The 72,089-nt window shown below is 44.9% G+C and overlaps 1 long non-coding RNA gene across 1 annotated transcript; it reads left to right on the plus strand.

The window, feature by feature from the left end:
* Nucleotides 1-10,019: 10,019 nt before the first annotated feature.
* On the plus strand, nucleotides 10,020-40,396 carry LOC138491453 (uncharacterized). The gene is made up of 2 exons (XR_011276007.1): nucleotides 10,020-11,302; nucleotides 39,926-40,396. It is a non-coding gene; the product is annotated as an uncharacterized lncRNA (long non-coding RNA).
* The last annotated feature ends 31,693 nt before the right edge of the window (nucleotides 40,397-72,089 follow it).

Genomic DNA, 72,089 nt, shown 5'->3' on the forward strand with positions numbered 1-72,089 from the left:
AATGCAAATTGCGCGTAGAAAGCCACACCCGGTCCCCCACCTGATATTGTGGACCTGGTCTTCTTTTCTTGTCTGAATGACGTTTATAAGTCGCTTTGGCGAGATTCAGGTTGTGTTGTGCGATTCGCCAAATGTTCTCCAACTGTTTCTGCTTCTCACAGACTGCTGGTACTTCGGGTATTGATTCCAGAGGCACAGGTTGAAATCGGGGATGATAGCCTTAGGCACAATAAAACGGGGTAACCTTGGTTGATGCGTGTACTGCATTGTTGTAAGCTAATTCGGCCAGCCAAATCACTTCTGCCCATTCGTTTTCTTTTCCCTGTGTTAAGCACCGCAAATACAGTTCCAGAGTTTGATTTAATCTCTCGGTTTGACCATCAGTTTCTGGGTGGTAGCTGGTGGATAATCGAATCTCGATTCCTACAGTTTTGCAAAACGCTTTCCAGAATCGTGAAGTGAACTGAGGTCCCCGATCTGAAACTATTCCATAAGGTAGGCCGTGGAGTCGCACCACATGTTGTAGAAATAGGTTTGCTATTGAGCTGGCAGTTGGAGTGCCCTTACATGGTATAAAATGAGCCATCTTGGATAAATAGTCCACCACGACCAGGATAGCTGAAAATCCTTGACTGGGTGGCAGATCAACAATTAAATCCAAAGACACTGTATGCCACGGTGCTGTAGGAGTGGGAAGGGGTTGCAATGTACCTGCAGGTTTCCTGTGTTCGGTCTTGTTTCTCAAACAGATTTCACATCCTGATATGTACTGGAGCACATCCTTTTGTAAACTAGGCCACCAGAAATGGCGTTTGAGTAGCTCCTTGGTTTTCCATGCTCCAGGATGACCCACAAAAGGGGAGTCATGGCACCATTTAATAGCTTGTTGTCTGAGCGGTTTGGTAGGTAAGTACATAGCAGACTTGTAAAATGGTAAGCCCTCTTTTATGGTCTGTTCTTGACCTCCACTAGCCCATCGTATCAGATCCTGTGCAGACATTGCCTTCCGAATCTTTTCAAATATGACGTCCACCACCACACTTCCCACTACACAGATTGAGTCCACAATCGGTTTGGGTTCGTCCAAATCTTTTGGCAGGAGCGAATTTGATTCTGGATACCGAGATAGTATATCTGCCTTCCGGTTTTCCACTCCAGGTCGATATGTGACGATGAAGTCATATTCCGAGAACTGCATAGCCCATCTAACTTGTCTCGGACTAAGGGCTCTAGCGGATTTCAAGAATTGTAAATTTCGATGATCTGTATAGATGGTGATTGGGTGGCGAGCTCCCATGAGGTAATGACGCCACTCGTCAAAGGCTACCTTTATGGCTAACAGCTCTTTATCTGCTATCACATAATTTTGTTCTGCTGGTAGTAATGTTCTTGAATAATAAGCAACTGGATGTAGTTGTCCATGATCGTCTCGCTGCGACAGGATAGCACCCACCGCATAACTGGATGTGTCAGTTTCTATGATGTAAGGCTTAGCAGGGTCTGGATGTTGCAGGACAGGTGCTGTCACAAATGCTTCTTTCAAGTCTTGGAAACTTGCTTCAGCCTTTTCGTTCCATTGGAAAGGAACACCTTTTCGCAACAACTGAGTGATGGGTCGTACCTTTTTTGCGAATCCTTCGATAAACCGGCGATACAAATTGGCAAATCCCAATACTGTTTGCACTTCTTTCACGGAACTTGGGGAGGGCCAGGTTGCAATGGCCTGCACTTTCTTTCGATCCATAGTAACTCCTTGAGGTGATAAGAGGAATCCTAAAAACTCTATTGTGGTTTGGTGGAATTGGCATTTTTCGAGTTTCGCATACAGCTTATGTTCTCGCAATCTCTGTAGGACAGCCTTCACATGACCCTGATGTTCCTCTGCGTTGTGAGAATAGATAAGGATGTTGTCGATGTATACGATGGAAAAAACATCTAAATAACCTCGTAACACCTCATCCAAGAAGTGTTGAAAAGCTGCAGGGGCATTACAGAGCCCAAAGGGCATGACCTGATATTCGTACAGGCCGAACTTGGTCCTGAACGCCGTTTTCCATTCATCGCCCTCTCTGACGCGCACTAAATGATACGCGCCCCGAAAATCCAACTTCGTGTATATGGTGGATCCCCGTACCTGGTCTAATAACACGGCAATCAAAGGCAGCGGGTAACGGTTCTTGATGGTAATGCGATTGATCACCCTGTAATCAATACAAGTCCTTAGGTCTCCGTTTTTTTTTGCTATGAAGAACAAAGGAGAGGATACTGGGGATGTTGAATGCCGTATGAAACCGTTTGCCAGGTTGGTCTCGATGTACTCCTTCAGGTGCTCGTTCTCGGCTTCAGTGAGCGCATAAATCCTACTACAAGGTAGTACCGCACCCGCTTCCAAGTCCATGCGACAATCAAAAGGCCTGTGTTGTGGTAGGGTCTCAGCGGCCACCTTACTGAAGACGTCCCGATACTCCTCATATTCCTCTGGTAGAACTACATCAATACTGCCTCCTACAAAATGGGGACAACGTTCCTCCACACTACAACTAGTCTGGCAATACTTCGAGGTGAACTGTAAAGTTCCTGTGATCCAATCCACGATTGGGTTATGTAGTCGTAACCATGCTAAGACCAAAATTAACCCAAATTGAGGTGCTGTGATGACATCGAAATCGATGATTTCTCGATGTCCTTTTCCACACTCGAGCTCCATGAATTGCGTGTGTTGGGTGATGGGGCCCAAAACCAATGGCGATCCGTCCACTGACTTCACTAGTTCTGGTTGTTTCTTAGTTCTCAATGGAAGTCCTAATCTTCTTGCTACTTGGTCATCCACGAAGTTACCCGTGGCCCCGGAGTCGACCATCAGTGACACTGGTATACGTTTCCCCTGCACATTTAGATGACCAGCCAGCATTATGTGAACAGACGGAGTATGGTGTACGTTTGCTAACATCTTTGGGGTGTCTTCAGATTTGCTCGCCCTCACCCCCTTCATGGACGAGCTGCCGCGTTTCCCGACGAGGTTCCTTTACCGGATGGTTTAGTTGTACATTCTCGGACAAAGTGGCCCGATTTACCACAATAGAGACATAATTTGTCTCTTCTTCTTCTCTCCTTCTCCTCTTTAGTCAAAGGGCCTCGTACAGTTCCAATCTGCATCGGTTCTTCAGTTCCTTTTTCCGACGCCTTGCTGTTTTTTTGTTGATCTAGCCGGACCATAGGTTTGTTGTCCCATTTACGACGGTCCAGGCGACGTTCACTTTGTCTCTGGTCTAACCGTAGTGCCAAATCTATCATAGTAGAACAGTCTTCAGGCTGGGGGTCAACGTGGGCCACTAAATCCTTTAGCTCTTCTCTTAGACCCTGATAGAACAGGGCCATTCTTTTCTCCTGAGGCCAGTCGGTCTCTACTGCCAACCGATTGAAAGCTGTCACATACGTCACCAAATCCTTGCTCCCTTGTCGCAGCTGCAGCAACTCCCGATCCTTGAGTAAGGTCGCTGCCCTACGGTTGAATATTTTACCAAATTCTTCTAAGAATATGTCCCAACTGTACAACAAGGCATCGTCCTTGCGCACCAAAGGTGTCGCCCATGAAGCTGCATCTCCCGTCAGGTAGGAAATCACAAATGCGGTATGAGATTGAGCTGTTCTGAACACTACGGGTTTGGTCAAAAAATGTAATTGGCATTGCATGATGAACTGGTCAAAATTCTGTGGGTCCCCATGATACCGCTCAGGAGCAGCAAGCGGCAATGTTGGCTCCGTGGCTACCTGTACTTGTACCGGAGTTGGTGGGGGTTGTCTAGGCAAAGGCGTTGCTTGGTCTGGACAGTCAAGGTATGAACTTGGCCTGCTAGATTCTGGTAATCCTGCCTGGTTGCCGCCAATTCGGCTTTCAACTCCTGGAGAAGGGTTACTACGTCTGCCATGATTGTGCTGCTTGGGCGCCAAAAGATACGTGGGCTCGCAATTCTGTCAGGTCCTCACTCCTCTTGACAGGCGCAGAAGCAGCACAAACGCCTCCCTTCCCATTGGGTTTTGGCACCTGGGAAATAGACACCACAGGCCTCCGCAACCCTCTGGGGAAAGAGGGTTAGGGTCCGTAGAGTGGATAGGTAGAGGGAGTTCAGGATGACCGGAAAGAGGTTTAGGAATGAACAGTGGATGGGTAGGGGGGAAATAGGGGTAACGTACTCCTCGACTCCTGTGCCGATCTTGCAGGTATTCAGTTGAGATACACTGCCCTCTCATACATGCACATCTAGTACCACATATTCAACTCAGAGATTATTTCTTGGGAGGCTTTTGTATTGGAGCCTCTAACCAATGATCACCTTGTGCTCTGGTGTCACTTTTGTAATGCTTGCCCAAGATATCATAAAAGATGTGCAATCACAAGTACCCCACATTTACCTCATGTGTAGGCAACCAACAATAACATGCAAACAAGTGCTAAACACTTAGCTCTGGCTTCTGCGTGAGTTCGAGGTCCTTGGGCCTTTCTGCGTTGATGGGCTGTGAGACTTCTCACCCGGTCCGATGCAACTAAAGGCTGTGAACAGTAAAACAGTAAAACAAAGTCAATGCACGTGAGTGCGAAAGTCGCTCCTTTAGAACGTTCCCTGCGGGATTGCAAGATTGTTAATTAGTGCAGTTAATTCACTGCCTAGCCCACTCCAACTTGGGGTTAGTAATCATGCTCTGCATGCAACTAGTAATCGAGTTTCCTGTGCTTCACTTCAGCCTAGGAACTTAAATCCTGCCGCGCGTAGCGCGACTCACTCAGCGCGTCTCACTCCGATAGAAGTTAAACGTGTACTCAGCTTTTTCTTGTACGCGGGGCCGGGGATGTGGCAGGCGGGCGGTGCCCCGCGTAGGCGTGCCTCCTGGAGCTCGGGAAGAACACGTCCTCTCTCGCCGAAGGCCAGGATTGCGAGCGGAGCTCCTTGGGCGCGGCTCGCGCATGCGCAGTTGTGCGCGTGGGATCCGATTGCTCCCAGCAGGTATGTGAGGCACACGGCCTGCTGGGAGATGTAGTTTCCGGGCGGTTCTCCATCCCTGGGCCTTCTTTCTGAAAAAAGGATGGAGAACTCGCCTGGAGAAGCTGCTGGCACAACCCCAGGCCTCCTTAACTCCTCCCAGGCCCCCCACAACTCTACCATTGACTCCAGCCCTGACAGGATTGGCGAGTTCCTTGCAGATTTTTAAATGTTAAGCTATGTTCTTAGTGGTCCCAGATATGCATTCTTGGATATAGTCCCTCTTCTTCAAGCAGATGGAGAGTCTGTGTTGCCTTTTGAGCAGGCGGCAGGCTACTTTGTCAGAGGATGTGCTCGGAGCCTGCCACTTCCACTTAGCAGCTCTGCACTTGACTTTCAGAGAGGGCAGGTCAGAGTTATACCAGGTGCTGCACTTGGAGGCAGGTTTCATGCAGATCCCCATGACATAGGCAAGGATGTAGAGAGTTGTAGATGGAGAGTTGAAGTTAGTAAGGGCTGCGTCGGAGTGAGAGTCAGAGGAAGGAGTTGGGGGGGTGAAGGTGCCGGCAAAACCAGCACCTGACACTCACTTCATAGGTCGAATGACGGAGGAGACTGGTAGTGCAGGTGGGGTTTTAGAACCTCAGAGGTCCAGGTGAGAGGAAAGGAGAGTATGATCAGACCTGGAGAGAGGAGTAGTGGGAGGAATGGAGATGGGGATGTCAGCAGAGATGAGACCATCCAAGGTGTGTCTGGCAGAGTGTGCCGGACCGGAGGGAAGAATGGAGAGGGAAAGAGTATCACAGTGGTTGTGTAAGAGTCCAGAGGCTGCATTAGGGGATTCAAGGTCAATATTGAAGTCTGCAAGGAGGAGAAGCTTGGAGGTGGAGGCCAGGAGAGAAGAGGTGAGGTCAGACCGCTCTGAGAGGAAGAGGGAGACTGGACCAGGTGGCCTGTAAATGATGGCCAGAGTCAGCAAGAGGATAGAAGAGAGACCAAGCCTGTAGACTAGGCATTAAAAGGAGGAGTAGGATTGAGAAGGTATGATAGTAGCAGGGACCCGTTCAGGGAAGATCACGGCCACTTCGTCCCCAGACTGGTTAGGCTTGGGCTTGGAGAGGATCTTGTAGCCCTCTGGGAGGAGAGTAAAACAACTTGTTACAGTACTGGCCATTTGCCATGTCTCGGTGAGAGCGAGGATGCGTACTTTGAGATCCTCAAGGAGGTGGCAGATGTCAGGGGAGTGTTTGTTGGCAGAGTGACAGTTGAGGGGAGCTAGGTGTAGCTGATTGCCACTTTTGAAGGTCTTCTGAGGAGGTGTACAAAAATGTGGTCCACCCGTCAGCTGTCGCAGATTGGCCAGAAGAGAGGCAGAAGGAGGAGTGTCATGAGAAGGGAGGACGTTTATGAGAGATGGAAGACACCTATCAAGAATGAGGAGGTTGGGCTGAGAGCCCTGTACCATACCAGTGCTATTAAGGTAGATATTAATGATGGTCCGAGAAGAAAGGAAGTATGCCAAGAGTACTTATCAGGTGCCAACATTAAAGGGAGAGGAAGGGAAAGGGGAGAGCACTGAGGCCATATGGGGAAACTAAAGGTCCAGAGAGGAAACAACAGAGGATGTAGGTGACAGTCTGCCTGGAAGAAGCGTTGAAATAGGTGCCAGAAATGGGCAGGCATGGATTAGAGAGCAGGAGATCCTTCTTGAACATGTTTCTTCCATTCTTCGAAAGAGAGACAGGATAGGATAGGTGATAGAGTAGCAGTTAGAGAAGATAGGGGAGATTGAACGCACCATTAAGGGAGTGTGTGGAGAGAAGGAGGGGGGAGAGTGGGAGAAATTGCAGAGCACAAGACCAAACTACAACACAAAGCAGATCACCAGTCTAGAATCAAGTGTCCAGGATCAGAGAGAAGTACAGATTTCAGCATCAACAGAAAGTCAAGACTAGAAGCGAGATTTCTTGATAAGGGAAGAGATCCTTCATAGTGGCAAAGAGAGAAAAAAGCCTCATTATCAAACACAAAGGCAATGCAAAAACACTCAGATTTTACTTTCCTAGATAGAGGGGAAAAGCCTAGTTTTCAAACACAAAAAGCAATGCAAAAATACTCAGATTTGACTTTCCTGGATAGAGGGGAAAAACCTGGTTTTCAAACACAAAAGCAATGCAAAAACACTCAGATTTGACTTTCCTAGATAGAGGGGAAAAACCTAGTTTTCAAACACAAAACCAATGCAAAAACACTCAGATTTGACTTTGACTATATCTCTCAGCAAGGTCCTGTCACTATCTCTGAACCACTGAAGGAAAAGGCAAGGGTTTTTAACTGTCACTCATTTTTCCAAATGTAAGTTGTCCATTGAAAATGACAAATGTGCATTTGTACACATGTATGTGATATAAATATCATTGAAGGAAACCTAGAAAGCATACATGTTAAATATGTTTTTTTCTATATGCAAGCAATTTAGGGAGGGGGAGAGGGAGAGAGGGAGACACTGCAGTGCACGAGACCGAACTATAACACAAAGCTGATCGGTATTCTAGAATCAAGTGTCCAGGATAAGGGAGAAGCAGTGGTTTCAGCAACAGAAAGTCAAGGCACCTAGAAGCGAGAGATCTGGATAGAGGGAAGAGATCCTTGATAGCGGGATAGAGAGAGAAAGCCTAATAATCAAACACAAAAGCAATGCAAAAACACTCAGAGTTGACTTTGACTGTATCGCTGAGCAAGGTCCTGTTACTAGCTCTGATCCACTGAAGAAAAAGGCAATGGTTTTTAATTGCCACCCATTTTTCCAACTGTAAGTTGCCCATTGAAAATGACATATGTGCATTTGTACACATGTATGCAATAAAAATAGAATTGAAGGAAACCTAGAAAACATACTTGTTAAATATGATTTTTTCTTCATGCAAGCAATTTAAGGGGTGGGGGGGACTGCAGTGCATGAGAACAAACTACAACACAAAGCAGATCAGCAGTCTAGAATCAAGAGTCTAGGATAAGGGAGAAGCAGTGGTTTTGGCAACAACATAAAGTCAAGACATCTAGAAGTGAAAGTTCTGGATAGAGGGAAGAGATCCTTGATAGAGGGATAGAGGAGGGAAGCACAATTATCAAACACAAAAACCATGCAAAACCACTCAGATTTGACTTTCCTAGATAGAGGGAAATAGCCTAGTTTTCAAACACACAAAGCAATCCAAAAACATTCAGATTTGACATTGACTATATATCTGAGCAGGGTCCTGTTACTAGCTCTGAACCACTGAAGGAAAATGCAAGGGTTTTTAACTGCCAACCATTTTTCAACTTTAAGTTGCTGATTCAAAATGACAAATGTGCATTTTTACACATGCATGCAATATAAATAACAATGAAGGAAACCTAGAAAACATACATGCTAAACAGCAATTTAATCAGAAATTTTAAGTAGTCTTTCTTTGAATTCAGTTTTCTTGAGTGCTTTTTGAAAGACTACTGTCTATTGTGTAAGGGGGAGTTGTGTATTTTCAATAGATGAGAAGTAGAGGAATTTAGATGGGCAGGTACATTTTGATTTCATTGTGTGTTCTAGAAAATGAAAGCCTTTTCCTGAATCATCATTCACTTTACAATATGTGGTGAATATGCTCTCAGGATAAACCGCATGTACCCACGCTGATGTGTGTGCTTTTAAAGGTCTGCATTCAAGTTGCATATTGCTATTCAGCTCTGACAATTCTATTAATCATATAGATCATGGATCATTGTAGTAATCATTGGCATTGAGATTCCATAAAGAATACAAACAATGTACAATTTGTTTATACTTTAAATTGGTTTGATGTTTCTTTATTTTAAATAGACCTTCTGTGCAACCGCAGGTGTTTCTTTTCCCTAAAGAGGGTCTGGGAGGGATCTGTAGGGAATCAATTATGGTAAATTAGCATATCCCAGGTTCACAAAAAGAATTTTGTTTAATAAATAGATATTGTGCACACCTGATTTGCAGCGCATGGAAACTCCCCAGAACTAGATGTTGCGCATCGTGTTCTTTACAATTACACATGCCTACATCAGCCAGGGATTATCATCAGACCGCAGAATCCCAGGCACACTTTCTACCTGTATATGCCTACCCATTAATTTTAGCCAAGCCCAGCTATGCCTATGACACAACTCATTACATCACAATACCATTATATGCACTTGCTGCCTTGCTGTGTCGCCCACACCCAGACACGCTAACATCTGCCTACGTGTTCAGCAACAAACACTTGCGGAAAACTATGACACGTGCATTGATGACGTCTCTTTCAAGCCAACCCCATGCTCTCCTACGTGCACACGCCCCCTACCACCTCAGTCCCATTACAGCGTGAATGGAGAAACAGAAAACTAAGGTGACAGAAACGTGCGAGACTCCCATTGTGGAGGAAAACATTCACAACACATACACAAGCAATCACATTATAAACGAATATGCTTACTTCCAGCACCCTCTCCCCACGGACACAGACAGACGAGACAACCCACAACCAAAGAAATCAGCCATATGCGTAAATGAAAGGAATAACACAGTAAACAAAATATCAGAATAAACGTGCATTCCAATTACCTCACATTGCTCCTAAACACCCATTAACACGCCCATGTGTGTGACAGGCCAGTAAATGCACACCAGGCATGTGCTACTAAAATCAAATACGTGTGATGTCACAGTGACCACAGAACACACACAACACATGTCACATGGTCACAAGAAATAGTTATGTGACCTCGTCCCACACTGAACAAACATATACACGTAGCTACACATGCCAAGGTAGCACATCAATGCATGGATGTGTAAATTGATGTATGTCTGTAGGGCAGGACGCTCATGATGCAAGCCCCTAAGCAGCACTACAAAATCACCCTGTGTTTGCTTAATGCAAATAAACGAGTCATACCAAACAGGAACAAGGAACGTGAATATAACATGAAAACACATAAAACATACCTACGGCAATCCAATCACACTACACGGCAAAAAATAATCGACCTACAACTTTATTTAATGGAAATTATTATCATTTGTACAGACAAGTATAGATGTCAGATGTATGACTTCCTTTCATTGACACCCGTTTTTTCGAAGATGTTTTGCCGAAAAATCGCATTGAATATTTTTTTTTGTGTGGGTGGGGAGGTTGGGAAAGGGCATAAAAAGGGTTGGGGGGGGTCGGGAATAACAAAACATAGGGAGAGGATGGGTACTTGGAGGGGGGCGCAACACCCCCAAAAATAAATTACAACAAATTCCGATTCGTTTTATATGTAAAAACTTCCTAAAAACACCCGTCAAAAAACGGGTGTCAGTTAAAATTAAATTTAAAAGAACCTTGTGCCAGGATACCCTGGAGGAACACCCAGCACACCTACCAAACCCATTTTGAAATGATTCACAATAAGAACAGCCGTAGTTTAGTTTCCACGCATCAACAGAAACACTAAATACATGTCATTCATTTTACAGATCGTGCAAGTGCTAAAGTGGAGGTAATGGCGAAAAAACGAAAAGTGTCACAAGAGTAGAAACAGTTACAAAATACAGTCTTCATCATCATCACCAGACAATTAGCAGTGCATCCTAATTAATGCGTCTTGCACTTATGGCTTCTGGGAAAAATAATACAATTCAGGGAATAGTTAAGAAAAGGAATATAAAGGGAATGCAAGACATTTTAGTAGGAAGAACCAATTGCTATTATTAGGCGAGTAAAGAAAAAAATCAAACATCAAAAACAACAACAGTAGCCCAGCATCCTCGAGGTGGAGAGCGCAGGAGCCCCCAACGCCCTATCCAGGAAGCCTTCACTGCCATTACCACGACTGCGTGCCATCTGCCACGAGATCGCCGCTGCTCACTGAGATCGCCGAGCTGCTCTGCATCAGGGTGATGCTGACCTCAATCCGAGCAACCTGACTGATCCGAGAAGCGTGTTCTTCAACATTTTGCAGAATTAGCTCCAGTGAGTGAAGATTTGCGGACGTCCATTATTTCCGGCCTGATACCAAGATGTGGGGCACGACGCTGCACCAGGATGAGGCTGGCTTTTCCCCGTTGCGTAGCAACATAAGATCTTATTAACTCTCAAGTTTTGCTGGCAGGCGGAAACACCGGCCATAGCAGAAGGCCTGCAAAGGCCCTGTTTGCCCCTGTTCTCCACAGGGTGCAAAGGGGCTTTCAACAATCTTTCCTACAGTCACTGCTGCTCTTCAGCTCAGCGCTATCACTGTCCCAGCAAGCTGAACTTTGCATCACAGACTCGACCCGTCGGCAAACCGTAAGTCAATAATACTGCAGCGCTCACAAATCCACTGCCTGCCACCTCAGCACGACACAATCCCGACTGTCTACACCCTGTCCCATGCCTGCACATTATACATGTCTGTTGTAAATATGCATGTAATGCCTGCTCTAAAGTCGGGCATACCTGCCCATGTGCACCCTCAATGCTGACAACCCTCAGCCCACACCGCCTGCCCCCAGCAACGGCGCTCAGCCCCATGGGCCTCTCATCTCCATAGTAACATTTTGACATTTACTTAGCCTTATCATTGTGCCCTACTCTGAAATACTTTATTTTAGCACACAGAACCTTATCTTGTGCCTCATACTGGCAAACCATATCCAGACACAAGTACCGTATCATTGTGCCTTATGATTGTGACTTATGATTGTGACTTATGATTGCGCCTTATCTCTGTGCCTCATGATTGCACCTTACCATTGAGCCATATCTCTGTGCCTGCCACTGTGCCTCATGATTGTGCCTTAACAGGGAGGATAGATCAGCGGCAACGTGCTCGCCTTGGAAACAAGACGACACAGAGTTAAATAGGTTCGATCCCCGGGTCCGCGCTTAGAAACGTCTGGGTATTAAGCGTGTTATAAATAACCTATCATATCATAACATTGTGACTTATAATTGCGCCTTATCTCTGTGCCTTACCACTGTGCCTCATGATTGTGCCTTATGAATGCGCTTTATCTCTGTGCCTCATGATTGCGCCTTATCATTGTTACTTATCACTGTGCCTATCACTGTGCCTCATGATTGCACCTTATCTATGTGCCTTATCACTGCGCCTATCATTGTGCCTCATGATTGTGCCGTATCATTCTGCCTCATCATTATGCCTTATCATTGCGCCCCATACTGGAAAGTTATATCTAGCAACTAGCCCACTGTGCCTGCTCTAAGAAACCTACAAGCAGTCCACAGTGCCTTTCTTAGAAACCATGAATCCTGTACTAGCCAAAATTATTAACATCCTAATGATAAATCTCTTAACTAAAACCGACACTCACCCTACACCCAAATTAACATCTTTGAAACTCGCCACCCCCTGACACTACAACCACCACTATGACCCTCACAAACAAAGCTCACAGATTCCTATCCATGGGAAAATCACTACCACCATCGGACCTGATCAGGCCCAACCACTTCTTACCACCCATCTCTCCCACACTGCAGACAACATACCCCATCAGTAATAACACTCAACACATATGTGAGACTGTATCACCAGCTCAATGGATCCTTTGCTTCACAAGCAAGCCTAAGCCCAATCAACCGTGCTCTACCAACTGGAGAAATCACAGACTAGGCTCCAGACTCTCCAACCTAGTAGCCTCCAAGCAGAATCTATGCACCACTAACCACAGCTCTAAACCCACTCAGAAACTGGCCAACCCTTCAACCACTCAAAATAAACCCACCAAAAAATGACCATGGAAACACCCAAAATCAGCGGTGCTCTCATCAATGCTAGATCTCTCGTAGCCGATGTCACCGAAATTGCCGACATCTTAACAACTAACCAGCTCGACTTCCTTGCCGTCACAGAGACTTGGCTTCACAAAGCAGCTGGCCCTGCCCTCTCCTTAGCTATCTGTGACAACTTCACCATTATCAGAAAAGATTGAGAAAACTCTAAAGGAGGAGGCTTAGCATTCATTTGCAAATCCAGTCTCGACATGAGAGAAATGGAATCTACCCCCTCTAATTCCACCAAACTGCTATCAGTCAAATTACAGCTATCTGCATCCCATACAGTGTCCATGCACTTGGTATACCGCCACCCAGGCTCACTAGGAACTTTCGAAGAAGACATAACGACCCTCCTCAATACCAACACCAAACCCAGCTCCCAAACTATCCTACTCGGAGACTTCTATCTAGGTCTGAGTGATCCGAACGGCACAAATGCCACCATTCTATCTAATGCCATCACAGAAGCAGTTCTCACCCTCAGGAATAATGGGCTCACCCATTGAAAAGGTTGCACCCTGGATTGGATCACAGACATCAACTGTCTGTCCTCCATAACGAACTCTGAACCTTGCGTATGGACAGATAACAACCTAATCTCATTCTCCATCCAAGACAGTCCTCAAACTAACTCAACCAAACCCATGGCCCCTGCGGCCCTAACTGGAAAGAGAAAAAACATCAAAGTCCTCAGCTTCCAGCCCATGATCCAACCCATCACTAACCTTGAGAACCTACCCTCCAATCCCACAGATCTTGTCGACCTATAAAATAACACCATTAACTTAGCTATCAGCACCATTGCACCACTTAAACTTAGAAAAGAGAAACCCATAGCCCACCTAAACACGTGGTTCACCCCCAGTCTAAAAGCCTTACGCATTGAAAAGGGACTTGCTGAGAACAGATGGAAAAACAACCCAACAGCTCAGAACAAGCTCCTTCTCACTTCACTGGCCACCAAGTATAAAAAGGAAATCATCCATGCTAAAAAAGACAACTTCAATGGTAGAATAGAAAAAGCCAGCTCAAATACCAGAGAAATCTTCACAATCCTTAGGGAATTGCAAACCCCGGTCTCTCCCAGAGACACATGCATCAAAAACAAATCCTGGTGTACAGACATCCAAAACGCCCTCTGAAATAAAATAACCTTGCTCCAAGAAAACATCAATGTCAAAGAAACCACCCTACATAAGATTGCATTAAAAATGCAAGATGCCATCATCCAAGAAACCTACTCCAAGCAAATCAAACCCAGTCACCAATTAAAATTCAAATCCATCTCAACCACCGAAGCAGAGAAAATAATGTCCTCCCTAAAGCCATCCAAATGCCTTGGAGACACATGCCCAGCACCCATTATTAAAGAAGCAGCAAAAAACCTAGCCCCGTTTATTTTCACTTTTATCAACACCTTCTTCAGATCCTGCTCAGTGCCCACCAATCTCAAAGATGCCTGGGTATTACCCTTACTAAAAAAGCCTATCTTAGACCCGAATACTCCCTCTAATGATAGGCCAATCACAACCATGCCCTTTCTTCTCAAAATCCTCGACAAAGCTGCCTACATCCAGATTCAAGCCTATCTGGAGATCTACAACCTACTGGGCACACGCCAATCTGGTTTCAGACCTAGACATGGGACCGAGACAGCCCTCATTGACCTGAAGAATCAATTAGATGATAGGAAAGACAAAGGTGAAGCCTCCATCCTTCTCCTGTTAGACCTGTCCGTCGCGTTTGACCTCGTCAACCACAAGGTCCTGTGCAATCACCTCAAAATAGCTGCCCACTTGTCTAAGGAAGCCACCACCTGGATAAGCTTATTCTTGGACAACAGGTCCATGCAAGTCTTCTCACTCACCTCCGCAGCACACCCAGTACCCATCACATTCAAAGTACCACAAGGCTCCTGCATCTCTCCAACCTTATATGAGATCTTTACAAACCCCCTATTTGACATACTTGACAATCTGGGTGTCTCATACACCAATTATGCTGACGACACCCAGATTCTCATCCCAATCCTAGGCGACTATGACAAAGACACAACCATGAGCAACAAAATGCATCTAATTGTTCAAACATGGATGGCCACACACGGCCTAAGTCTCAACGATGAAAAAACAGAGCTCTTAATCGTTGGGTCCCCAAAAAAATCTCTAAATTATCCACCATGAATAATTCCATCCTCATTGATGGAATTAAGATCAAAGTGTCTAATGAGGTCAAGACCCTGGGCTTCTACCTAGATCTGGCCCTCAACTTCAACAAACAAATGAATGCCACGGCGACTGCCACCAGCTATACATGCAAACTGATTTATGCATTTAAACCATTGCTATCCACAGAAAGCTGTATTACAATGGCAAGAGCCTTAAACCTTTCCAAAGTGGACTACTGCAATGCCTTATACCTAGGCACAAGCAAACGCAACACCACTAAACTACAGACAATCCAGAATAATGCCCTTAGAGCCTCTGTGGGCATACCCAAATCCCACCACATCTCTCACATGAGACGTGAGACCAATTGGCTCTCCATCAACGACAGACTCAAGCTCAAATTACTCAACCTCACTCATAGATGCCTGTCCAACAAGGCTCTCCTATACCTTATGGACAGATTTACCAAACACACCTCAACTCGTCCCATCAGAAAAGCTCAATCCAACAGTCTGAGAATACCCAAGTTCAAGCTAAAAAAAACAGGAGGTGCCAGCTTCCCAGTCCTTGCAGCGCAATTCTGGAACTCTATCAAAGACTCACTAAGAGACATATCCCCCTTCCATTGCTTTAAGACTAACATCAAGAAGTGGCTGCACTCCCTAGACTGTTGACCATCTGTTCTGCTCTCTGGCACGTCTCTCTGTATCCCTCACCCAAACAGAAAATCTATTGTAAATTTGCAGCTTGTTGCCACTCTCACCTGTATATATCTGTTTATATATGCATACTGTATATTTTTCTGTATTTATTACTCTATATTGTACTCCTGTCATATGTAACCTTGTAACTATGTAACTTGATCTGCGCCCAGGTGCCCACGTGCTCAGCGCGCATTATAAATGAATAAACAATTACAATTACAACAAGAGGCATATAATGTTAGAAGGGAAATCCATAATGTCCGTGAATGGTCTTCTGGGGACGATAGAAAACATTTGTTTAGTAATAAACCAATGCAGAGCCATAATTTTAATGAAAAAAGACATCCCCAAAATGTGACCAACAGAAACTTTGATTTCAAATAACACCTTCTTTAGTGGAGTCACCAAGTAGACAGGATGCTCCCATGAGGACCACACCAGCCTGAACATCAAACTCTATTCACAACATATCAGCAATATCACATTGATGTGTCACGTGGAGTAAATCACCCAATTAACTCAAATCACAAACTGCATAAAACAATAGATGTTCAAATTAATTGCAGTATAACTCATGTATCATTTAGGGCCTGGTTCATGGAATTTGTATAGCGCAGTGACAAGTGACTTTGCACCGCCGACAAGCACCCCGATTCACAAAGTGGTGCAACGTGCATTTTTGCAGTGCAAAGAGACTTTGCATCAGCGCAAATTAAATGCAAAGTCAGTGCAACGTCACTTTGCACTGCAAACATACACTTTGCACCAGAATGTGAATTAGGGTGCTTGTTGGCAGCACAAAGCCAATTTGCACCAGTGCAATGTCACTTTGCACCACGTTAAAAATTCCATTAATCTGTCCCTTACTATTTTCTGTTCAGTAATCACGAAGTACCCAAAGAAAATCAACACCAATCAAACTGAAAGCTTCTGAAGAAACCCAGCAAAATCATTACCACCCAAGTAAGAATTTGCAATATAAGGAGTAGTGACACATCAAAGAAAAGAGGGAACAAGGCAGCAGTGTTAGTTATTACTGTATGTTATACTGCAGCTATGATAGTAATATTAGTAATGCAGTTAGAAAGTTTGTCAAATAGGTAACATCTAAAACATTTTAGAGATTACAACCGCAAGTTGTGTTAGTCAATTAACCCCTATCCACATTTTAGCAATAATACTTTGTTAAACGACCTTATTTAAACTTCAACAACAAAAATGCATGGATTTACCTAAACGGATTCACAACAGCCTCAAGCAAATGCATCACAAGTCACACCAGAAGATAGGGCATCATCACTGGAAATGGTTGAAGCAAGAAAGCCACAATGTTTAAATCAAACTAACTACTATAACAATGTTAAATGTTAATGTTAATGTTAAAGGACATTTGTACCGCACACTATCACCACCGTAGTGGTCCCTTGGCGCTCTGGCGGTTCTGAAAGAGGAGGGGAGGTTGAGTTAGCGGGAGGAAGCAGGAAAAGTGCAAGAGAGCAGTGATGTGCTGTTGGCGGCCTCAGCCCGGTGGGTCCGTTGGCTGCGCCTGGGGTGTTTGCGGCCGGTAGTCGTCGTGTACTGTTGTGCAAGGCTATGTGTGTTTTTGTTTTGTTGCAATGTAGTGAAGTTTGTGCGGTTTGTTGTTCTGTAGGTTTTGGTTGTGTTTGGTTTGGAGTTTGAGAGGTGTATGCAGAAAGGGAAATTGTTAGTAGGGTTGGTTAGTTTGCGTCTCTATCCTGAATTGAAGCGTAGTCTCCCCTGTTGCGGCTCTGTCCTGATCTGGGTCTGACTGGCATACAGGTTCCATACTCCTCTAGTCCCCGCCTCTAACATGCTCTCTGTTAGCTCCCCTTATCCTCCATTTAAACTCTAGTGGCCAGTGCATCTGCTAATGACATGCTAACATTCACAATTCCATCCAGATGTGACGCAGGCCAGTGTTCACAATTCCATCCAAGTGTGGACATGCGAGTATTGATGGTTCTATCTAAGTGCAGACATGCTAACTTCACAAATCTATTCAGACACGACGTAGGCTAATGTTCGCGGTTCTATCTAAGTGTGGACATGCTAGTATTCACAGTTCTAAGTGTGGACATGCTAACATTCACAATTCCATCCAGATGCGACACAGGCTAATGTTCCCAGTTCTATCTAAGTGTGGACATGCTAACATTCACAATTCCATCCAGATGCGACACAGGCTAATGTTCCCAGTTCTATCTAAGTGTGAAGATGCTAATGATCACCTGAACCACATTTATAACAAAGCACATATAGAAACAAGCACCAAAACAAGTACATATAGATATTCAATGAAAAAACATAGTTAACGGGACGTTATGGTTAAATTGCACTAATAAATACCTATGGAATTCAATGGAAAAAACGTTGTTACAGGGACGTTAAAGTTAGAGGTAAAACCAAAAAACCTCAGAAAGTTGCCAGTTATGGTGAGCTAAGCAACGATAACACGCGCCACCACTGTGCACTGCTAGGACTAACACCCAGGACATCAAGGATTTGTGAACTTTAAGCCAATTTACATTTTATAATGTTTCCCATTCAATATCTGTTGTATCAAATTAGTTCTAAGCAGAAAGGCCTCTGGATACCGGGTGGCATAATCAACTATCATCAAGATGTACTTGTTCCCTAACTTTGATGTTTCCAAGGGAGCCACAATGTCCATGCCAATTCTTGAGAATGGGACTTCAATGACTGGAAGTGACTGTGAGGGGACTGGTGGTGGTATATGTGTACTGGTTTTCTGGCAGATAGCACAAGACTGAACAAAGATTTTATTATCAGCATGAATTCCAGGCCAGTAAATGGTATTCAGAATTTGGACTTGATTTTTTTGTCTGTCCGAGGTCCCCTGCTGTCAGATGGGAATGGGCTATTTACAGGACCACTCCCTTATGATTTTTAGGGGTGACTAACTGGGTTTTTACTATCCCTTCTGAAGAGGTGTCTTCCCAGTATAAAAATCCATGTTTCAAAAAGAAAAATGGTCCTCCTCTCTCACGGCCCTCTTGCTTGGGTACAATTTGCAAAATGGCTTCACCCAACAATGGATCATTCCTTTGGGCAAAGGCTATGTCGGGAAGGGTTTCTGTTTCCTCTGCCTTGACTCTTCTGGGCTAACGGTCAGGAGGGGTATCAGGTGTCTTATCAGCCTCCCTGAAGCCTCAGGTAGCTTAATTGGTCAACTCCTTCCCAGCCTCTTCCTTTACCCAAAGGAACACTGCGCTGTTGAGAACCCCTTGTACAATGGTATCCCATTTGTGGATTTGAAAGGGATCCATTCCTTGATTCTGAAACAACACTTTGATGTCAACCCTGAAGTCTGGATCTATAATCCTTGCTAGGTCATCAATCCAGAACTTTCAAGCTAGTCCTGATTTGGGAGCTAATGTGATGTAGGTATTTGGGTGTGGAATCAAAACCAAATCAGAGGACATTAGTCTTCTTTCACCTGGGGGCAAGATCTCAATACTGCTGTAAATTGAGGTTACCAAAGGGTCTGATGTGCTGGGAATTAGTTTCTCAAACTTTAGAGTTCCCCAGCTTGTATCAGTGTAGCCACAACCCACTCCTGACACCATTTGCGAAGGCATAATGATTCAGACACAGACAACAGGTTCTGGTTCTATAGCAAAGTTGCATTAAACTCAAAAGGCAGTGTGGATTAATGCCTAACTTCCCCTATGCTAAACTGGTATTTCCCTACCTAAATAGAACTAAGGATAGTCTGTGTTAAGAAGTCCAAAGTAAAAACATCTGTCTGTGTCTAAAAACATATACTTGCCCTCACAACTAACTGCATATAATGTGTAGGGATATCAGCATCAAAAATGAATAGTGTTCAAAGTAAAGTTCAGAGCCTCTTCTTGCTCTGTGGCTTGTAATCAGACCCCCTTCCTCAAGTTCAAAGTAGTTAATCAACCACAGGGGTTCCTTTCCCCAAGAGTACAAATCTTCCAGCTTTCAAAAGAATAATTGACTTCAAAGTCTTTGCACAACACAAGCTTCATTATAAGTATTTTCAGTGGAATTCCATTCAGGGGGACCCGGTCTAGGTGCAGTTGTCAGACCACACGGTCCACCTATTACAGATCACGCATCTGGTAACCCTACTTGCTTTTTCCATTTAACCCCAGTTCACTGCTTCTTCTCAGCAGTGCGGCTTGCCTTAGTAATGTGTGTCACATTCTCCCGACACTATTGTGCCTTGCCTAACCACCATGCACTTGTTACACTTTCTTATGCACCATTGGCTCTTGACAATTTTTTTTTCCTTTTAATTTACAGTTTGTTTTATTTTCATTGTTTTATTGAGCACTTGTAAGGTGCAATGGCAAAAACAGTAAATATGCAGTCACGGTCCTACTAGTCCTTGTGGCATTCGGACATGCAGGTGCATAGAGGAAAAGTGCCAAATGGCCAAGGCTCTGGCCCAGGAACAGCAGAAAACTGCATATGACAAAAAGTTACCGTGAGATCATTTTCAATAGCCCAAAAGATCTTGGTATTGTTGCCAATATCTGAAAATAAAGGAATATCCAAGTGGCATGGAGCATATGAATTATTAGAACACATGGGCCCTTGTAACTACAAGTGTTCCCAACCTGATCACTGAATAAAAACCCAGATGTATCATGTTAATTTATTAAAACAATGGAAGGAATATCCCATGGAGTCTACTGCCACTATTCTATCCTGTCTGTTGCCTGAAGGCTCTAATAACAAAGTCCTGATTCCTCCCAAACTCAGTACAAACCAAAAGCAAGAGCTGTATGACCTCATACTCCAATTTCCTGATGTATTTAGAGTGGAATAAGGGAGAGTGAAGGATATCTACTATCATACCTGCATTGCTGAAGGCAGAGTGGTACATTTAAAACCATATAGATTACCGCAATGTAGAAAGGCAACCATCATCCAGGAAGTCAATCAAATGCTTGAGGCTAATATTATTAAACCATCTACTAGCTACTGGTCTTCCCCCATTGTTTTAGTGCAAAACTGAAAGGAGCTGGAGGTTTTGTATTGACTTTCGAAATGTTAACTCCATCTCTGCTTTTGATGCACACCCAATGCCTTGAATGAATGAGTTGATTGACTGGCTATTTAATGCTGTCTATTTTTCTACCATAGACCTTACGAAAGGCTTTTGGCAGGTTGCGTTACATGTGCCTGACAAAGAGAAACTGCATTTGCATCACCCATAGGTCTGTTTCAGTTTAAAGTCCTGCTGTTAAGGCTATATGGGGCCCCTGCTACATTGCCACAGTTGATAAACAAGATATTACAACCACACTCTGATTTTTCTGTGGCCTATACAGGCAATATTGTAATATATAGTAAAACATGGGAAGAGCATGTTTATCATCTCTACACAGTCATTAGAACATTGAGAAAGGCAGGCGTAACAGCAAATTTCAAAAAATAGAAGTTGGCTCAGTCAGCAGTCAGATATTTAGGGTTCTTTGTGTGTAATGGTTCTGTAAAACCCCAACAGAAAAAAGTTACGTCTGTACTTAACTCCACCACACTATGAAAAAAGAAAGACCTTGGAGAAATTTTTAGGTTTAATCGGTTATTATCGCTAATTCATCCCACATTTTTCAAGCAAGACTGAAAAACTTATGGATAAACTGAAAAATGCTGAGCACCAAAGGCTCAAGTGGAATGAGGAAGATCAACATTGTTATACCAGATTGAAAGAAACTCTTTGTCAGAGCCCCATTTTTAAGGCAGCTGATTTCTCGAAAGAGTTCATCCTGCAAACAGATGCCTCTTTTATGGAATTAGGAACTGTCCTCTCTCAAAATTATAGCGTTATTCTGATCACCACCTGGCAGACGGTGTTCCCCTTTCCTGGTTGCACTCAACAGTCGGTCTTATAGCTCCTTGCAAAGTCCTCTGCCGCCATAGACTTCTGTCTATCAGTGCGGTCCCTCACATATTCTCCAAGCCGTCCTTGTGTGGCTCCTGCAGACCCAGCAGTGCTTCTTCATTGAAGCAGGACTCACACAACCATTTCCCTTGGTCCCGCTGGCCTCCTTCTTACGGCTTGCCACAGGCATTCAGCGTCCTGGAACCTTTGCTTCCCGCTGCATAGGGTCTGCACTTTTCCATGCATCCCAAGCGCTTCTCCTGCCATGCCACCACACCAGAGAGGTCTGCCTGCCTCCAGCAGTCACTGGGCATTTTTCCAGAGCTGACTGCTCTCATACTGCCTCCATTTTCACACCAAAAAGGACTAGATCTCTCGCCATCAAAGTGGTAGTTGTGTTTTTGTCCTGTTGACCTCCTCCTCATTGCAGTACTCGGCTGGGTCTGATAAATGTTTGTTTTCACAAAATGAGGATGTGCTGGTCCAGGTGTCCTCTTCTTCGTCCCTGTACCATTCTTGTGCAATTTGGGGAATACTTGAGGGAGTCACTGAAAGAATGAGGGATGGATGGTTTGCGGTGAAAGAAAAATGTGGGATACTATATCTCACCTTAGATGTCCTCTCCACAGTTGCCAAGTCTCTTCCACCCAGGTGATCCTCCCTCACATTTCTAACCCCAGTGTTGGGTTCCACGAGTGATATCATTTCCCTGGCCATCCAAGAAGAGGATACTGTGGGAAAGGAAGTGAGAACGTCTTCAGGTTCCTCACAGTGTGCAACCAGAAACCCAACGCGCATGCATAGCTGGCCAAAGAGACCTGCACACCCACAGACATGTAGGTCAACTCACATCTTCAGTGACAGTGACCATCACCCAAACATCACCAAATCACATGTCTCCTTGGCCAGCTATGCATGCGCTTTGGGTTTCTGGTTGCACACTGTGAGGAACCTGAAGACGTTATCATTTCTTTTCCCCCAGTATCCTCTTTTTTGCTTACTTCAGTTGCCTAGCAACCAGCGTAGGAGAGCAGTCTAATCCTATAGCAAGAGACCGCAGGCGAAAGCCGACCCTGCATGACAAAGGCCCTTAGACCAAGGCCTCACCTGTTCGTCCCTGTCCGGACTGAACGGGCAGAACGAACTACACCACAAAACCACCTGCTGCTATTTTTGAACTATCTCTGTTAATGTGATAATCATCCAGAACAGAACCGTGTGCGGTAAGCGTCACAACTGTTGAACTACTTAGCACACAAATTAAATCCCCTAGCATACTGTGCCTATCATACATGTACAGCAATTTCACTACCATGACCAGTCACATCACACCTGCCACATAATGAGCTCTCACCCCACAATAACGCTGAACTCAGCTGGTAACTCTGTAACTTTACAGGTTAGAGCGTTGTTAAGTCGCTACCCATTAGCTTCAGCTTTGCTAGTTCTCCAGCCAGAAATACTGGCCTGCCTACCCTATGCAACAGCCATTATTCTGCCTGCGCACCGATAACCTACATGCCAACTGCTTCTGCGTCTTCCACACGCCTACAGTACTGTTTCTGTGTGCTACATCTATACTCTATCCACTTTGCAGCCCATGTGTATGACTTACCCTATATCGCATTGTTGTTTTTTGCTAACTATGGCTATCTGCCCACAGACGTACCACAATGCACTGTCTCTGCTGTATTGACACTGCCCAATGGAGCTCCTCGCCGCTTTTTGTCTTTGTACATACTGCTGATAATTGCCAAGTTCTGTAAATTGTGCAGTTTGAAATCTGCCTCGCTACCTTGACCATGCACATACTGCTGATCTCTGCCTAGTTTTAATTTGTTGTGTTGTTTTGTCCTTGCCTATTGTGGCCAGTACCCAGCTAGTAGCACCATGGTCCATGCCGGTAACTTAGCGACTCCGCCATGGCGGAATGGGGAATTACCGCCCCATTCCGAGGTTGGCGGGGCGGTAATTCCCCATGCCGCCATGGCCCTTCCCCGTTCCCATTTTTGCCCCTTAGGGCTCAATGGGACTGGGGAAGGCGCTAATTACGGCACCGTGAATTACGATGCCGTAATTAGCTTCTAGGTCCCTTTGCGTGTTGGTTTTTTAACGCCTGCTAAAAGCAGGCGTTAAAGTGCCACCCGCAAAGGGACCTCGTAATCAGGCGTTAAGGGTTTAACGGCGCCGCCACCTTTTACGGTGCCGTTAACCCCTTAACGCGTGGGTTGTAATGAGGGCTATAGCCTTAAAAATCATTGCCCCTATCAAACTAAAAACAGCCAAACCAACAGCCCATCTCAACAAATGTTTCATAAGTGAACTAAAAACCTTTCGAAATGTCAAAAGACTTTCCGAATCTACTTGCAGAGAATCGCCCACCTCTCTGAACAAAGCGCTGTTCACTTCAGCAGCAGCTACATACAAATCTGCCATTCTCAATACCAAAAAAGAGACTTATAACAATAGAATTCTCAATGCCAAATCTGGATCCAAGGAGCTCTTCAGCATCTTAAGGGAATTGGAGTCCCCAATCCCTCCCATCGACGGATGCATGAAGGATGCAGACTGGTGCACAAAAATACAGAAAGAAATCCCTTGCCGACAAAATGTAAATGCTCCAATCTAAATGAAAAGATAAGAAGAATAGCCTGGACAGCAATTCCAACTCTAGCCAGTCACCAGACCATCATGCCCCCTCCTGTCCTCCATTTTCCTTCTCACCAGTCTCACCCACTGAAGTTGAAAACATCGTCCGAGGCCTAAAACCATTCAGATGCCAAGGGGATCTTTGTCCCACCACTATCATTCAGGAAGGTGCCGAGTACTTGGCACCAAGCATTGACACCCTGATCAACTCCTCATTCAAGTCCAGCTCAGTCCCTAACAATCTAAAAGAGGCATGGGCCATGACCCTTCTAAAAAAAAAAACTTAGACCGTAATATTCTGAATAATTACCAGCCTATTACCAATGTCCCCGTTCTCCTAAAAATATTAGACAGAGTGGCTTACCTCCAAATCCAACAACATCTGGAGAATAATAACTTGCTTGTGCTCTGACAATCTGGCTTCAGGCCAAAACACAGCACTGAAAGGGCCCTTCTTGACCTTAAAATCCAATGGACAAGGCCAAGGACAAAGGCAACCAGGCCATCCTCCTGCTCCTAGACCTTTCTGTACCATTCGATCTCGTCGATCACAATATCCTCACAGATTACTTGACCACAGCTGTTGCCTTCTGCAGTGACTCATCAAATTGGGTCCAATCATTCCTATGCAATAGAAATACTAGGGTCTTCGCTCTGTCAGCCTCCGTTGACCCAATCCCCATTCATTGCGGCATGCCGCAAGGCTTGTGCATCTCACCAACGCTTTATAACATCTTTACAAAGCTCTTCTTCGACCGTCTTGATAACATGGGTGTTACATGCATGAACTACGCTAATGACACCCAGGTTCTCATCATGCTGACTGAATGTTATGAAGTCATTGCTAAACGGATCAATGAAATCTACCTTGAAATCCAGGCATTAATGGCAGCCCATAGCCTGTGCCTCAACGATGAGAAGACATAGTTCTTGATTGTTGGTTCACACATAAGGATAAACAAACTCGAACCCCAATACTCGACATCTGATATCGATGGAAATTACATTAAAGTGGCTAAGGAATTCAACACTTTGGTAGTATACCTAGATTCACCCTCTCACTCAAGAAACATGTGAGTGCCACTGCATCAACTACTGTCTATACCAATAAACTGATCAATGCCTGCAAAGCATTCCTGTCACCTAACAGTTGCATCACGCTTGCCAGAGCCTTAGTACTATCTAAGATAGATTATTGCAGCGCCCTCTTCATAGGCACCTCCGAACGGAAACTTAAAAGACTCCAAGTCTTACAAAATAACGCTGAAAGGTCAGCGCTAACCATCCCTAGAACCAGCCATATCGCCAGTCTCAGACATAATGCTTGCTGGCTCCCAGTGCGTGACAGAATCTCGCTCTGCACCCTAGTCATCACCCGTAAATGCTTATCTAACACTGCCCCTAAGTATCTATCGGACAAATTCTCCAAACACCAACCAGCTAGACTGTAACGCTCACCTGATTCCCGTAAAGGAGCCGGTCTTGACTGGGCGTATACCGCATCTTCAAAGGTGATGTGTAAGACACGGCTGGCTCTTTGGGCTGGACCTCTGTGCACTGTATGTCTGACTCGAAGGGTAAGATGTCTGCAGATAGAAAATATGGGATTAAGGAACTGGGTTATTGAATGTCTCTCTCTTCTTCCCTTTCTCTTCTCCTGTAGAACCCCAAAGGTTAACGCTCTCACCTTAGGTAAGTGAACGCTGTGCTCTCCATCTGCCTCGGGGCAGGGTGCTGTAACCAGTTTCTTCACTGGATAAGGGGAGCAGGCCTCTTGACTTCAGAGGACTGCTGTCCGTCGTTTACTGCACGAACGGTAAGTTTCGAGTAATTCTAATGTCTTCAAAGTCTTTAGTAATGATGTCTCTTGTTTTGCAGGGTTCCGGCGATGGCGGATGACGGGCTGAAGTGAGTTGAAGATGGAGCCCGTGAGATGAATAGAAGCGCCTGGAAGCACGTAAGTAAGCGCTTGTTGCCTGCTTCACGATGCGCTCTAACTGTCTTTTTATTTTGCAGGTACAAGTTCGGAGCGGCTGCAGGGTGCCGGAATACCCACTGGGTTAGATGTGGAAAGGAGTAATGGCACGTGAGTATTAAAGTTCCCCAATGTCTTTAAACGCACCTTGTTTTGTCTTTCAGATGCGGGATGCAGCGCCGAAGGCCTCCGGAGCGTGCGAAGAGTTGGTAAGCTTTTGTCTTTCAGATGCCGGAATGCAGTGTGAAGACCTCCGGAGCGCACGAAGCGTAGGTAAGCCTTTGTCTTTCAGATGCCGGAATGCAGCGCGAGGCGTTGGTGACAGCCGATGGACCAGGTAAGTGAAGAGCTGTCACTGAAGACCGTAATGCTAACCTGTTCTTTCTTGTCTTTATAGGTGTTGCTGAAGACTGGATTCAGGATGGTAAGCCTTTTTCCTTAGGCCCAGGATCAGATGCAGAAGACACGATGAGCGTTCTGCTGCAGAGGATGCAGAATAACGCAAAGCAAGATTCATCCATCGGGTGTGGTTTAAATAGCCTCCTGTAGTGCTTAGGTGTCTCCTTCCACAGCCACGCCTAGGTAAGAAAAGAGTTCCTGCTTTCCAGAAGAGTTCCAGTGTTCTGAATCTAGGGAGTGGCTCCTGCCCCACCCAACAGGAAAAGTAGTTCCAAACAGAAGAGGATCAGAGGCTCAACTGGCAGGCAAGTAAGCAGCATGGTCTGCTGCAGGTAAGTCCACCCAAGCATTATGAGCCCGGCGCTTCCAGCGCTGGGACTGGGCATATTTATGAGCCTGGTGCCACTGGCGCCAGGACTGGGTCCAAAAGGTCCCAATTGGGACTGGTTGGCACTCGGAACCTGGGTTATGGATCTGCTTCCAAGGGAGTTGGGAAAACCCTGACCTTTTGGAAGCATAGATCATGACATAGACCCACTAGAAGCCCATATTCGCATTGACTCAATGTTCCAAGGTACAAACTTAAAAGAGCGGGAGGAGGCAGCTTCCCGGCGCTCGCCGCCAAATGCTGGAACTCTCTCCCTCCACCCATCAGAATTGAACCTTCTTTCTGTATCTTCAGAGCCAAAGTAAAGAGCTGGCTCTTCGATAAAAAATGCTAACTGAATTTCTCTAACCACCTGCACTGCTGTCCATGATGTTTGTTTGTTTTATTTATTTGAATAGCGCTCCGGACCCGTAGGTAGAAGGGCGCTTAAGGAAGCGGTTACAGGCATGAGGTATGCATTTACATAGTACAACAGATTACATAAATTACATGGTAGAACAATTTACATATAATAAAGGCATGGTTGCGGCCTTAGGGAGTTAAAAATATTAGAAAGTGAAGGTAAATGTTATTCTTTGTTCAGTAACCAGCCAATAACATGTTTCCTAAAGATCGGGAAGGACTCAATAGTTTTAATATTGAGTGATGGGGTGTTCCAAAGTTGGGAGGCAAGCACTGTGAAACTAGCGCCTCCTGCTCTATTTAGGGCAAATCTAGGCACTGACAGGCATAAGGAATTGGATTATCTGGTGGTTCTGGTGGTGGATTTTCAAGCAAATGTATTAGTGAGATACGGTGGGGCTAGGTGGTTTAAGGCCTTGTAAGTGAGGCAAATGGTTTTGAGGTCAATTTTTTGCTGTATGGAAAGCCATTTACACTCTTTCCTGGTTGTGGAAATGTGTTCTCGCCTTGGGATGTTGAGTGCTGCGCGTAGAGCATTATTTTGGAGAACCTGGAGTTTGTTGATTATGGAATGGTTGGCTCCTAGGTACAGGCTATTGCAGTAGTCCAGTTTGGACTGGATGAGGGCTCTGGCAAGAGTGAGGCAGCTGTTGGAGGATAGGAAGGGTCTGCTAGCTCTAATTAGCTTGCCCGTGTAGGCAGTGGCTGAGGCGGTCGTGTTGATTTGTTTGGAGAGATTGGTGTTGGCATCAAGGTGGAAGCCTAGGATTTTCACGCTTTTAACAATGGGGATGGTATTACCATCTATGATGATGTTATTGTAGCAAGGACTGAGTTTTGACAGGCTATTAGGAGAGCCGACCAGAAGAAGCTCCGTCTTCTCATCATTCAGGCATAGGCCGTGGGTGGCCATCCATGCCTAAATGATGGAGAAGATTTTGTTAATCCGGGTGACGTCCGCATTGTAATTGCCTGAGATGGTGAGGAGGATCTGGGTGTCATCTGCATAGTTAGTGTAGGTGACACCCAGACGGTCCAGTTTGTCGAATAACGGCTTTGTAAATATATTATACAAAGTGGGGGAGACACAGGAGCCTTGTGGGACTCCGCATGTGATGGGGATAGGGTCCGCTGCTGCTGTTGTGGAGAAAACTCGCATGGTTCTATTCGCCAGGAAGGATTCTATCCATGAGGAGGCAGAGGAGGAGAAGTGGGCTGCGAGAGATAGGTGGCTGCAAAGGATTTCGTGATCGACTAAATCGAAAGCCGCTGAGAGGTCTAAGAGAAGTAGGATTGCAGCATTGCCTTTGTCTTTCATTTCATCAATCTGGCTTTTGAGGTCAACCAGAGCGGTTTCTGTTCCGTGTTGAGGTCTGAAGCCAGATTGACGTATACCTAGCAGCTGGTTAGTTTCTAGGTACTCCTGAATATGGATGTGGGCGACTCTGTCGAAGATTTTTTACCAGGAAGGGGACAGTGGTGATGGGTCTATAAATGGTTGGTATGGCTGGGTCTAGGGATTGTAACCACAAACAACTTTGTTATGCACTTATATGTTTTGTTATGCACTTATATGTTTTGTTATGCAAAATTGACCTACTCTGTAACCTTTGGTCGATGAGCAGCCTTGTTGTTGTACAATTCTGTATGTTATAACATTGCCTAAACTCTAGTGCCCAGATGCCTGAGGGCTCGTTGCACGATATAAATAATAAACTAAACTAACACTGGGGCACCACATTGGCGCAAGTAGGGTCTTTGTTCAGAAGACGGAATGGGCACTAGCGTGGAATTATGGTGCTAAGTGTGCGGGGGTTCCTTTCAGGGAGTTTGGGCACTGGATGAGGCAAACTACCTGTAACAACATTGGACATTTGCTTGGACCAGCTAAAGGAGTCAGTCCTACAGACTGCACATATGAAAATCAATGTAAAATGGGATGTCCACCTGTATGGGGAGGCTGAAACAGTCCACAACACCACGTCAATTGATTCCACTAAGAATGGACGCATGTCCAGTCATTCAGCTCTAAATGTCATCGAGAGAGCAAAAGCCATGACATAAGGTAGAAAACATGACTTAGACCACGGTGGATGAGGGCAAAACATAAAACATTCCACCTTGGACGTGCATACAAATCAAATAGAGTCCACCCTGGACAGGGACAAAAAATAAAATGCTCCACCTTGGACAGGGTACAAATTAAATCCACCCTGGATGAGGACAAAAATAAAATGATCCACCTTGGACAGGGTACAAATTAAATCCACCCTGGATGAGGACAACAAATAAAATGATCCACCTTGGATGAGGGCAACAAGCAGAAAAGATAAATACAAATAGTCTATCCCAGAGGCGAGTCTATAAATGTAAAACAAAAAAATCCTATTAAAAATGCATACCCCCTCCATGGGCTCATGGACATCAGGGAGCATAAAGAAGAGGTGGTATTGGCAAGAGATTAAGGGTGTGTGTGGTGTAAGGAAGGCATGGTATCAAAATAAGACAGACACAAGTGACCACAGTTCATGTGGGTTTATTGAACTTTATCAAGGATGTGCACAACGCCTATCTAAACTTTAATCTAAGATAGGAGCAAGCTACAACCATCACAATAATAATAATGCAGTCCTAGTAGAGTCTCTTCAAAATAAAAGGGCCTATACTAACAAACTATTGGCAATCCTAACAGCTGCATTACAAATAGTGTGGGGTAATGTTTCTTTAAAAAGACACAAGTGTTCACAAAAGGATAAATCAGGATGTTCAGCTTGTTGGCCTCCCTTTCCCACATCTTTATCATGGGACAAGGTGGTTCACTCGAGCACAGTACACTCTTGAGCTTCTTTGGCACAAGGACACAATTCCATTACCAACAGAAGGTCGGTGCCCAAGTCTCTTGTATTATAAACGTCTCTTTATTCAGTGGGCCTGAAGTACCAAAAACAAAAAAAAGGATTTTTTTTAGTCAGATGAGTCACTCTTCACCAAGATCCCCCTCCTTTGTGCTCTGAACGCCTTGTATAATTCTAGTCTCCCTCAGCTGGGCTCAGACTAGACTCAGTTCAATTTGTTGGCATCGCTCAGTCGGGTTTACGTTTGCCACAGCAATACCTTTTTGCGGGTGACTCACGGTTCACCCCGGATCTCCCTCTTCCAGGCTCAGATACCCTTTTCACAATTACAGTTCACAATTTTGCTATTGAAGACTTTCAAATGTGCACAGGGTTTGGTTTGAACCGTTACGGACCACTTCAATTTCCCAGTTCACTATTTTACACTCATCAGAAAGCAGGTGTTCCCTTCCCCTATCTTTTTCTCAACATCCCTGCGTCGCGTTCACACTTGCCTTTGTAATCACAGTTCACAATTATCCACTCCTAGTTGGATACCTAACAGGGACCTTTCGAATGAGCACCCACGTGGTGCCGGACCACTTTGTATGGTATCCACGTTAGTTTCAAAAGTTCAGTCACTCCTTGGATATTCAATTATATTTGTGTCACTCATCACATACGCCTTAAACTTTGTTCTTTGCAGATTTCTTCATATAATGTTGCTGCTTGCAACCTTGGTTCTAACACAGACCAGTCTGCTATCGGTGTGATTCCATGATTTGGGTTCACACTGCACTATCCACATGTATGGGACTGTGAGCATGTCCAGTGAGATGTGCCTTGCATGCCATTGCCACTCATAGGTGTATTGAAATAGCTTTGAAATTATGTATACAGTGATGTGTACTGTGAGACCAATGTCAACTGCACATCCACCTCCTGTATTCCAGAACATGAGATGGAAGGGACCATGGTAGCTTTACTGCTGTACCCATGGATGGGGAAGATGACCCCAGCCAACTATACCACAATATTTGACATCATATCATGCGTAGATGGAAGCACATATGACATGCACACATGGCACTCACCTGATGTGGTTGCATAGGTGTCCAAGGCTCTGACGGCAACCATTGGTCACTGCTGATGAGTCCACTGGAGACCTCTTCATGTGGTTATCTGCCTCTAGCGGTCTGGGCAAAGGCCATGTTGCAGCTGAGCTTCTCCTTGGTCTGTAGCATGAGGTCCCCATCTTCTTGTGGACCTTCATTGTGCCTCTCCACCCCACAGACATTGATGTGGTCAGCAACCTTCTGCCACATCCTCCACTGCTGGGTCATAGGAAGGGTATTGCCACCCCAAACATACAGGTGCACCTGGAGTTCAGCAATGTAATAAGTGGAGATTGGTAGCTCCTCGTCTGAAAAGAGATTCTTGCCTATTGGCCCCTTCTCCTTGACCTGTGCCTCTTTCTGGGGTGCTGCCTCTTACTGCTCTGCAGGCGGGCAACTCTTGTACCTAGTGAACTTTGGTGGTGCAGGAGCACCTGTAAGCTCACCACCAGGTGTAGCAGGTAGACCCTTCTTCTGCCATCTTCCCCGTTCATGTCCTCTCCCTCTCCATGGAGACCTCCTACCCATGGTGTGGTTAGGACAAGCTAGTCATACATCTGGGCACAAACTCCATGTGGCAACCTCCTAAAAATACCTTGCTTAGCAAATTTCACTTTGCATGCATCCCTAACAATGTATTTCTCTGTGCATGACAGGAATTGCGCGTTGCATCCCCATTCTCCGTTTCTGCACACGACAGGAATCATGCTACTATTTCCCCCACTAAATGTCTCTGTCTCCATCCACGACAGGAAATGCACATTGCAACCCCTAAATGTCTCCGGCACCACAAACACATGGGAGCACACGGTATATACGCACTGTGTGCAGTGCATAAATTATGTGCTTAGGGTCCTTCCTCTGATCTTCACACTGCTGCCTCATGAATTCATGGGAGACACCTTTTCCGTCTGCCTTGTGACATGTCTTGTCTCTTCCTGGCTTAGATTGCCTCCAAACCTCACCATATATTGCTGCGTGGTAGTGTGTGCATGCCTGCATTGGAATACCTGCCATTCCCCCATTGCCTGTTCTCCTGTGGCTCACCTGTCAGGCTCTGTGACCACCTCAACTGCCATCTTGGGACTTCGGTGCTAGGTGAAGGCAGTCCTCAAGACAGGTGCCACTGTGGAGGTGCACCGTCCAGTCTGCCCTCTGGTGTCACCCCTTCACCTTTGGGTCCTGGAGAGGGTCAATGCAACTGTCCACATCTAGGTCCTTGACATGCAGGCACTGGTTGCAAACGGGTGATGAGTACCCAGAGGGTGAACTTCTCTACAGTGTGTGTGTTCTGCATGTGTATGCATGATTTGACCAGCATGCAGCCTAATACTGATGCTTTTCTTTTGTGAAGGCAGACATCATTGAAGTGGGCATGCATACTGATGTCCACTGTCAGTTCTTGGTAAAAAAAAAAGTGTACTTGTGTGCATGCAATGTGAATTGCTGGCAGCAAGTACTCAGACAGGAACAGTTCCCAGATTGAGATGCTGGGCGCATATGAGGAACATTCATGCACAGCACTTCTATGGGTTTTTCAATTGAACATGATGATTGCACCATCCACACTCAGCAGCTGGGACTGACACATGTGTATGAATCTATGGTGATTATATGATGGTGCAATTGAATTTCAGGGATGACTGAGTGATCTGTCAGCTCACTGCATGAAGGGTCAGCTATGGCATGTCATCATGGCATTTATTGACACTGGGAGCAACAGCATCGTGGTTTGATCCTCCTCAATGGGTGTCTGTACATGTTACATGCTTCCAGGTCAGACTGTCACAGGGTGCATTTTGCTAGATGTGATTGGATGGACAAGTGCCCAAGCAGGTCTCGTAAAACCTCTAGGCCTGCTTGCATGGCCATGCTATGTGGAGCGAATAAGGACTGGCTCAAGGAGTCCTGCTTGAAATTTGGAAACTTGACAGCTATGGCATACCCAGCAGTGCCCTCTGCTTGTCCGACTAGGTCCTGCAGAACAAATAAACTCATATGTGTTTAGCTGTTGCCTGCCCTACCAAGGGACCCACAGCCCTCCACAGGGACCCACAGCCCACCACATACACCTGTATATTGCCTCGTGGGCCATGCTGTGGGGAGACCTTTACAAGGAGGCCAGGGGCACAGCCAATTCTGATGCTATGATATGATATGATATGTTATTTATAACGCGCTTAATACCCAGAGGTTTCTAAGCGCTGACCCGGGGATCAAACCTGTGTTGCTCCGTGTCGTCTTGCTTCCAAGGCAAGCACGTTGCCCCTGAGCTATCCCCCCGAACTGCACTAACAGTTTTTCCATGTGCCAGGTAGTTGATCATACAAATGTATACAAGGTCCAGATGGAGATAGTTGGCCATCTGTGGAAGTCCATGTAGTCTCTAATCTGAAATGTACTCCTGTTGGGTCTTTGAGGAGGCAGGACACTTTCTGTCAGACCGCCTATTGTGTCACCCAGGGTACACAGATTTCAAGAGAGCATAGTTGTCTTCCTCTGGATTACTCTAGACAGTGTTTATGGGTGCTCAATGCACTCCACTTTGTTCTGGCTGCCCCACACAAAGTGCCAGCAGAGCCTTTCCTGCTGGGGGCACTCTTCTGAGAGACCCACCTGATTTCCGGGCTAGCAGTGTGCCTGGCCAACAAGACAACCTAAGATGACTTGCACGTCAATGTCAGGGCAGCCTGTCTGTCAATCTCCCCACACTACACCAAATTGTTTGGCACACTTGCTCCAGTTAGGGTTTGGCTGCTTGGCCGACCTCGGCTTATGTTACATGAAATTACCTTCCTTCCACCTTGGGATGGTGTTAACTGGAGAGTCTGCCCCCCTAAGTGAGGGCCCACTTACATGGAGCCCCAACCGGGCAGATCAAAGGCTGAAAAGCCCAGCAGTTCCCCAGTGGTCATGCCAGAGTGGAAGGTCCACAGGGCCTGGCCACTGCGGAGTGGGTGTGGGCCCACATGAGCCATGCCCTTGCACTTCTTCACTGAGCTCATTTTCCCAAAGCAGTTTGGGATGATGACTGTTTCACAAGGTCCCGCCCCACCCTTTCCTATGCCGATGGTGGAGGCGTGTGCAGCAGCTGCCCCCTCTCGCACAAGTCGTGCCTGGGACCAACCTCTCCCTCCAATCCATTCAGCTGTGCTATTGGCACCTGCATGAATGACTGCCCCCCCAATCTGCAAGCATTGGGGCAAGCTCAGATGCTTGGGTCCCACAGACAAAACAGCGGGTGTGAAGGTCGGCCCGAGGCCAGCCACCTGAGCTTCTATTACCTGAATATTAACTCAGATGTGGTGAACTGCTGGTTTGAAGCATATTACTGAGTGGAGGGAAATAAAATGATCAGGATTCCGTCAGTAACTGCGAGTGAGGATTGAAGTGCCCAGTGCAAAATTCCCATCCAGCCGTGGACAGGGAGCATGAGGCGAACAATTCAGACTCCCCAGCATCGCTCAGAGGACAAACGTCCTTCTGATCCCCAGTGCAGTGTTGGCGGCATAACACCTGGACACTGGATGGTGGCCTTAAGGCAGGCACAACCTCATGGCTGCACGCTCCTTTGGACATGCCCAACTGGCCATCTGGCCTGGCCTGGTGCTTTCAGATGGCCTGATTCACGGCTGGCCTGGCTGTCTCTTACATTTGTCTGTGGCCAGGCTCCATGCACCCCACTTTGTGGGGGCATAATAGTCTGTGGTACATTTAATTGTGGGACGATTGTGTTGCGTCAGAGCCGGAGGGGCTCCTTCATGCTCAGGCCGAAACATAAGAGCAGGTGTGTAGCAACAGGCCTGTCTCCAGAGGGAGAGGCTACGCAAGTCTAGCAGCTGAAGGCCCAAGCAAGACACAAGCTCTGATAGGGAACAGCTACTTGGGCTCAGCAAAGCACCCTGGATCCCCAGCCTTCTCGGGCGGGCACAGCTCTAGGGTATCAAAAGCAGAGCCCCGGATGTCCGGGGGTATAGCCCCACACTTGGTTGCCACTGGTTAGACCATAGCGGTCAGGTTTTCCTGTTCCATGTGTGACTCCCCATGCCAGTCCTGTTTATATTCTTTCCCACACTGCATGTCTATGTGAGTGGATTAGGTGATATTGCAAGTCATGCTATGGTGCTACAGCAACATGTGGCCAGGTGCACTTCCCATGGCCAAGCCTGCAGGATATACTTGGGTCACTGCATCATTGGTTAAAACCCACCTGAAGTCACGTTTGAGGCGAAGCCGGCCGCAGGAAAGGGTCCCACTGTTTGTGCTGGTGTGCCCCTGAGCCCTGAATCCACTGCAACCATGAGGCCACACCCCCTTATTTCCCGCGATTCCGGGTGAAGAAGGAGCAGGTTTTAAACCCAGCTGAAGTCACCCTTGCGGTGATGCCTGCTGCGGGAATGGGTGCTGCTGTTTGTGCAGGCACGCCCCTGAGCCCTGAATCCACTGCAACCATGAGGCCACGTCCCTGTTCTTACCACGATTACGGAAGAAGAAGGAGAAGGGTTAAAACCCACATGAAGCCACCCTTGCGGCAATGCCTGCCGTGGAAAGGGTTCCGCTGTCTGTGCTGGCATGCCACTGTGCCCTGTATCCACTGCAACCACGAGGCCATGCCCCTTTGTTTTGACACAATTCCGGTTGAAGAAGGAGAAGGGTTAAAATCCACCCGAAGTCACTCTTGCGTGGCAAAATCTAAATCTAAAGAACCCACGCCAGCAATAATGGAGGTAAAATCTGTAAAAATGCTGCTTAAATCTGCACAAATCCAGGCAAGAAACAACATGACACCTAATCAAAGAGGCATGCCACCACAGAGGACAACACCCCAAACTCCTATGTTCCAATCAGTTGATCCCAACATTAGAGGGTCTTACATTAGCCCTAGATATTTGGGTAATGCCTCCCCGAGTGGGATTTTGCCCCAATATGTCAGGTCTAAATTACAGTCAAAATCAAATGTACAATGGCCCAAAGCAGTCTTTGGGGGCTCAGAGCAGATTTGATCCTAATACGATGGTGTATGTCCACCAAGAAAGACCAAGGGATGTGGATAGATTCATTGAAAATGGAAACCAGCATAGGGGACAACACACAAAAAGGGAGAGTGGTTCAATTAAGAGGGGAATCAGACTATTGCAGTGTGTGAAGATGAAGAACAAAAATGGGAAAATGAACAAGAACCTAAAGAACAGAGAAATAGATTTAAAAAGAGCACCCCATGTGAAAATGAAACAGAAAGTGAAGAAGTAGGACCAGTAGTTAGAATATCCTCCCTTGATAATCAAAATATTGTTGAGCTCCAGAAAGGAACAACAGTAGCATGAAAGGAGGGTGCAGGTCAGTGACCTGAGAAGTATTTTGAACCACACACATTTCAAAAGACAGAAAGGACAGGCAACATGCTAAACACAGATAAGTGTCCTGTACCAGAAATTGACAGGCTGCCATATGACACTTGTGAGAATATGAATTTAAAAATTAACTGTGTGAACACTGGTAGTCCCAAATCAGAGGGGCAGTCAGTGGCTACATTCCAAAAGGGTTCTGAGCCCAGGAACATAGACAAGGACATTCAACATGAAGTGGGCAAAAAGGAGGGAAGGATGTCATTTCATAGGCCCATGTGTCTAGCAAGGAGTAACAAGGAGCTAAGGAAAGTGAGTCCTGACATCAGCAAACTCTCACAATTTGTCAAAAGAGAAGGTTGAAGATAGGTACTATGCTCCTATCACTGTTGAAGACAAATGTAATGCATTCACAATGATTGATGAGGGTGCCTAAGCCACGATAATGTCAAAAGAACTAGTAAAAATTATCAATGAAGGAAGATCCCAACAAAATCACATAAAGGTGAGACGAAACAAAGGCCCTGTGCACAACTTCAATGGTGGACAAATACCTATCAAAGATGTCACTGAGGTTGACATAAAGTTAGGGAAACATTGAATGAGGCAGAAAATATTGATCACATCCATCAATGAAATACCCTTTCTCATGGGGACGAAATGCCTGGAGAAGTTGTCGTCCCTCATTGACGGGGTGAATGGGGGATTGTGGTACCTAGCCAAAAAGCCATTGAAGCCTAAGAAAATAATGACACAAAAAAACAGTGTAAGAGAATGCCATGCTGTGGCTAAGACAGAAAGTGCAGTGGAAGAATATCTTCAGAATGGCTCTGTGCCTAGTGTCACCTTCATTCTCATGTATCAGGGTGAAATGCGGGGTGAAAAGGATAAGCATTCTATGGAGATTTATTTGCACCCCAGGAAAAGATGCAGACAGAAATAGATGAAAACACATTTGCGTTTTTATCTAAATGAGGAAAAAAGCAAGCCAAATGTCACTCCAGAGATAAATACCAAAAAACACATTTCAACCCCTGGAGATAGCCAGCCATGGATTCCTATCCATGTAAATGGGCATTCCGAAATGATAGAAGCCACTTTAGCACTCAAACATGAAAGAAGTTTAATCCCAAAATTCAGAATAAAGAATCAACACATCTTTGGTGTGGATGACCCAGAGTCAGGGTAAAGGATTGTAGGAAGATGCATGTTAACGAAAATAATTGATCCTATGAGTATCCATCATAATGTATGGATTGTGAGTGGGACACAAAACCCATTTTATTTGGGAAATGACATCATGCAGAGAATGTGTTAGATGTTAAACTTTCTAAGTCAAAAAGTTTGGTCCCGGTTAGGTGGGGGCCGCACCTGAATTTGAGGACAAAAGACAAGCAAATTATTGCGCACAGGTGGCACCCAATGCAGTAGAACTAACGGTGAGAAAGGATGTTTCCATTCCCGTGTTTATCAGACAAGTTACAATAGCATTAAAATACAGAAAGGGACAACAGATACAAGATTCTGATGCATTTGTATGTCTAAATGAATTAATGTGGCAGCAAGGACTACAATGCAAATATACACCACTGAAAGAAATTGGGGATGGACCCATTCAAATTCTGGTGGATAATAAAGGGTGCCAAGACATTCATTTGGAGGAGAATTCAGCAGTGGGAATGGCAATACAGAAATCTTATTATACTGCAGATTTCAGTAATGCAGTGATTGGGCACATTCCTGAAAAATATGTGACTGCGCAAGGTGAGTTGCCAGAATTCTTGGATTCTAAGCCTAAAGGAACATTTAAAGTTCAGTCTTTGCAACCTTATGAGTCAAGTGAAAGAGTGTGCTCTCATCAAGATGATTGCATTTTTTTCAAATTAAATTAGGCTAAAATGGAAAAGCAGCATGTTGAAATGGAAGTCAATATTCCAAAATATGTAAGTGATACAGCCACGTGGTTAGAAGAAAGTGCAGTAGTTCCTCCGTTGGAGGACTTCCCACAGTTTTCTAAAATGTTAGAAGAGCAAATTCAGGCTGTAGATGCTTGCACAAATGAAGAAGAAAAAGACCAATTGAGAAAAATATTTATGGAATACTAACAGGTTTTTGCCAAAGATGCATATGATTGTGGATTAACAGATTTGAATGTTGCCAAATCACCAGAGGAACATGGTAGGGAGGGTTGTAGGTCAAAGGATCGACAACCAAAGGATCGTATGGTCAAAGGGTCGACACCAAAGGACCGAAAACAAAAGGATCGAAATTTGTTTTGTTTTTTTTACATTTTTTTTTGTTGGGGGGGTCCCCCCCAACCTCTGTTTTTTGTGGTAATAACCACTTTTTTCCATAAACGAAAACCCCCAAAAAAATGTAATTTAAAAAAAAAAAGTGATCCTTTTGTTTTCGGTCCTTTTGTGTCGATCCTTTGACCATTCGACCCTTTGTAGTCGACCCTTTGACCGGACACCAGTAGGGAGCCAGTATTTGTACGACAATGTAGGTTACCCCTGGCATGTTTGGAATCACTACCTGAGATCATAAAAAATGTGGAATCTAGAGGAATTGTTAGGCCCATTCATAGCGCATCAAATACTCCTTCCAAATTAGGAGTGTTAAATGCATACACAACTCATGAATATGTGGAAGAGTTGAGGAAGCACTTACAACATGCGTTTGCATTTGTGCAGCGGAATTTAGAAAAGGCCACGGACTTGCAAAAACATATTATATTAGGAAGGCATCTGTAAAACAATAAGAGGTAGGAGATCAGTTATACAAAAACTCGAAATGTCTTGCAGCGTGGCAAGGGACATATACAATTACAGGTAAGGTTTTGCCCGTAGTGTACAGGATTGCTAAAAAGAAGGGTGAGCTGACAGTAGAACAGTTTGTCCATGTTAACCAGATCAATCCTTTCTACCCGAAACATGAGATGAAGAGGCTTGAGCAAGTTGAGGCTAAGTAAAAGTAAAATAAATGTATATATCTATAATATGGAGTGTTTGACCTAGCAAATGAGTAAGTGTAAATATTGCTGGTGCATGGAAAGTACCAAGGGGTTCTTATCTCAAGGTACAATGTGGGTGGTGTGTATTTTTGAAATTGTTGTGGTTGCATGGCATGTTATGTCGATAATTTGCATTTGTGTAATAATAATATTTAATTTCAGATGCTCCAGTGGAAAAGGGGATGAAACATATATTGTGCTTGGTACTTAATGTGTCTTTTTCTTTTTACTCTAGAAAATTAATGACTTTTCTCATCAGTGCCGGACCCCTGTAGCTCTGGACCCCTGGAGGATACCCCTGGAGTGGAGACCCCTGGAAAGCCCCTTGACCAAAGAAGGGAGTGAAGGTAAAGAGCCTGAAAAGCTGTGGAGATAACACCCATGGAGGAGGTCCCACTGAGTCCTGGGCTGGAGGAGTTCTGCCAACAACAGTGTTCTATGTGACTGTACCAAAAACTTTGATTCACAGGATATACTGGATACACAGACTGTTCTACTATTGCTATTACAGGATACTTTGCTACAGGACATATTTACATAAACTCTTATTTTAACACAGTTTTTAAAAACAAATAAATATTGGTTTTACATTTGATTAAATGACAAAGATTTGTTGAATGTTGTCTAAACATGTTAATTATTTAATTTTGCTTCTAAAAAATGATTGGATTTTCATATAAAAAATAAAATAATAATAATCAATATACTCAAAGGTGGTGATCAAAAATATTTGAAAGAAATCTACAGATCTCATAAAAAAAGTAAAACATATTTCTTAATTTTTTTTTTAAAAAAAAGATGAAAAAGTAGACCATTAAAAAAAGGAGAAAACACATCATCAATAATAATATATATATATATATATATATATATATATATATATATATATATATATATATATATATATATATATATTCAGTAAAAAAAATGTTGTTAGAGGGACATTATGGTTAAGTTGTGGTACTAAAAACCTATGAAATTCAGTGAAAAACTTTGTTAAAGGGACGTTATGGTTCACAGTAAAACAGAAAAAACCCTGAAATTCGATAGTTATGGTAAGCTTAGCAACCATAACTCCACCACCGTGCATTGCTAAGACTAACACCCAGGACATCAAAGATGATGTCACACATGTCATCGATGACATCACTGATGACATCACATGTCTGACTCACTCTTTTTTTCCTTAAGTGATATATCTTGGCCAGTAATAGTTAGGAACAAAACAATTCAAAAAGTACTATATTTGTACACTTATACTTCTAATATGTTCTTACAATAATTCACTTAGGGTGCACTCACAACATATGAAACATATACATAAGGAAAATACACACCTGAAAGACAGCAATACTTTCTGTGTATGAAGACTATCAGTAAGGTTATTAACACTTTCTTATTGTTTTGCTGTTTTTTATTACTGTACTTTCTTGGGATATGGTCATATTTGCATTCACATTACTTTCTTTAGGGTGCAGTCAGATCATGTGATAGTTATGCATAGGGAAGTAGTAGGTTTGAAGCAGCGCAAGCATTTCTGGTGCATAAAGATAATCAATTAGGTTATAAACACTTTCAGCTTCTACTGCTGCTTTTTTTGCGTACTTCACTTTCCCTTTATATACTCATATTTGTATGTATTGTTCTGTCTTTGGGTTTTATATGTAATAATGAAATTATGTAGTAAGTGGGTTTTATTAGATACTTATTACATGTTGCACAGTACTGTAACGCTCACCTGATTCCCACAGAGGCGCCGACCTGTTCTGGACTGCTATGACCTCTTCTAAGGTGATGCGCAGGACTCGGAAGACGGACTGGACCGGACCCCCAAACCTCGCCTGTCAGGCCCGTAGAAGAATCCTTCTGTAGATGGAAAAGGGGATTAACTGTCTGCTGGATAATGTGTCGGATTCCCCCCTTCCCCCTCTCACACTCCTCGAACCCCCTCCGCGATTCCCCGTAGAGTCTCACCTTAGAGTCTGAAAGGACGAGCTCTCCATCCTGCTTCCGATGCAGGGGCGCGTTGATTTCCAGTTACTTCACTGGATCTCGGGTTTGGTGAGTATTCAACTCCGCTTGACTTTTCCGATATGAGGCCGTAAGTATTCAGTTGCAAAAGTTCAAGCCTTAATTGTCCGTTGTCCTTTTCTCTATTTCAGATGCAGGATGAAGAATCCACGTAGAGGAATGGATTCGCCGAAGGTAAGCTCTGGTGAGTCTTTTTGATGGATGGTTCCCTTAGTTATCTTGCTTTCACCCTCTAATGCGTGTGTTTTTTTCCCCTTAGGGGCCGGGGTACGGAAGTGCCAAAGAAGCGGCGCCGACTCGAGGTGAGGAAAGATTGTCCCAACAATAATCAGGTAAGTCTTAAGGTGGAAGAATCAGGCCTTCCTCAATTTGTTCCTTCGCTCACCTGTGTTTTGTCTCTTTTTCTCCTTAGGCGCTGAAAGGTGACGGATGGTGCCAATGGTCGCTGAAGAGCCCGAGGGTGCCTCGTGAAGGTGAGTGGAACGCGGCGCTGCAGCGAGAGATGCGATGCGCTTCTAAAAATAATGTCTTTTCTCAGGATCGTCGGAGTGATGGTTCCGGACTCCGGATGGAGGTAGGTAAAGTTCAATTATTCACCTTTCTCTCCTTTCCTTCCTTTTCAGGTGTTCCAGGTTGCAGGCGGGCGTGGCTGGAGCCAGGATGCAGGAGCAGACACAGTGAGCGTCCAGCTGCTAGATGCAGAACAACGCGAAGCGTGAGCTGCTGTCTGGGTGTGGTTTAAATAGCCCCTAATGTAGTTCCAGGTAAGTATTCTTCCTCAGCCACGCCCGAGTGGTAAAATAGTCCCATAGGTAAAATAGTCCCTTTCAGACCTCAAGGAGGTCTGGATCCAGCAGCATGGTCTGCATCAGGTAAGTCCATCCAAGCACTCCCATAATGAGCCTGGCGCCTATGGTGCCAGGACTGATGCCTTCTATGAGCGTGGCGCCAAAGGCGCCAGGACAATGTCCAAAGAGCCCCTATAAGGGGTTGCTGGGTCCCTCTGTGGGGACATGATGTCTGCTTTCGGGGACGCTGGGCCTGAACTGGCTTCCCGGGAGTAGGCATCATGACAGCACTCTCCCCCAAGGCCCCTCCCAAGATTGTTCGAGGTGCATGTACATGGTCACTGGGTTCCCACAACCTCTCCTGAGGCCTGTATCCCTTCCAATCGATTAGATAGAAAAGTTTTGACCTTAACATCTTTGAATCTAAAATGTTCTTCACCTCGAATTCAGGTTCTCCATCTATTTGAATGGGTTCTGGAGGCTTGATTAGTCTGGTTCCAGGTTGCACTGGTTTCAAAAGTGACACATGAAAAACAGGGTGAATTTGCATGTTAGCTGGTAAATCAAGTTTAACGGCCGCTGGATTGATTATGGCCGTAATGGAGTAAGGCCCCAGATATTTTGGATTAAAAGTTCGAGGTCCCTTGAGCGATAAGTGCCTGGTAGCCAGCCATACTTGGTCCCCAATCTGGTACTGAGGTGCTTCACTCCGATGCTGGTCAGCATTCTTCTTGTATTTTCTCTTGGCTTGTTGTAAATGTGTAGTTGATTCTTTGAAGGCTTGGGTAATTGTAGAATGCAGATGGTCCACTGCGGGCATTCCGAGGCCTTGAGGCGAGTCGAGGTCTGAGGTTCGAGGGTGATGCCCATATAAAGTATAAAAAGGACTTTGCCCAGTTCCAGAATGTACCGAATTATTATATGCATATTCGGCTATCCAAAGAATGTCTTTCCAGTTACTTTCAAATTGCTGCAACATACACCGTAAATATTACTCAAGGGTCTGATTCATCCTCTCTGTTTGACCATCGGTCTGAGGGTGGTGACTAGTCGATAATCTTACATCGATTTGTGCCAATTGACAACATCTACGCCAAAAGTGGGAAATTAATTGGCTTCCCCGGTCTGAGATTAGTACAGACGGGAATCCATGTAAACAAACAATATTTTCAAGGAATTCTTTGGCTAGAACTGAAGCTGAAGGTAAATCTTTCAATGGAATGAAGTGGGCCATTTTGGAAAATAAATCCACAATAACAAGAATAGTGTTATATCCTGAACAAGGAGGTAAGTCCGTAATAAAATCCAATGACAGGGTGTGCCAAGGTGCTGGCGGAATGTCTAAAGGTTGAAGGAGACCGGCTGGTCTTTTCTTGTGGCCTTTATTTTGGGCGCAAACACCACAGGACATCACAAATGATTTAACATCTTTTCGCCAAGAAGGCCACCAGAATTGTCGTTTCACCTTTTCTTCCGTCTTGGCAATACCGGGGTGCCCCTCTATGAGTGTATCATGATAATGAGATTTAACGAGCTCTTGTAATTCCTTGTGTGGCAGAAATAAGCGCCCTTGGAAATAAGGTAAATCATTATTTATCGTAAAGTCAGATCCCTTTTGTACCCAATCCTGTAAGTCTGTAGGGTCCAGGAGTTGTTTAACTCTAGCTTGAATGACTTCAAGCGTTTGTAAAGATGTCATGCCCAAAATTCTCTGTTCGGGAATTATTGGTACAGGTTCTGAGTTAGTATCAGTTTCTCCCATTCCTATTCGGGATAGAGCTTCCGCTTTGTCATTCTTACAGCCAGGACGGTAGGTGATTACAAAATCGAATTCCGCAAAAAACAAAGCCCAACGGAGCTGTCGAGATGACTGAGCCTTGGCGGTCTTTAAATACTGTAAGTTCCGGTGGTCGGTGATCCCGGTGATGGTATGTCTAGCGCCAAGTAGATAATGCCGCCAGGCTTTAAAGGCGGATTTAATGGCTAACAGTTCTTTGTCAGTGATTGCGTAGTTAACCTCGGGTGCCGAGAATTTTCTGGACCAAAATGCAACGGGATGCAGTTGGTTAGTTTTGGGATCTCTTTGAGACAGGACAGCTCCCATGGCTAGGCTGGATGCGTCAGTTTCGACGACATAAGGGAGATCTGGGCGCGGGTGCTTCAATACAGGTGCAGAGGTAAATTTAGCTTTTAGTTCCTGAAAAGCCTGCTCGGCTTCTTCAGACCATTCAAAACGTTTATTTTTCCTTAAGAGCGCAGTGATGGGTTGATCCACACGAGAAAATTCTAGGATAAACCTGCGATAAAAATTGGCAAAGCCAAGCATGCTTTGAAAACCTTTCACTGAGCTAGGCGATGGCCATTTGAGGACAGCATCCACTTTTCGTGAGTCCACGCGGACTCCTTTAGGTGTCAGGATGATACCAAGAAACTCGACTTCTGTGGCATGGAAAACACATTTTTCAAGTTTAGCAAATAGTTTGTGTTGGCGCAATGTCTCGAGAACTGCCCTGACATGTTTTCTATGATCAGATTCCGAAGAGGAGTACACAAGAATGTCATCGATATATACGACAACACAAACGTTGATGAGTTCCCCAAAGACATCGTTCATGAAGTATTGGAAGGCAGCCGGTGCATTGCACAATCCGAAAGGCATCACCTGGTACTCGAATAGCCCATATTTTGTGCGGAAGGCAGTTTTCCTATCATCGCCTTCCCTTATTCGCACCAGTTGGTATGGCCCCCAGAGATCTAACTTGGTGCATATGCAGGCATCCTTCACCTGGTCAAGGAGTTCAGGGATCAGAGGCAGGGGGTATCGGTTTTTAACAGTTATCTGGTTCAATGCGCGGTAGTCAATACAAGTTCTGAGGTCGCCTTCTTTTTTAGGCACAAAGAATAAAGCCGAGGATGCAGGAGACTTAGACGGGCAAATAAAACCATTGGCTAGGTACTGATCTAGATATTGTCGTAAATGAAGATTCTCGGGTTCGGTAAGGGCATAGATCCTGCTGCAAGGGGATTGTGCACCGGGCAATAGATCGATCTGGCAATCGTACGACCTGTGAGGCGGTAGAGTGTTGGCCTGTTCCTTTTGGAAGACGTCTTGAAATTCTTGGTATTCTGGCGGTATTTGCAAAATGACAGGGGTTACTGTAGCTAGGCCAATATTTGGATTTCTTGCATAACAGGTTTGTGCACAATCTGGAAAGGTTATCCTCTTTGCTCGCCAGTCAATTCGAGGATTATGTGTTTCCAACCAAGGTTTTCCTAGAATTACTTGAAATTGTGGAGCCTTGATTACATCAAACACAATTGCCTCCCGATGTCCGTCTTGACCCAACAATGTCACTTCAGTAGTGGAGTGTGTTACCAGCCCAGAGGCGATTTCGGTTCCATCCACTGTGGTGATGACATCCTTACTGGTTTTAGGGCAAAGAGGGAGGTTGATCCTGGAAGCAAATTCACGATCCACATAGTTTCCTATAGCCCCACTATCGATGTATGCCTTAATGGCATGTAACCGCCCAGGCTGCTTCGGATTTACGAGGACCATTGGCATGATGAAATGCGAGGTCAGAGAGTTAGTTTTTAAGCTCGGCAAGCGGACCCCTACGCTTGTCAGGCGTGACCGTTTCCCGACTCAGATTCCATCAGGTTCTTATCAGCGACTCCTACCGCCTTCTTAGACGGTTTTATAGGGCAATCTCGTAAAAAGTGTCCAGAAGCCCCACAATAAAGGCATAATTGCATTTGCCGTCTTCGTTCACGCTCTTTTTGAGTTAAAGGTCCTTTAACCCCTCCAATTTGCATAGGTTCAGTAACATCGGCACCCTTGGGGTTAACATGGGTTTTGACCAAATAATACCCAAGTATCTGCTAAAATCTCTGTACCCGATGCAGAGAAATGTATTCCTCCGCTTCAGGATGAATGTGATATAAAAGTAAGAAGTCCTTTATGCATGGAAGCACAAACAAGTTCTTGATCCAGCATGCAGAGTTTGCTGTGAGCAGACAGAAAATGTGAAACATCTTCAATTGAACTGTGTGGCAGTGAAAATCCAAAGAACAACACACTCGGGCCATTTAATATCAGACGCTATATGGACTAATGCTGAGTAGTGGTGGGAGCGTTTCTATGGTGGAAACGACTTCACACACCCTTTTAGGTTAGTTCATTTTTTGATGGACATTTTTTCAGAGATAAAGCAATTTCAAGGTAAAACGAAAACTTATAAATTAACTCTTGAATGATCAGGAAATGCTAAAATGTAATTTTAAAACAGGGAGAGGATTTTCTTTTTTTCTCTGGTGTTAGTTGCCATAGCATTTCGGTGCTGGACTGCCCATGTGGGCGGGACAAAGACTGATTTGCAAATGGATATTTCACATATGTGAAAAGTACAGTGAGCTTAAATGTGACTGCAGACTCTAGAGTGGGTACCATTCCATAGAACAGGCCATTTTTGCCATGTTCGTTCTCATAGAGGTGCGCCCATGACTCATTTTTGGAAACATTGTTCTTTTGAATCCATGAATCGGCTCTGCACACTTTTCTTTTCTTCTGCACAATGACCTTTCTTGTGCAATGCAGTTTGTGTGAACTTAGCGCTTTTTTGCAAATTAGGCCCCATTATCTCAATTTTTTATAGGAGATATTCTATGATCCAGTAGCCTGTGAAATACCTTCCCAAAGGGGCTTGGCTGGTTCACTATAGGAACGATTACATTTCATAACTTTGTCGAGCTTTGCGAAGAAGATGCAAAAATAGAATACTTAAAGCTATATTCAGAAGCACCTGAACAGGAGGCAAAAATATTTAAAGTCACAATATTTAATCGTAATCAATTTGATTAGCGTGCTTTCAAGCATTATGTCTGTTTTCTTATGCTTATGCTGAAGATTTCCTGAAATTCTAAAGGCTGATTTCAAATATATTTTTGCAGCAAAGGATGTGTTTATATTTGCATACTTGCCAACCCTACAGAGCAGTCCGACTGCCTACAGATTTCAGTTACATATCCTACTGCTTTTTACTGTGGAAGGTAATGTATGTGACTCTAAGGCAAGCTGCAGGACAAAGCATACAACACATTAGTCTGTCTGGACAGTGGGCTGGTAGGTAATTACTTTGATTAGGCTCAGACGAATCCACTGACCTGACAGCTGCTTGACTCTTGCCGAGTCAACCCTTAGATGACTTTTGAAGGCAAGTGGCAGAGTGTCAAACCTTCACACAGCATCTGCTCATCACACCGAGGGGGAGGATATCAGCCACCATGTCATTCAGTGTTCAACTTGCAATAAATATGTTTTGCCTGGGCTGACACTACAGAGCAGTGGCAAACGTCGTCTACCAGTTATGTGTGATTACCTTCTGTGAAGTTAGCTGATTGAATTTGATGTCAAGTTACCATTCAGAATTATTCATTTTTAAAATGTCAACATCTTTCCATGTTGTGCCGTTTGATGGGTTGTGTACTTTAGAATGATTCAATGGTGCCAACAATGTATGTTTTGTGTTTTCCTGTGATGTCATTGTTATGGGAATTATTATTTCTGAAACTTATAAAATCCTACATCCTTTTGGTCACAGAATGTTGGCGAGCATGCATTTGTGGAGCTACTTCAATTAACACCAATCAACGCCAGCAAATCTATCTAAAACTACTACCGAGACAGTACCAAAAACAATGGATAAAATGGAGGACTTAAATGTGTGGAGTTTCTTCAAATACTATAATATAAGCCAAAACATAGAGCAATTCAAAGCTGAATACTATGGAAACATACTGAAATAACCGAAGAGGAAAAAGTGAACATAAATATTCAATTCATACAAATGTTGCTGCATCAGACATTTAAACCATCGTATGCAAGGAAGGAAGTTATACCGTCTTCCTAATTTCCACTGTAGTTCACTGTGCATCTTTTAACTGGAAGAAGATGGAAAACAACATGACTCCATCATTGCAATAAAAGCCATTGATACAACCCATGTGGAACCCAACACACGGTTAACTGTTTAGCGCATACTGTATCAAGTACAGCTTGAAATGTTGGTAATTTGAATGCTCGCATGCAATTCAGAATAACACTTGATAGAAATGTCAATGTAGAAAGTTGATTGAACAATGTTTCAGTGGACAACACTGTAGGCGGTCATAAACATAGCTATAATGTGTTAGTTGGAGCAATCCATTAATTTGAACATGTACAGGGCATTGCACAAATAAGTGTACAATTCTACGTTGTAAAAGAATAATTGTTACAAAAAACAGTTCCCCATTACACCTGCTTGAATAGTTATTATACACACAGCTAAATGATTATGTTTAGACACAGACCCCATTGACATTGGACCACAGTGTTTCAAATATGGAATGAGCTATGTGGCATTGCTCTGAGTTTTAATATGGAAAGGATTGTGGCTCGTCCAGGACATTTCTGAAACACAAACAACATGTATAACAGAATAGAACATATTACTGTCTCCATATGTCCCTGATCTACCTTCAATTGGGCTAGGAAGATAGCTCGGGGGCAAAGTTTTGGTTTTAGAAGCAAAACAACACAAAACAACACAAACCCGAATCCCAGTTCCACACTTAGAAACTGGTCTCTGGTATTAGCATGTTACAAAAAATGTGTGAAATAATTAATTGACAATCTGAAAAAAAAAATCGATAGACCAGGGAAAACACAAGCCAAAAACTGTAATCAAAAACAAAATACAAACAGTGGAACAAAAAAACAGCTCACTGGCAATGTCATCTGGTGACTCTGCCTTCCACGGCATGTGTGTCCCTCATTTTGGCTTCGTTACACAGTGTGAGTGTGCACTCCGCAATGCCACCGCACTGTATCAGACTGGCTGTGCGGGTTGGTGTCGGCAGCTGATGGGCCATGCTATTCCTATGCTGGTCCCTTTGATGGATTCTCCTGCAGCTGTTTGTGGAGGTTGAAAGCGGGACAGTGAGGACATTGCATGCCCCCAATATAAACTATTGGGTCTCCCCTGTACTCTGTGGCGAAGGTGTGGACCGGGGGTGACTGTGACCATGGGGGGATGGAGTTCTAGCTGAGTGCCGCTGGGTCCGCAGCCCCTGGTGGATAGGCCCAGCCATGCAAGCTCAGATGGGGGGCCGCAAGTTCTTGTGGAAGTGGTACTGAGCGGCCCTTCCGGGGACCGGGTGGTTTCTTGATGCAGCCTGACTGGTATCTGTAGCTGACATGGAGGGAGTGTCGTGGGCTGTGCCAACCTACACAGGCCCTACCTATCCCTGATCGGAAGATGGAGTGGTTGCCTCAAGCAGAGGGATTGCTGCTGGTGGTGACATTTTTGGCAGGCATACTGGATCTTGCCCCAAGGGGGTTTTGCACTGCCTATTCACCAGTCGGTGACTTGATTCTATCCACAGTGTGGAATTTTCGGCAGGGTCCAGTCCTCCCTTTGTAATAGGTGATAGACTTGTGATGGTATATCTGTCTGATTCTGTGTGAAGGCAGAATTCCCTTTTATGTTTGGCGTGTGCAGCAGCCCTGTATTTGTGGCTTTTAAAAATCTTTTTTTCAGGTTCCCTGCACTGCCAGATGCCCATACTCCCTTCATCCATCTACGTACCACACGTTTGCAGTGCACAGGGAAGCATGACTGTTCAGTCTAGTTATTCCAATTCAGCCACTAGCCACAGAAGAACGGTCAAGATTGCCTCTGTGCATCCCTCATCTTTGTTCTACTGACTTGCCCTTTCAATCTCACTGCTAGAGATGCTCGGATTGCATGCAGGACTTTTTCACACCACGGCCTGCCTGGCCACATATATCATCCGGCATTGGTAAAATCTCTTAGCCTGCCATTTCAAGCTTGGCCCCTGCTGCCGGCCTCTCTTCACTGGGCTGGACTTGTGCTACTGACTCATCTTCTCCTGCCCTGCTGCTAAGCCGCCTGTTCCCCCAGCTGCTACCCTGCTCCTCTGTTGCTGCAGCAGCGCAATACCCCACTCGGCGCCCTGGGTGACGTCCTGCACTGATATGTGTGTGGCTTTCTTGCTGATAGGCCACCTGGTGAGTTCATTGTGCTTTGTGTAGTTTCTCCTTCTGTCTCTCTCTCCCCCTCCCATCTGCCTGACGTTTCCCTCCATGTTGCTCTGCATTTTCCCTATTTACTCTATCTGCTACTCTAGGACCTATTCAACCTCTCATTCGAAGCTTGCAAGGAAAAAGAAAAAAAAGATCTCCTGTCTCCAACCCAGGCCTGCCCATCACTGACACCTACGTCAATGCTTTTTCCAGGCAGATTGTCACAGAAATCCTCTGTGTCATTCCCTCTCCAAACATATGGACTCCCCACATGGTCTCTGTCCTCACCCCTTTCTCTTTGTTGCCCATTTATGGTGGTACCAAATGGAAAGTACTCTTGGTATGCTTCTCATCCTCTAGGTGCATCATCAATGTCTATCAAAACAGAACAACCCTAGGAGAGGCATACTCACATAGTACTAATAACACCCCCTCTTCTTCTTGTATACGCATGGACCTCCATTATCACAGGTGGAGTTACACTTCACCCCACTCATATGTGCACTCACTGAAATCTCCCAGGATTTAATACCCACAGTTTGAGGAACACCACTCTTTCCTCCACAACCCAGAGACCCCTAGGAGCTCACATCACACCACAGCAGGATTATTTGGCAAGAAAGACTGGGGTTCTCTCAGCCCCCTTGCCGCCTTGACGGCTATAATGTCTCCGGGCACCGACCAAGAGGGCAGCAGATACCTGAAGTACCCGCACTTACTCCATACTGGGTCAGTGCCTCTGGGTACACAAACAAGGCTCTTGTAGAATAACATTGTTTTATTTTTTCCAGACATGACACTAAAATATACATACATATATATTTACAGGGTCTATGAACATGCCCTGATGAAGATGCTCTGATTTGAACACTTGACCACCAAAACATGTTATAGCTGAGGATCCCGCACTCCTGCCAGAACTGCCCTCAGAATATTCAGTGCAAAACTCTTTCTACACACATGTTGGAAGGCAGACCCTTTTGCATACAGAGAACTCTGTACAAAATATAAAATGCCTATTCTAATGAGATGTGAATTGTAACAATTGTACAAGGATTACTCAACTGAAAAGTATTGTAAAATAAGGAACACTAAATAGCTGTAGTTGCATATTTTCTATATAATCTGTTCTCCTTGCTTGTTTCTTCATTTATTGATGTAGTCTAGGTTTTTCTATTTTGAGTGCAGCCAACTATCCATTTCCATTTGCTGCCTGATATGGTGCGTTTGTTTTGTTGTCCAATATATTTAAATTTTAAATAGTCTGTGTAATCCCTCGTGTCTCCCCTGTCCCTGCCTCCCTCCTCCCGCTCCAGTTCCTCCTTCCCACCCGCCTCCCAACACACCCTCCCCCCTGATTGGTTGCTGGGACCGTTGTTTGCCGAGGCTAGGTAGTTTGCTGCTCCCCCTCGCTCGCCACTTCCATCCAGCTGAGCAGGGTGAGTGCAGCCAACTATCCATTTCCATTTGCTGCCTGATACGGTGCATTTGTTTTGTTGTCCAATATATTTAATTTTAAATAGATTGTGTAATCCCTTCGTGCCTCCCCTGTCCCTGCCACCCTCCTCCCGCTCCAGTTCCTCCTTTATGCCCGCCTCCCAAACCGCCCTCCCCCTGATTGGTTGCTGGGCCCGTTGTTTGCCGAGGCTAGGTAGTTTGATGCTCCCCCTCGCTCGCCACTTCCATCCAGCTGAGCAGGGTGAGTGCAGCTAACTATCCATTTCCATTTGCTACCTGATACGGTGCGTTTGTTTTGTTGTCCAATATATTTAATTTTAAATAGACTGCGTAATCCCTCCGTGTCTCCCCTGTCCCTGCCTCCCTCCTCCCACTCCAGTTCCTCCTTCCCGCCCGCCTCCCAACCCGCCCACCCCCCCTGATTGGCCTCCCCTCCCTTTTTCACTGTGCTTCCCTGGGCAGCCCCTGCCCGGCAGCCCCACGGCAAAGGGCACCAGGCCAAGGGTGGCTCCTACTGGTGGCTCCCCTGTTGGTGTTTGCAGGTGTCTGCAGCGGACGCCAGGCACCAGGCAACTTCCCTTCTGACTTCTTTCTCACCCCTCCCACCACTCACTTGTGGCTACTCCTCTGTAGTTCTACCTGCATCAACCACCTGTCTTAGTACCGCACTGTGAAACCTAGGCCTTTTCTCCCTCTTTTAGGATTCTCAAACTTTTGTGGTTTTCTCCACTGGTTTTAAATTTGCTTGTAGCTGCACCACTAAACTGCATTGTTTCAATCTGCTTGTAGCTGACCACTAAATTGCATTGTTTCAATCTGCTTGTAGCTTACCACTAAACTGCATTGTTCAAACTACTTGTAGCTGACCACTAAATTTCATTGTGAAACCTAGGCCTTTTCTCCCTCTTTTAGGATTCTCAAACTTCGGTGGTTTTCCATTGGTATTAAATTTGCTTGTACCTGCACCACTAAACTGCATTGTTTCAATCTGATTGTAGCTGACCACTAAATTGCATTGTTTCAATCTGCTTGTAGCTGACCACTTAATTGCATTGTTTCAATCTGCTTGTAGCTGACCACTAAATTGCATTGTGAAACCTAGGCCTTTTCTCCTTATTTTAGAATTCTCAAACTTAGGTGTTTTTTCCACTGGTATTAAATCTGCTTGTAGCAGCGCTAAATTGATTGTAACGGTACCACCTACATAAGTGCACTGTGAAACCTAGGCCTTTTCTCCCTCTTTAGGATTCTCAAATTTAGGCAGCGCTAAATTGATTGTAACTGTACCACCTACATAAGTGCACTGTGAAACCTATGCCTTTTTCTTCCTCTTTAGGATTCTCCAATCTAGATTTGACTTCCTTCCTATCTTGGTATGCCTGGTGCCTTTCCTACGCTCGCCCCCCCTAGTGCCGTCGTCTTGTTCCCACTCTCTCCTGCGCACTTGCCTCTCTCTGTCTTGTCTGTCTACTCCTTTGACCTCCCTCCTACTCTATGGCGCTCTCTGTCTCCCCTATCTTTTCAAAATGTTTCTCTATTGACTATCCTGCTCTCCTCACTAAGTCTGGTAGGAAAACGTTTAAAAAGGGCATCCTGGTCTCCAACCCAGGCCTCCCTATCGCTGACACCTACATCAGTGCCTCCTCCAAGGAAATTCTCACCGACATCCTCTTTGTCGTTCCTTCACCTGATCTATGGACCCCCCATATGGTCTCTCTGCTCTCTCCTTTCTCCTCTTCTCCCATTAATGGTGGCACCCATTGGGACGCCCTCCTGGCCTCCTTCCTGTCCTCTAAGGCCATCATTAATGTCTACTCTAATGGGACCGTCTTGGTCCAAGGCCCTCAGGCCAACCTTCATCTCTTTGATAGATGCTTTCCATGCCTTATCAACTTCCTTTCTTCTCCTGCTCTCCCCTCACCCCTTTCCTCGGCTACCTTGCCTTCTACCTCCCTCTCTGCCCCCTCTCGGGTGCTCTCTACACTTCCGCAGGGCGCACCTCTGATCTGTACCCCTCCCCGGAAGTCTTTCACGGGGGCAACCTTCTCCACATTGCCATTCTGAACTCCTGCTCCGCTGTCAAACACTCCTCTGACATCTGCCGCCTTCTTGAAGAACTTGACCTAGACATCCTCAGCCTTACTGAGACATGGTTTACGGCCAGCTCTGTCACCAGCTTTGACACAGTCCTACCTGATGGCTACAAGATCCTTTCTGCGCCCAGGCCCAACCACTCTGGTGGTGGCGTAGCCTTTATCTTCCCTGAGTGGATTCCTGCCTCTGTCATTCCTACGCAGGCCTACTCCTCTTTTGAATGCCTCGTCTGCAGGCTTCGCTCTCGCCAAGCCATTCCCTTACTGTGGCTACTATCTATCGGCCACCTGGTCGGATTTCTTCCTTCCTCTCTGAGTGGGCGGACCTCTCCTCCTCACTCTTGGTCTCAACCACTCAACTCCTCCTTCTTGGAGACTTCAACATCCACCTGGATGCATCCTGTCCCCCCTCTGAACTCTTTCGCGACCTCTGTGACTCTCTCTCACTCACCATTCTCCCCTCTGGCCCGACTCATTCTGCAGGGCACACTCTCAATGTTCTGATCTCTTCAGACCTTCCCCTCTCTGTCCCTCTCTCCACTCCTCTCTCCTGAAGTGATCACTTTCTCCTCTCCTCCCACCTCACCTTCCCTACCCCTCAGGCAAATCCACCTTCATCACTGCCACCCTCCTTCTCGGTCATCTGACCCATGAAGCGCGTGTCAGTTGAGGCTTTCGCCGCCACTTTCTCATCCCCTCCTCCCCCTTCGGCTGACTCACACCCTGACACAGCCCTCTCCACTCTCCACTCTGCTATATCTGATACTCTTGATATCCTTGCCCCTGTCATGAGAATCCGCCTGAAGCCCAAAGCCAAATGTAACTCCTGGTATGACTCGGATCTTGTCACCCTAAAACGCAAGTGCAGGGTGGCTGAGAGGAATGGCGTGCTTCATGTTCATCCTCTGACAAACTGGCCTGCCACCTGCTCCAAAGGCAATATCGGCTCTCCGTTCTCACCAAGAAGAGAGCCCTCATCCAAGCCCGCACCTCTGCAGCATCTAACAATTTGGCTGAACTCTTTAAAATCTGCAAGGAAATGGCCAACCCTGATGCAGTCTCTACCTCGCCTATCCCCTCCCAGGCCCTCTGCACGGCACTGGTCTTTCACTTAATTTCAAAAACTCAGGACATCCTGTCCTCTCTCTCCTCCTATCACCTCCCTCCCTCTATTCCTTGCTCTTCCTCTGGCCCTTCTGCAGCCACCCCTCCTCCCTCCTTCTCTGCCTTTCCCCTTTTTTCTGTTGACTAGGTTTCCAGACAAGTCTGATCTATGAAAGTCTCGTCAAAACAGGTTCACCCCTGTTCCTCCAAAACTATCAAGGACCACTTTGACTCCTGGCTCCTGCCCTGGCTGACTTCTGCAATCACTCCTTCGCCTCTGGAGTCTTCTCATCTCCCCTTAAGCACACCCTTGTGCACCCTCTTCTTAAGAAACCCTCTTCCGACCCCTCCTGACCGGCTAACTATCACCCAATCTCCATCACTCCCTTCCTGGGCAAGCTCCTGGAGAAACTGGCCATCTCCCAGCTTAATCTCCATGCTGAATCTGTTGGTAGTCTTCATGACCATCAGTCTGGCTTCAGAGCTGCCAGAAGCACGGAAACTGCTCTCCTGAACATACGTGAAGACTTTCTCTCCAACCTTGACTCTAACACTCTGTGTGTTCTCATTTTGCTCGATCTCTCTTCTGCCTTTGATACTGTTAACCATGACATTCTGCTCAACCGTCTCTGTGATAACCTGGGTATCACTGGTCAGGCCCTGGCGTGGCTGACCTCTTTCCTCTCCAATCGACCCTCCCAGGTCCAACTGGGTTCCTTCCTCTCTGACATCTTTTTCTCTACCTGTGGTGTCCCCCAGGGATCTAACCTCTCTCCCTGGCTGTTCAACCAGTATCTGGTACTTCTTGCCCACCGCATCGCCGCTCTCTGCCCCAACTTTCAGTGCTATGCGGATGATACCCAGCTCATTTTCAGGCTACCCTCAGCCTCCTCCTCTCCTTCCCTCATCTCTGACTGTCTGTCTGCTATCCAGGAATGGTGTGCCGCCAATGACCTCTGCCTTAATGCCAGCAAGACTGAGATTCTACTCATGAGCACACCCACTCCCTCCTTCCCTGCAGCTCTCTGGCCAGCCTCTCTTGGCCCTCTTCCTGCTCCTACCTGCAAGGCAAAAAACCTCGGGGTCATCTTCGACTCCACACTCTCCTTCTCTCCTCACATATCTGACGTCTCTAAGAAGTCACACTTCCAGCTGCACTTCCTCAGAGGTATTCTTCCTTTCCTCTCCTTCCCCCAGAAGCTCACTGTCTCCAGAGCCCTGGTTCTCTCTAAGCTGGACTACTGTAACAGCCTCTAAATCTGCCTGCCTCTACTCTCAGCCCTCTGCAACTCATCCAGAACAGGACTGCAAGACTTGTCCTTGGCCTCAAGCCCAGGGACCGTATCTCTCCAGGACTGAAATCTCTACACTGGCTCCCAGTGGCTGCGAGGATTAAGTTCAAAACCCTCTGCTTTGTACACAAGGCCTTCTGGGGCCTGGGGCCAAAATACCTTCAACTCTCTCTTCCTAGATATCTTCCTTCTCGAGCTCTTCGCTCATCCGCCTCCAACTCCCTCAGGTTCAGCCGCTTCTCCAAGCAAGGAGTTGGGGGTAGATCTCTCTCCTCGGCAGGGGCCTACCTCTGGAACAGCCTTCCTGCCTCCCTGAAACTGGAGGAGAACCATCTCCGGTTCCGGAAGCACCTCAAAACCTTCCTCTTTGCTGCTGCTTTCTCTCCCCCTCTCCCCTGCTAAATTCCTGACTGAAATTGCACTGAATCTGCAACTGGGCCACTCTCACCGGTCTCGGTCCTTGGCCCAGCCACTCTCCCCTTGCATTGCCTCCCTGGCAACCCCTGCACTGCTGGACTGTCTCTGTATCCCTACAGCCCCCCTTGTCTGCACTGACCTTGCACTTGCCACCAGCTGGCCCTTATTATTTATCTTGTTAGTCTACTACCCCTGTACTGCACTTTCCCCTTGCACTTTTCCCTCCCCTCTACCCATGCACTTGCGCGATCTGAATGACACCTGGCCTAGTAGGATCGCTGTCTGTCTTCCCTCTGTTCCCCCTCCCTGCCTCGTCGCGCCTTGAAACACTTGTGTATAGGCGCGTTACAAATACCATATCATATCATATCATATCATATTCATTCTATTTTGAGAAAGGATAGGTAAAGTTGTAAGTCTCCTATATTTCCTGGACTTACAATCTCCATCTTCTCCTTTGTCTTCTTTTTCTTTTCACCTTTTCATTTTTCTGTCCTCCCAATGTATTTTCCCTTGTTTTATGTTACTTAATGTTTTTATTGTTGTTAATTATTTAATAGGTGACTAAATGTATAAACACAATTTCAGTTATGATGAATATACTATGAACAAGAGTTTGAACCATTTGCAAACTCCAAAAGAAGTATTTGAACCATAACTTTTAATTTGGTTTAAGTGTTCTGTTTCTGTTGTCATGTCAGATACAAATACACAGAGCAGGATATCAGTTTGGGATACCCATCCATGTAGAATTAAGAATTTACTAATTAAGAAATTCAAGAAAATCCAATAGTAGAACCCTTTATGTTATATATCAGAATGACACTGTCATCGCCCATTGATCTCAGACCAACCTCCTCCTTCTTGATAGGGGCCTTCTGTTTCTCATCAACTTCCTCCCTTCACCTGCCACTCCTTTGTCTGCCACCATTCGTGCCCCTCCCCCTTCACCAATGGGTGTACCACATGCCTGTAACCCTACTAGGAAGACCTTCAAAGGTGTCAACCAGCTTCACCTAGCTAGCTACCCTCAAATCTCTCTCTACTGCGAAACCCTCCTCTGATATCTGTCTCCATCTTGTGGACTTTGATTGTGATGTTCTCACTCTCACTGAGATGTGGTTCACTGCCAGCTCTGTCACTGCTTTTGACACACTCCTCCCTGAGGGATACAAGATCCTTTCTAGGCCCAGGCCTTACTGGTCTGGAGGTGGAGTGGACTTGATCTTCCCCGACGTGGTCTCTATTAGCATTATTCCTGCTCAGACCTACACTTCCTTCAAATGCCTTGTCTACAGGCTTTGTTTCTCCCCAACCCTCTCATTGACCATCGCCACCATTTACAGGACCCCTCGTCCAGTCTCCCTCGTCCTCTCAGAATGGTCTGACCTCTCCTCTTCTTTTTTTACCTCTCCTTCCAAACTTCTCCACCTCGGAGACTTCAATATTCACCTTGACTCTCCTGATTCAGCCACTGAACTCTTCCACAGCCTCTGTGACTTTCTTTCCTTCACCATTCATCCCTTCAGTCTGATGCACTCAGCTGGACATACCTTGGATGCTCTCAACTCAGCAGACATCCCCATCTCCAACCCTCTTACTACACCACTCTCCTGGTCTGACCATGTTCTCCTGTGTTCTCACCTGGATCTCTTATTTCCCCCAGCTAAGCCACTGCCTGCTATGCCAGTCTCTTTTTCTGTCATTCAACAGATGAAGCAAATGTCAGTTGATGTTTTTGCTGCCACTTTCATTCCCTCTCCCACTCCTGCCTTGCACTCCCACACTGACTCTGCCCTTACAAATCTTCACCTCTCTATCACAAAAACCTTGGGCATCCTTGCCCATGTCATGATGATCCGCATGAAGCCTGCCTCTAAGTGCAACACCTGGTATGACTCCGATCTAGCCTTTCTGAAATGCAAGTGCAGAGTTACTGAGCTGAAGTGGCAGGCATCAGGCACATCCTCTGACAGACCCACCTGCTGCCTGCTCCAAAGGCAATACAGACTCTCCAATCACTCAAAGAAGAGGACCAATATCCAAGCCTGCATCACTGGGGCCACTAACAACAGAGGCAAATTGTCTAAAATCTGCAAGGAACTTGCATATCCTTTGAAAGTCTCCACTTCTCCCATGCCATCCGTGACCCTCTGTACTTTACAGGCCTCCCACCTCTCAACCAAAACTTAGGACATCTCTCCCTACTCTACTCCCATTCTCCCTCCCACACCAGTCCTCAGGCCTCCCTTGGCCCACCTCTCCCCTTCACTCCTACTCTTTTCTTACTCGCCCATAGCACTGGATGAGATCTCTAGACAAGTCGACTCTATGAAAGTCTCCGCCAAACCGATGCTCCCATGCTCCTCCAGAACCATCAAGGACAACATTGCCTCCCTTGCACCAGTCTTGGAAGATTTCTGCAATCACTCCTTTGCTACTGGCTCCTTCCCGTTACCCCTCAAGCACTCCCTTGTGTATCATCTCCTCAAAAAGCCCTCTGTTGACCCCTCCTGCCTTGCCAACAACAATCCTATCTCCATTACCCACTTCCTGGGCAAACTCCTGGAGAATCTGGTCATCTCCCAACTAATGCAACACACCAAATCTGTTGGTTGTCTTCACGACAACCAGTCTGGCTTCAGAGCAGCCAGAGGCATGAAAACTGCTCTACTGAACCACCCTGAAGACTTGCTCTTAAATCTTGATTCCAGCTCTCCTTCTGTTCTTATCCTTCTGGATCTTTCCTCTGTCTTCCACACTGTCAATCATACTACTTTGACAAATTGTTCCATGACACTTTTGGCATCATGGGCCTGGTACTTGACAGGTTGACCTCAAACCTCTCGGACCATCCTTATAGGATTTAACTGGTCCCTTTTCTCTCCCCTACCACACTTTTCACCTTCAGCGTCCCCCAAGGCTCTATCCTCTTGCCGTGCATTTTCACCATCTACCTTGCCCCTCTGGCCCACCTGATCTCTTCCTTGTCTCCTCATTTGCAGTGTTATGCAGACAACATGCAGCTCTCCTTCATGCTTCGCTCAACTGCCTCCTATTCCCCCTATAAAATATTTGAGGTGAGTGGGCACTGCTTCTACTTTTATTGTTATGTAATCAATACGTCTTCAAGACAATCTTCTTCGATTCTTGAGTATGTGTGAGTGGGGTGAAAACCCACAGGTTTGTTCCTCCGTGTCAACCACCCAATATAACTGAAGAGAAAAGGAGCAAGGCTATCTAGACTTCTGTGGGGGCTGCTTTCCCTAACATCAACTGTGTGGTGTAGTTGAAAAGTTGTATTACGGTATCTCGTGTATTTAATTAGTTCAGTCTCTTGAAAATAATGTTCTTCATACTATTGCTTTACAAAACATTTTTTGCTCAGGTTTAATAATTACCAAGTAAGTGCAGATGCAACAATTGCTAATGCATTTTGGACTATCTGAAGTCCTTCTTGAGAGCATAATACGGTCATCTGATCATTACAACAGAAGTCAATTCATGACATCACAATTCACACACCCCATTCATAGTATAGTCACAGTGTCATCCCCAATCCTGTGAGGCTGGAAGAAAAGTTAATCACATAGCCATGTATAAATCAAAATAATCCAAAATGAAAGAAATAAAAAAAATTAAAGATCCAGAGTTCAATTGCATGGATTGATGAGTTAGATACCACATGCAATGAGTTAGTTTGCCCAAGGTCGGTGATTGAATTAAAGCCAGAAACAAATGGCACATCCGACAGCTAGATATGCATATTGAATCATTGTAGTGAAAGATTGCACCATTTGCAATAATTCAAATTAATTAGGCTAAAAGACGTACAAACAACGCCAGAAAAACAGCATAATGAGAAAACAAATAAGAGAAAATAAAATAAAATGAATACATTAACTAACATTCCTCCAGTGAGACAGTGGGCCTCATTACACGGTAGGCGGTAAGGGTTAACCGGTACCGGTATTTTACCGGTACCGGTAAACCCTTACCGCCTTAATACGAGGTCTCTTTGCGGGTTGGTGAATTTAACGCCTGCTTTTTGTAATTTTCAGCACCGTAATTAGCGCCTTCCCCATTCCCATAGAGCCCTATGGGGCAAAAATGGGAATGGGGAAGGGCAATGGGGGAAAGGGGAATTACCGCCCGCCAACCTTGGAATAGGGCGGTAATTCCCCTTTCCGCCAAGGCGGTGCCGGTATTTTACCGGCATTGACCAAGATGCTAATAGCACCTTGGTCCACCGCCATCCGTGTAATGAGGACCAGTGTATTAAGCGGATATAATTCTTTCAAATTAAATGGTGTGATGACTCAAAAAGTGATGCACATAATTAAAGGGAGAGTTCCATAGACTAAACAGATTGAATAATGTCTCTATGCAATCAAGAATCTTGTGAAAAGTGTGAATCTAGGCTATGAGCCCTTAGAAACCATTAGTATTTGTCACATACCTAAGAAAGTGCACTTAAAGAAGAGTGCATCCTATCTAATGTGTCACTCATCATGTGCTGTGCTAGTCTAGTTCACAACAGTCTTGGTGTTAAAGCAGAGACAGCACAATAAAAATAGTGGGACATCTGACCTGCATAACTAGTCCAAAACTGGAACAAGCCTGACACTCAATGGCCAGGGATGTTGATTATCTGTGAAACAAATGTGTTTAATCAGTAAAATTATCAATCAAGGACAGACAATGTTCGATAGATTGTAACCTATGACAAAGAAGAAAGCTCATACCATCAGTTGCTATGATCAGCGCGTGTCCTACACTGTACTGTCGGTTGCCACGTTACGTGTGAAACGTTCCAGCAGCTTGGGCACCCTGACTAATGTAACCTATTCAGTTACTAAGGTAACCTCAGCTCTGGTACCAGAGCATCTATGCATCACAACAGAATGATGTGACCTTGTGGGTCTGATCTGATATGGCATTTATATTGCGTCTGTACAAAGGTGTTTCTAGGAGGGACACAACAAGGAGGGGGGGAAAAGAGGGAGGACAAAACAATGATCTTACTAGGCCTTGTGTCATTCAGATTGCTCAAGGGCAGGGAAAGGGAAGGGGAGAATTGCAAAAGCGGGTGGTGGAGAAGTGCAGGTAATCAAAGGTGTATCCAGCGTGTGGCACAGTGCAGATAATCAGAAAGTGCAGCCAAACAGGTGGCTCATAAGTGCAGAGAGAGGGGACTGTAGGGTAACAGATACAGACCACAAGTGCTGGGGTAGCCAAGAGGCAGTGCAAGGTGCAACTGGACAGACAGGGACCGGGGTACAAGTTCAGAGGGTGTTCAGGTGGCCAGTGCATGGAACAGAACGGTCATCAGCAGGGGAGAGAAAGAGAGAAAGTGGAAGCAAAGAGAAGGGACTTCAGTTGCTTCTGGAACCCAAGATGGTTATGATCAAGTTTGAGAGAGCCAGGGAGGCTGTTCCAGAGGGAGGCCCCATTCCAGAGTTAGGCCCCAGCCGAAGAAAGAGATCTTCACCCAACTCTCTGCTTGGAAAAGCACCTCACCCTCAGAGATTTGGAGATGGATGAGCGGACAGCTTGTGAAGGGAGATACCTAGGAAGAGACAGTTGGAGTTAGGGTGGTCCCAGGCCCCAGAAAGCCTTGTGGACAATGCAGAGGGGCTTGAACTTGATCTTTGATGCCACTGGGAACCAATTAAGAGAGTTCAGAGCTGGAGAGATATGATTCCTGGGCTTGAGGCCATGGGCAAGTCTCACAGTCCTGTTCTGGATAAGTTGTAGAGGACGGAGAGTAGAGGCAGGTAGATTTAGAAAGAGGCTGTTGCAGCAGTCCAGCCTTGAGAGGACCAGAACTCATGTGAAAGTGAGCTTTTGCAGGAAAGTTAAGTAAGGATGAATACCTCTGAGGAGGTGCAGCTGATAGTTTGACTTCTTAGAGAGGTCGGAAATGTGAGGAGAGAAGGAGAGGGTGGAGTCAAAGATGACCCCAAGGTTCTTAGCCTCATAGGTAGGAGCAGGAAAAGGACCCAGAATGGGCAGCCAGACAAAGAGTGGAACAGAGGGAGCTGGTGTTCCGATGAGGAGGATGTCAGTCTTACTGGCAGTAAGGCAGAGATCATTGGTGGCACACCCCTCCTGAATTGCAGACAGATGCTAAGTAATGAGAGAAGAAGCAGAGGCAGTTGAGGGGAGCCAGAAAGATAGCTGGGTGTCATCCACATAACACTGAAAGTTGGAGCTGTGGGATATTTCAACCCATGCCAATGCGCCCTACTACATCCCTTTGCCAATGAAGGAAAGAAAACTGCAAAAAATGGATGTGCTAAACCTGTGCGTGCCAAATCTGCAAAACTGTGCATCGTTCACAAATCACAAAAAGGCTGCACCACCTTGCCACACACAGGAAACGTTGATGTCAAAACCAGAACTCCCTGCAGGAGAATGCCAGTGGGTGCTGTTACCTGTCACATGAATCAAGGCCATATAAGTGGGTTAAAATCCGAAAGTGCCTTTAAAATACAGTTTTCTTAATCAATTGCAACCTCCAAATTGCTGTTTTGTTGCTAATTGCAGTGATTTTCCAAGTGAGCTATTGAAATTAAAGTGTGCTGAAACTACAGATCATCCAACACAGTCAGAGGAATCCAGGCTTCACTGCTTGACAGCTGCATAAGAAAATCAGATGTCAAACCCAGTTTAAAATGCTTTTTCTCTGAAGAAATTGCAAAATTCACCTGTTTAAAGCATGTTTGTGAAGGGCTTAATTCTTTTAAATGTCCAAATCCCTTATGAACTGTGCTTATTTTTATTTGTGTTAAAGAAAAGACTTGATTGTGAAGCAACCTAGTATTGGAGTTAAGTAACTGCTTAATTCTGATTGGACAGTGGCCAGCCTGGGAAGTTTGACACTTCAGTTTGACAACCCCTTGCTACAGGAAGGCTAATGGATGCTGGAGGTTTTCGCATATGGAGCACAATAGATGTCATTAGACATTTGTCTTGTGGCCGAGCCAAGAACAAAGGACAGGCTCTGCTGGGGAGGGACAGGATGCTTCCCTCTACACCCCACCCTGATCAAAGGGATCTGACAGCTGTTGTTGGTGGAAAGGAGAGAAAAAAAACTCTGTTCAAAGGGACTTTTTGGTGTTTAAATCGGTATTGTGGTTAAGTTTGAAACTCTTTAACTATGCAAACTAAAGGAAGATAAATCTGAAAATTGGTAGATGTTAACCTAATTTCAGGCTTTTGCTTTGAAGACATTAATGAAACCTGTACCACTTAAGGAACCAAAGTTACGAAAAAAACCCTCATTGTAGCAGAACTATTAATGTTGCAAGCCTAAGATTGTATGTACATGATCCACTGATAAGTGCCCAGAGATGTACCGAATTAGAAATTATTAATCCAAACTGTTATGATTAAAATTGATAAAATTCCATAGAATAAGAAAGGCAGCTCTCACAGAGAGGGGGATTGAAGGTGAATATAGCCCATCAAATATGAAATGTTTATGTGCGATGTTATTGAGGAACATCATTTTAGAAATGTACATTTGTGCAAAAGTTAAGCTTTGGCCAAAATCAATGTGGGAGTTCCTAAATTCAATCATAAAGATGACAGCTCTATTCTGACTGCCAACCAAAACCAAGCATGTGCCTGTGGCCACTCACAGCCCTGGGGGTGTATTTTTAAAATTTGCCCACACCATAAACTTGGTGATGTCATTTGGTAGTATAAATATCGGAACGTCACAACACATAACACACTGCTTCGAGAACACATCCAGATTTCCGCGCAGCGTCTTGTTCCTGACTTCTTCATCTTGTCCAGAACTTTTCACCTTGCAGCTGACTCCAGATTTATTTGCAGAATCCAGGCCTTAGCATTGCTGGACACTTTTTAGCTAGGCCCAAATTCAACCATCCCAAAACTTAAAAGAATAATTCTGATTCAGTCTGGCTTGCTACTATTAAGGCTTGCCCACTGAAACTTGCATCCTGCAATCTACCGGGTCCACTGACCAGAAGGGTCCATCCAAAATCCGGTCTGAGGTGCAGTCCAAAATTGACCATAACCGCGCTGCTGATCCAATCCCTCCAGATGTGCCCTGCTGCCGGTAGACCTGACCCGATCCATGACCAGAACCATGATAGTCCAATTTTAATTACAAGGGACTGTAAGTATTAATAGGAAGAACAGTGATCTATAGTATATTTGCATGGTCTTATTCCATCTCAACCCATCCCATCTTTAAACTCAGAACCCTAGTATTGTCAAAACCATTCTTGCACTGATTTTCCTCATTTGTTTTACCATGCCCTAAGTCATTAGTGATTTTGAGTAACTAAAGTAACTCCCAGAAAGGAATCGAATATCCACCACATGAAGGGTTACACTGGCAACGTAACTGTGAAGATTCATGTGTGGCATTCTCTTTTTCATAGTCATTAATATAGTGTAATGAAACCCATCTGTCATTTTAAAACCGAATTTCTGTTTTCATTTTCGCACCTATTTTGCAAAAATGCCTCTCACTAAAACCTCCATAACTTCTTCAAATATATAGATAGAAACAGAATGTCAACTCTCACCGATACCTAAGACCCTTAGCTACATCCACAACTACATTTTGCATAGTGAAATTTGCCACAAATTTGCAGTTTTCAAATGTTTACACGTCTTTTTCTCATCCAAAGTGTTTCTCAAATCCCATACTGATCTAAAGTGGGTATTGTTGTTTATATTGTAGCTCATGTGTGTTAGGACCTGTTTAGTGTTGCTTTTCTAAGAATGTTTCTCCATTTAAGCCTCTTTTGACCATTCTGGATTATTTTACAAAGCCATTTTCACCTGTCATTTTAAAAGTGTCAAATTCCAGAAACGGTTTTATCTCTTGTTTGGGGAGGGACGATTGCATGTAAACTCTAGACATTATCTCTCATTCCTGAAGACCTGCTGATTACTGACTTCTGTGTAGGATTGCTCATTTGTGCCTTAAAGTACTTTGCAGGGGGGAAATATTAACCTAAACGCTATCTGCTCACAAACCAAACCTGTTCTTTTTCCTGTGTTTTACCTTCTGCATTATCATAAGTGAATTCAATTGCTTTACTTATTGTTTGAATTGTATTGTCAACCCTTGGTGATTTCTGCCCCATATATATATATATTAAAATGTATATGTGATTTGAATATTAAAATACATAAATACATCTTTACCTTTACAAACTAGCCTGATTCCTGATCCAGTGTGACCTGGGGGTATTTTGAGACAGGTGTGATATGCGTGGTATATCATTTAGAACATTGAACTTATAGATACAAATAAATAAGGGTTTAATTGCACACTACATGCTAGGCGAGACCTGGGTGTGTGCCTGATTGAAATCCTTAACAGAGCAGAGATCAGCGATGCGGTGGGCGAGAGGTGCCAGGTATTGGTTGAACGCCACAGGTAGAGAGACAGATACAAGAGTGGAAGGACTCCAGCTGGAGCTAAGAGGGCAGTGAAAAAGGAGATCAACCAGGCCAGAGCCTGATCAGTGATACCCAGGTTATCATGGAGGCACTTGCGCAGTATGGCATGGTTGACAGTGTCGCAAACAGAAGAAAGATTGAGGAGAATGAGGACAGAAGGAAGGTTATAGTCGAGGTTGGAGCGCAGGTCTTCACGACGTTCAGGAGAGCAGTTTCCATGCTTCTGGCTGCTCTGAAGTGAGATTGATGGTCATGGGGACAAACAACAGATTCAGTATGAAGGTTAAGCTGTGAGATGGGCAGCTTTTTCAAGGGTTTGCACAGGGAAGGAGTGATAGAGATCAGGCGATAGTTAGCCAGAGAGGAAGGATCGGTACAGCGCTTCTTAAGGGGGGAGGTGCACAAGGGAGTGCTTCAGGGGGAGGGGAAAGTTCCAATGACAAAAGAGTGATTGCAGAAATTGGCCACAAATAGAGATAGTCATCCACAGAATCAGCCATGTTGGAGTGGTATTCTTTCCACTACTGCAAAGGATGAACCTAATGTAGTGAGAATTGCTAATAGCCTAAATTAAAGGTAGAAAATCAAAATTAAAATGACAGAAAAAATAGAAAGTAACATACATTAGATGCTGAGCATACTTCCCTGTTGCCTCCCTGGTAAAAGATACTAAATTAATGGATTACAATATCGAATGAGACCCCTGCGGCTGGTTAGTGGGGCTGAAAGAGAATAACTGCTCTATCTCAAAAGTCTACTTGGTATCAATTATGATCTCACAAATTGACTTCTGTTGTAATGATCAGATGAAAATATTATGCCCTGAAGAAGGACTTCAAATAGTCCAAAATACATTGGCAATTGTTGCATCTGCACTTACTTTCTAATTAATAAACCTGAGGAAAAAAATGTTTTGGAATGCAATAATATGAATAACAGTATTTTCAAGAAACTGAACTAGTTAAATATATGAGATACCTTAGTACAACTTTTCAACTACACCACAGAGTGGATGTTTAGTAATGCAGCCCACACCGAAGGCTAAGTAGTTTTGGTCATTTTCTCCTCTTCCCCCTCTCTCATCCCTGACGGTCTGATTGCTATTTTGGCATGCTGTGCTACCATTGATCTCTGCCTTAATGCCAGTAAGACTGTGGTCATTCTCATTGGGACCCCTGCTTCCCTCAAGAATGCCCACTATCAACTGCACCTCCTCCCTTTCCTCACTGTTCCTCAGAAACTTAATGTCTCCAGAGCTTTGGTCTTCTCTACGCTGGACTACTTCAACAGCCTCTTCCTCAATCTTCCTTTACCTCCTTTCACCCCCTTCAGCTAATCCAGAGTAGGACTGAAGAGAGACTTATCCTTGGCATCAAGCCCAGGCACTGCATCTCACCATCCCTAAATTCTATCCATTGGCTCCCGGTTTCTGCTAGGATCAAATTCAAAACCAGTGCATCACCCACAAGGCTTTCTGGGGCCTGGGACGCCACTACATTCAACTCTCTTTCCCTACATACCTCCCTGCTAGAGCCCTTGGGTCTTCTAGCACCAGCTCTCTGCAGATCAGATGTTTCTCTAAGCAGAGAGTGGGGGGTAGATCCCTCTCCTACGCAGGAGCCTCCCTCTGGAATGGTCTCCCTGCCCCTCTCAGGCTTGAACCAGATCGTCTTAAGTTACAGAATCTCCTCAAGACCCTCCTTTTCTCCCCCTCCCCTGTCTGATGCAGTGATTGGTTGTCTGGTTTCCTCTGGGTTCTACAGGGCACCAGGCCCCCCTCCCACTTCACCCCCTCCTCACACTTAGCATGTGGACCCCTTACACCCCATTCAATTCTGTGGCACTTGCCCTCCTGTCCTGCCCTTAGCACTCACCTAGTGCCTACTACCGTATACCCCTTTCTCCACCCTCTCTGTTCACCTGCACTCTCTCCTCTCCACCCTGCATTTCCCTTCCCACACTAGCCCTTCACATTCGTGGTGACTGCCACTTCAACACCCCACACACTTCTTGTTACTGCACTTGCACGCTCCGAATGTCACAAGGCCTAGTAGGACCGTTATAATTATCTTTCTCCCTTGCCCCCCCCCCTATTTTGTTTGTCTATTGGCACCTTGAAACACCATTTGTTGTACAGGCTCCTTACAAATACCTAATACATTACATAAAAAATAAGAGCACTATACTGAAGTCAGTACCAATGTAACAGGATAGTCACTTCTAGAAATTCTACTTTTCGAGAATTTCCAAGCAACACACAGTAGAAATAACTCTAGCCATAAAACACACTCATCAGTCACTATTATGGATAATTGTACGTCATACCTCTGATGTACTAAAATCCTATTTAACAAATTCATTACAGACACAAATCCCAATGAAAATTGGTCATTATCGGGGTTATAAATATTGAAGAAAACATTCAGGTAACACCACATACGAATCACCTACTTTTTTTTTAATATGCAAAGATCATGACTTTAGGCAAAAACGAAAGTACAGAAGCAATAATGTACCGTCATGACAATTCAAATGACAGTGATCACTATGTAGCCTACATTCTGAAGACCTTGTTATCTGGTAAGAATGCAATGATAACAATAACGGTGTCAAAGAGTCTGTCACAGAATTGTAAACACACCTTCATAATGCAGCACTACTAAAATCATAAAGTCGAACAATTAACATGAGAGATGCCTCCTAAGTATCTTTAGGTATTAAACATGGACCTAAAATATTCACACTAAAACCAACTCGGTCCAAGTCATGAAGTACTAAATAAAACCAATTCACTATCCCAGTTATTCAATATGATGTACACGTACCCATACATAATGGCATGCACTATTTCACATATTTTCCGAAACTCAACCACATCAATACAACATTCCATCCTATCAGAACAGCCACCTTCACAAAAATGAAATAGGCACAAATGGAAGCACAGAAAACTGAAACTACCCTTAAAAGTTACAGCCTCGTATAATAAGACCCATTCGATGCTGTACAAAACTCAGATGTACAATTATACAGTAACACATTAAGTAAGTAAACAACATATAATTTAGGAACCACAATACATCCGCAGGTTGAATAAAAAACATCAACAAACAAGTGGAAAGAAATAAAACCATAGTAAAGTAAGTAAATGAATTGAATAATATTATGTGTATATTTGAAAAACCACAACATGCTCATTTTCAAAGAGGTGTAATGATGTAATTGCAATGTGCAAAAGTAATGTGTAATACTTTTACAGATTGAACTTACATTAGACCTAATTTTAATTCAATTGAATGGCAGAAAGGAGGCAGTGATCGCAAATTATAATTCTGTCCCCCCTTATGATATGATGTGGCATTTATAACGTGCCTGCACACGTGTTTCTAGGCACGACAAGACAAGGAGGGGTAAACTAAGGGAGAGCAAAATAACGATCTTACTAGGCCGTGTACCATTCAGATTGTGCAAGTGTGGGGAAGAGGGAAGGTGAGTAGTGTCAGAGGGGAGGGGAAGTGCAGTTAACTCACAAGTGCAGCTAGCGGGTGTCTCATAAGTGCAGAGAGAAGGGACTGTAGGGTTGCAGATACAGACCCGTAAGTGCTGGGGAGGCCAGAAGCAGTGTGACGGCTGCTGGACATGTAGGAACCTGGGCCCAAGTTCAGAGGGTGACTGGGTGACCAGTGTACAGAGCAGTCAGGTGCATCAGCAGGGGAAAGGAAGAGAGCAAGTGGAAGTGAAAAGGAAGGTCTTGAGTTGCTTCCGGAACTTGAGGTGGTTCTGCTCAAGCTTGAGAGAGGTAGGAAAGCTGTTCCAGAGAGAAGCCCCAGCCGAGGATATAGATCTGCCACCAACTCTCTGCTTGGAGAAGCGTCTGACCTTCAGAGAGTTGGAGGTGGATGAGCGGAGAGCTCGAAAAGGAAGATGTTTTGGAAGAGAAAGTTGGAGGTAGAGAGATCCCAGGCCCCAGAAAGCCTTGTGGACAGTGCAGAGAGCCATGAACCTGATCCCTGCAGCCAAAGGGAGCCAGCGAAGAGATTTCAGAGCTGGAGAGATACAATCCCAGGTCTTGAGGCCAAAGACAAGTCTTGCAGTCCTGTTCTGGATAAGTTGTAAAGGTCAAAGGGTAGAGGCAAAACGATTTTGAAATAGGCTGTTGCATTAGTTCAGCCTAGAGAGGACCAGAGCTCTGGAGACAGTGGGCTTCTGGGAGAAAGTGAGAAAAGGAAGAATACCTCTAAGGAGGTGCAACTGATAGTTTGACATCTTAGAGACAGTAAGGAGCAGGAAGAGGGCCCAGAGTGGGCAGTCAGCGAGAGAGAGGAAAGGAGGGAGCGGGTGTCCTAATGAGGGGGATCTCAGTCTCACTGGCATTTAGGCGGAGATAATTGGTGGCTCACCATTCCTGAATTGTGGCCAGAAAGTCTGGTATAGGATAAGAAGCAGAGGTGGCTGAGGGTATCCTGAAATAGAGCTGAGCTTACTCTCTGCCATACAAATACTCCAGCATTGATTCCAGAATGCCATGCTCATGCTCGCGTAAATGCTGTGAATTCCTGTGGAACCTTTGATCAAAGGGTAACACAGGTATTTTGCGTCACTCTGCACCTCAACAAATATGATGCTTAGAAAAAATATATAGTTTTAATTTTTTATAGAAAAATGTTTATGTGTTGCCTGTCGCTCCTCAAGGATACCTTAAGGTACACCCAATCATTAGAAGAAAATAAAATTTGTAGTGGTCTATCCCCAAGATGTGCCAGACACTCAAAATGTTGTTTTCACATTCAAAAAGTATATCATGGTTTGAAGCTTAGGTACAAGCGGCCATTTATTAAATTATCGTAAATGTTCATATTGCGGCCTTACTGCAGTCTGTTTAAAAACAGGGCTTTACTTGTTAAAATTAAAGTTATATGCATTGAGCATAATACATCATAATTTGTTTTCAAAAGAAAGAATGATTTAAATAGTAAATAAATACATCAGAAAAATGTAGTCATGAATAAGTCAGCACAAGACAAATAGTTCAGCACATTATATCAACTGGGTAATACCAAAGTGGATTGTATTTACAAAATATTATTCCATTGGGCAAATAACCATTAAAACATAAATTAGATAATGAAATAATGACTGATAACAAGGGGTTGGAGATGGGAGGATTGTTAGGGAGAGAGAAAGCTAGCGAAAAATCGAATCAATAACCTTGTATGTGTCAACAATGGTTACTCTATTTGGTAGAATCTCAACCACGTGTATACTATACTGTGAATGTTTCACTACCACATTTGTGACTCACTCTCCTTGTGCTTTTCAATTGATGGTGTTTGTTACATGCTTAAGAGGGCCTCTTCATCCTGGTCACGACTACTGGTAATAGTGCACAAATTCCTCATCACCATTATCTCGAGTAGAATTGTGCTTCTACGACACATGCTGGGTGTTTATTACACACACTTTTTGGTGAACACACTGGATCGTGCATATATATTGCTCTCAAACCCTGCAACTGTCAGATGATGGACAGAGTCTTGCATGCGCGCTCACCTTAGTTAATTAGCAGTCCTGGTAAATCTGGTTATGCAAACGCTCGACATCAAATAGCAGGGATAGATCCCTTGGCCAGAAAAGGAAATTGATATTTCAAAGCATCTCTATGCTGAGAATCAATCTT

The sequence above is a fragment of the Ambystoma mexicanum genome, chromosome 10 (assembly GCF_040938575.1).
Source record: "Ambystoma mexicanum isolate Mex_15411 chromosome 10, UKY_AmexF1_1, whole genome shotgun sequence".
NCBI lineage: Eukaryota > Metazoa > Chordata > Amphibia > Caudata > Ambystomatidae > Ambystoma > Ambystoma mexicanum.